This window comes from Salvia hispanica, chromosome 1 (assembly GCF_029641045.1).
Source record: "Salvia hispanica isolate PSC_SH4W2 chromosome 1, Shi_PSC_v1, whole genome shotgun sequence".
In the NCBI taxonomy this organism is placed as follows: Eukaryota; Viridiplantae; Streptophyta; class Magnoliopsida; order Lamiales; family Lamiaceae; genus Salvia; species Salvia hispanica.
In genome coordinates this window covers 55,008,164-55,080,252 of record NC_142692.1, presented here as the reverse complement: position 1 = coordinate 55,080,252, position 72,089 = coordinate 55,008,164, and the positions used below count along the sequence as shown (strand labels likewise).

At 35.4% G+C, this 72,089-nt stretch overlaps 5 protein-coding genes and 1 pseudogene across 12 annotated transcripts in view; 1 reads left to right on the top strand and 5 right to left on the bottom strand.

Moving 5' to 3' along the window:
- The window catches only part of LOC125199594 (glutathione transferase GST 23-like), a 5,509-nt gene extending 429 nt beyond the window's left edge, over positions 1–5,080 (bottom strand). The window contains exons 1-3 of one of the 3 annotated variants that reach the window (XM_089066401.1): positions 4,729–5,080; positions 3,718–4,111; positions 1–1,003 (exon numbers count right to left, since the gene is read on the bottom strand). The exon at positions 1–1,003 is cut by the window's left edge and continues 429 nt beyond it. In XM_089066401.1, coding sequence (XP_088922527.1) covers positions 3,755–4,111; positions 4,729–5,052 — 681 coding nt within the window. In that variant the 5' untranslated portion in view covers positions 5,053–5,080 and the 3' untranslated portion in view covers positions 1–1,003; positions 3,718–3,754. Of the gene's footprint in view, positions 1,004–2,752; positions 2,978–3,717; positions 4,112–4,728 lie in introns of those variants that run through there. The other 2 variants (XM_089066400.1, XM_048097567.2) reach the window with 2 other exon arrangements.
- A 10,244-nt stretch (positions 5,081–15,324) lies between these two features.
- LOC125223817 (agamous-like MADS-box protein FUL-L) lies at positions 15,325–24,273 on the bottom strand. Of its 2 annotated transcripts, none has more exons than XM_089066395.1 (8): positions 23,918–24,273; positions 21,684–21,756; positions 21,544–21,608; positions 20,731–20,830; positions 20,585–20,626; positions 16,850–16,891; positions 16,634–16,746; positions 15,325–15,597 (listed from the first exon to the last, which is right to left on the bottom strand). In XM_089066395.1, exons 1-8 carry the CDS (start codon positions 24,100–24,102, stop codon positions 15,498–15,500), a joined length of 720 nt encoding a protein of 239 aa, XP_088922521.1. In that variant the 5' UTR covers positions 24,103–24,273; the 3' UTR covers positions 15,325–15,497. The 2 variants fall into 2 exon arrangements, with proteins under 2 accessions (XP_088922521.1, XP_047983070.1); XM_048127113.2 differs by having other exon boundaries at positions 16,634–16,725.
- A 16,659-nt stretch (positions 24,274–40,932) lies between these two features.
- On the bottom strand, positions 40,933–41,067 carry LOC125185706 (U2 spliceosomal RNA; annotated as a pseudogene).
- Positions 41,068–42,908: 1,841 nt separating this feature from the next.
- Positions 42,909–43,894, top strand: LOC125220348 (transcription factor MYB1R1-like). Its single transcript, XM_048122512.2, has 3 exons — positions 42,909–43,113; positions 43,343–43,563; positions 43,661–43,894. Exons 1-3 carry the CDS (start codon positions 42,909–42,911, stop codon positions 43,886–43,888), a joined length of 654 nt encoding a protein of 217 aa, XP_047978469.2. The 3' UTR covers positions 43,889–43,894.
- Positions 43,895–46,779: 2,885 nt separating this feature from the next.
- Positions 46,780–52,125, bottom strand: LOC125223816 (agamous-like MADS-box protein MADS2). Of its 4 annotated transcripts, none has more exons than XM_048127109.2 (8): positions 51,659–52,125; positions 49,006–49,084; positions 48,858–48,922; positions 48,678–48,777; positions 48,220–48,255; positions 48,101–48,142; positions 47,846–48,009; positions 46,780–47,121 (listed from the first exon to the last, which is right to left on the bottom strand). In XM_048127109.2, the coding sequence occupies exons 1-8, from the start codon at positions 51,841–51,843 to the stop codon at positions 47,034–47,036; spliced, it is 759 nt and encodes a 252-aa protein (XP_047983066.1). In that variant the 5' UTR covers positions 51,844–52,125; the 3' UTR covers positions 46,780–47,033. The 4 variants fall into 4 exon arrangements, with proteins under 4 accessions (XP_047983066.1, XP_047983065.1, XP_047983069.1 ...); XM_048127108.2 differs by having other exon boundaries at positions 48,220–48,261; positions 51,659–52,123; XM_048127112.2 differs by having other exon boundaries at positions 47,846–47,988; positions 51,659–52,123.
- Positions 52,126–67,068: 14,943 nt separating this feature from the next.
- LOC125219505 (agamous-like MADS-box protein MADS2) lies at positions 67,069–70,843 on the bottom strand. Of its 2 annotated transcripts, none has more exons than XM_048121494.2 (8): positions 70,399–70,843; positions 69,155–69,233; positions 68,656–68,720; positions 68,465–68,564; positions 68,255–68,296; positions 68,138–68,179; positions 67,891–68,054; positions 67,069–67,344 (listed from the first exon to the last, which is right to left on the bottom strand). In XM_048121494.2, exons 1-8 carry the CDS (start codon positions 70,581–70,583, stop codon positions 67,257–67,259), a joined length of 765 nt encoding a protein of 254 aa, XP_047977451.1. In that variant the 5' UTR covers positions 70,584–70,843; the 3' UTR covers positions 67,069–67,256. The 2 variants fall into 2 exon arrangements, with proteins under 2 accessions (XP_047977451.1, XP_047977452.1); XM_048121495.2 differs by having other exon boundaries at positions 67,891–68,033.
- Positions 70,844–72,089: the final 1,246 nt, after the last annotated feature.

Sequence of the window (72,089 nt, the reverse complement as noted above, 5' to 3'; positions counted from 1 at the left end):
TATTTGGCTAAAAAGTGACTAAACCCAACATAGCAAAAGTGATCAATTTCTACTATATTAAACTCAACACCTAACCAACAATTCAAATCTCAGTAAATTCTAGACTTTGTCGAGATTTCTTCTCACTTCCCAAATTCCTTTGATTTTTTTCTTTTCTTTTCATTTTTTTCTTTATTTTCTTCCTCGATTTTTTTCCTTTTTTTTTATGCATCCTTTCTTTCCTTTTTTTATATGCACAACAAAATATCTAATCCAAACCATAGATGGCTATGCAATCCAACCCTAAACCCTAACCCAAATTGAGAAAACTTCAACAGTGCCTCCTTTTTCTTTTCTCCTTTTATTCTCACCTCCAATGGTAACCTGCCACTACTTGTTTGGCGGACGACGCTTCACCGCCCATTTGCGTCTCCCTTCTCCGGCTCTTCTCTAATTGATGATGGCCACGCCTTTTGATTTCCGGGCGCGGAATGATCCACGCCATCTCCCTTGTTCTGACATTAGTGGCCTCCAAAGCCGAGGTCGACTGCTCTTCACCAATCGTGTCGCCACTCCCTTCTTCTGCGCCGATCAGACCCTGTCGGATTACCACTGTTGCTTCGGTCGGTTGTCGCCTTCAGTATGTCGAGCGTGAGGGTCTTCAAGGCTACCCTCGATGGCAGCTTTTCTCATTTCTCCAATGACTGTTGCGGCTGTGGTTGTTTCACCTCCTTTCCTGGGTGCCCTGCTGCCTCTGGACATTCTGCCATTGGCCGGTGGTTTCGTCAGAATCAATGGTTGTCCGACAGTGGCTGATCTCTCCCACTCGGCCAAACGCTTCAAGACAAGTCATCCGGTTGATTAATATTTCGCCCTCTCAGCCGGATAACTCGTTGTCTTTTCCTTAGTTTTGGCAGTCGCTCGTCGGCTGTGGCCTTCTCGGCCTTTGTTAAGGGATAATCCCCAAGATTCCGCGTCGCGATTGCGATCGGCGGAGGATAAAAGGTAATCGCGGGAGCTTTGCCTGTCGATCAAACCAAGAACAAAGATGAACAGAAAAGTAGAAAATGGAAAATAAGTTTATAATATTTATTCATTGATTGAAAGGAATAATAAAGACTCCTATTTATAATAGGAATAACCTAACTTAATTATCAAGAAAGAGAAAAGATATGCTAAATCAATAATATATGGAATAATAGAGATATTCTGAAGATATATCGTATCAACTCCTCCACGGTTAAAATCCACCTTTTCCTCAAGGTGGAAGCCAAGAAGCAAGGAGGCATTCAATGGTCTTCCTCGAGGTGACTTTCTTGATCTCAAACATTCTCCACCCACCTTGTATTCCCAATTGGATCAGAGCTCTAAGTTGAAACAACATTTTACTTGAATTCAAGAACCGACACAACACCAAATGGACTTCACTAAATTGGATTAGATTTCTCTAAATACCACCCAAACATTGCATGTTGTTTTGCGGAGGGATAAACCGACCATCAGCTTCAAGCGCTGCTGATCGATGACCAATAACCATATGTTCCGCTCTGATCAAGTCATGACCCACCACACGAATCAAATTTTCTTGTTTTGGAGAAGATTCCATAAATACCATCTGCTTGAGGCTCCTCTTTCCCTTTCCCATAGCCTCAAATTCTTCTACTTTCTGCACTTCGTATTTATGCCACAGTCGATATACCATGAAGCTTGCACGTTCAAGCTTGTTCAAAGATGCTTGACCTTCCGGTGGTGGAGCCGATATTTCCTCTTTTACTGCCCTTTCTGCTTCATCGATATACTCGAAGTTGGCGACTTGAAAGGCTTGTAAAAATCCATCCTCTTCTTCAACATCTGATAAATCCTCTTCCTCCACATAGAGTTTTTCTTTCCACCTCGTAGTAGCAGATTTTGATTTCTCCTCTACTTATATATTGGGAGCATCTTCTCCATATTTCATGGACTGATAAGCAGCATCCATGGGTTGATCTCCACCATCATTGGCTTTATTATCCTCAATCATCACCACATCGAATTTCAGAGGACAATTGACAACAACTTCATCAAGAATGAACTCATTCATGGGTTTCAAACTGCCATACAATGCATCATTGTCGATGCGGCGGTCGATTGCATCAAGGCGAGACTCCATCCTTTTGCACGCCTCCAATAATTGATCAAGCATTGCTTCAATCGGGTTTGCCGCTGCTGTGGCTGGACGAGGCAGCTGCAGTGCAGGCTGATTCCAACTTGAGTTACTGGCAGCGGGCAGCGGCTGATCGTATGCTGAGACCTCGTGGAAGGGGCATTGTCCCGGTGTCTCCCAGTAGGTAGGTGGGTCCCAGCAGGTAGGACGGCGTCCGGGTGGTGGCAGCGAGTACATATCTGGCTCATAGAACGGCGGTTGCTGATATGTTGTGGCCTGGCATAGCCATGGTGGGTCCCAGCTAGTGGGCTGTCGGGCGTGGTAGAGGTGACGTTGATGGTGTCCGTCCGGCTGGTATGGTAGCGGCTGTAGGGCAGCGTGGAATTGATACGGTTGCTGCCAATCTGTGTAAACGGCATGTCCGGACTGATAATCGGAATAGTTGCGTGACATCATGACGGTAAATGGAGGATGAGAACCGAATGAAAGCACCAATTGTTAAGGGATAATTTCCCTTAACAAGATTCAGGCGTCGCGATTGCGATCGACGGAGGATAAAAGGTAGTCGCGGGAGCTTTGTCCGTCAATCAAACCAAGAACAAAGATGAACAGAAAAGTAAATCGCGAAAATGGAAAATAAGTTTATAATATTTCTTCATTGATTGAAAGGAATAACAAAGACTCCTATTTATAATAGGAATAACCAAACTTAATTATCAAGAAATTGGAAAGATATGCTAAATCAATAATATATGGAATAATAGAGATATGGGGATATTCTGACGATATATTCTTATCAGCCTTCGATTAGGTGAGGAGACCAGTGCACTTCCGGGAAAGGTAACTACCTCTAACCTGCAAAGATCCAAGATTTGAACTAGATTGTTTTGATTTTTTTTTTACTGAAATATATCCACCACAAATCGGGATCTAGGCTCCCTTCATGGTTTTGGTGGTTTTTTTTTTTTTGGTTTAATGCGAAATATAAAAGACTAATGCATGACCGGAACGTTAAAGACTATATTGTAATATGCTTGAATGATTCTACACTATTACATCAACTATATATATAAGACTAGTTCCTATTATATACTCACTCTATTCCACAATAAGAGTCATGTTTTGCAATTTCGGCTCATCCATAAGAGTCATATTTCACTTTTACCATAAATGGTAAGTAGGTCTCACATTCCACTCACATTTTTTTTATAAAAAAACTACTCCATATATATAAGTGAGGCTCATGTTCCACTAACTTATTCAACCAACTTTTCTTTACATTTCTTAAATCTGTGTCATAACTAAATAGAACTCCTATTACAGGACAAGAGAGAGTATATGAAATACAATCAAACACTATAAATTTTTGATCTTTTCCTTTCTTAATTCAACTCTAATTATGGATGATATCAATTTGATTATTCCATTGATTCTTGCCTTGATTACTTGATATTGTTGATTTATTTTGGTAGCACCACTTGTTCATTTGAAGTATGTTTAGTGTGTTTTTGAATCTAAGTGTGTTTATTGTCAAAATAAAAGGAATGTGGAAGGCATAGAGCAAGATTTAAGAATTATAGAAAACAATTACTTACAAAATAGTGACTCTCGAAGTGTTATCCAAGACTCCCATCACTTGTTGGTCGACACAAGATGCTTCCTTAAGGTTTCGAGCTCTGGCAACTTCGCCTCCAAGTCTGGAAGATTCTCCTTAACCAGAGGCTCTTCCTTGAAATCTTGCATCCACCGGTACAGCTTTGGAAGAGTCGTGGGCTCCAGCACCCGCACGCCCACGACTCGTTCCACGTACTTCAACGAGGTAAGCCAACCGTAACACAAGTCCACCAAACTAAGCGTGTTACCACCAAAGAACTTTTGATCTCCTAAAGCCTCATCTTGAACGATCTTCAACATTTCCAGCAGGTCTTTCGCCGCCTTCTCTTTACCCTCCTCTGAGCACGCAAGGAAGCTGTGAAATACGTGATGCTGCTGCGTGCATCACAAAAGAGATTACAACGTATCACAATTCTCTCCAAACCAAAACAAGAAAAGAGAGGAGCACTATAACAAAAAAATGGCTAATGACACTTTTTAATTGTAGTAAGGACATTAATTTGTGTGTCTAACTATACCATCAATGCTTCATAAAGTATCCTTATTGTTGATGTCCCAACTAAAATGTCCTTATTGTTGATAATTTGTCCTCAATTTAGGGATGTTTCCTTAATGATAGCTATTTTTAAAAAAGTTCAAAACACTAGTCATACTTTCTCAATTTATGTGTCCTTAAATGATACTCCGTCCGTTCCCAAAGAGTATGAACAATGGGTTCGACACGAGTTTTTATAAATAAGGGAAAAAGTAAGAGAGAGAAAGAGTAGTGAAAATAATGTTAGTGGAGAGTGAGCTTCATATTATTATAATGAAATAATAATGATATAAGTTGTAAATAAAATGATGTGTAGGGGGCAATATGTTGTTTGAATTTTCAAAATTAGAAAGTTTATACTTTTCAGGAACGGACGAAAAAGGAAATAGTTCATACCATTTGTGGACGGAGGGAATAAGTTTTTTTTAGTGGAGAAGATGTGTGGAACCCGATTTACCTTTTGATCTCCGTAGGCGATCCAGAAACGAGCCATGGCTCTCTCGTAAGGATGTTTGGGGAGCAATGGTGTGGGGTCAGGCCATGTTTCCTCGATGTATTCGAGTATCACAGCCGACTCTGTGATGGGCTTTCCGGCGTGGACGAGCACCGGAACCATCTTGTGGATGGGATTGTAGTGCAGAAGGGAAGGACTCTTGTTGGAAAGATCTTCTTGGACAAAGTCATACTCAACACCTTTAAGTTTAAGAGCCCATATTACTCTACGAACAAAAGGGCCTGCCTCAGTTCCATACAACCTTAGTTTGTTTGGTATTTCTTCCATTAAAGAGGTAAGTAACCAAAATTATGAATTTATACAAGTAGAGATGTTGATATTTAGTGAAAAATGACGAGGACTATTCCTTGATATTTAGTCCAACTTGTTGATTGGGCGACGCGTGATCTTTTCTTAGCCACGCATGTATAGTCAAACATGTCGAGCTAGCACTATCCAATTACTTATTGCCTAATCACGAAATCGATTCTCTCCTATTTTTGTCCACATTACAAGAAAATGAGCAACAGGAAAACACAATAGATATGAAAATTTTGATGTGCTAACTTAAGTATTCTGAAAATTATAGTACTTCTAATACTTTGAATTGTAATTCTAAATTTGAATATTCAGTTAAGAAAAGAAGTAGTAATGGATATTAATGGCGATAATTAAATAAAGTTGATTTATAATTTTAATGAAATTTATTTATTTATAATTAAAAGCATAGTAGTTCCATAGGTAAGTTCTTCATGTGCAATTGATTTTGGACACTTAAATTCAAATCAATGCAGGTTTTATTTCACACCATTCAACACCCATTTAATCCACAAATTAATTTCTCATAATGTGGCATTTATCCACAATCAACTCTCCCAAAGTTAATGCACTCACTCAACTTTCAATTTTAATCCCCACATAGAAACGGTTTATAATGTTAGATTCTCTACATAATCTCTCTCCTTCACCAATTCACGCTCTCACAATTCCGTAACTTAAATCACGTCTCAATCCAATTCCCTTTAAGAAAGCCGGCAGCGGTGAGGGGCTAGACTTAACGGCGACAAGCACTAATGCAGCCAGCAACGTCGACGGAGACAGCTGTTTGCGCGGCGAGCAGCAGGGACGGCGACGATCTCTGCAGCTGCTATGGCCCGCATAGCAGCAGAGGTGGACCACAGCTATTTGAGACCACGTCATCGTCGGAGGCAACCGGTGATAGCGCAGCAGGGGCGGCACCACGGTGGACCATCCCGAGGCAACCTTGTGAGCTGTAGAGAATCCGAAGGCGACGCTGGCGACAAGGCAAGTGCGAAATTTGACAATTGGGGCTTCTCCTATTTGGGGATTTTCTCTACTTAAATGAGTGGGCCGCCATTTTGTTTGATATGTTCTGGGCCAACAATATGAATAGTTTTAGACTACAGATTTAACTAATTAGTTGGGTTGAAAATAAGTGTTGAAGTTGTTATGTGCCGACGGAGGGTGTGAATGGCCGGCCGGCATCGCCTGCGGCACCTTGAGTGGCCGCGACAATATTGAAAGATAGGCTATCTCCGCGAGTTAAGGCTGGAGTGAGGAAAACTCAAGTTAAAGAAATTAAACAAAGGATGTGGGTTTTCTGTTTAAATATGTGTCACGACCGCATTTTATTAAGAATAGTAAAACTCGGTTAATCGTGATTAGGGGTGGAAATTAAGAAGAGGTATATGAACAATTCATATGATCACGAAGTATCTCAAATGGAATACTTGAATAGGATACACCCAATCATAAAGATTCGAGTTAAAGGTTCATACAATATTGTTTATTAACTTTTAGAGTCACAGTGGGAAAACAAGATTTAACTTGTTTAAATAGCACAACAAACAATTGAACGCGGTGTTAGAGTTTCTATACTAGAAATCACCTTTCGAGTGATTGAATATTGTAAAAACTCTTATTTTATTTTCCAATGAATAAAGCAGATTATTTTTGTCATAATGTTGTTATGTTTTACATTTAATGGATGTTTATTACATGTTTAAATATATAAGTAACTTAACAAAGTCTAAGTCTTTGTTTTAGTAGACCGGTTGTGGGCGTCGTCCACTTTAAGGTAACACGGTCAGTTCTGAACAAAGAAAAATAAGAATTTCACAACCTAGATAGACTTAGACTACCTATCGTGAACAGTTGCAATGTCAGTCCGCATATTTCTAAGCCTGAAATAAGATGACATTTGTGTGGTATAACACTGAATTGGATCTAACAGCTAGACAAGTCTTTATGCTATCTACTGAAAGACGAAGTCTTATAATTATTGTTTCTTAATCAATGTACGTTAGCATTGAGCATACGATATTGATTATGCACTACTTTGACTTAGCAAATGGTTGCGGGTTTTTCGCAACCCAATAAACCTGGTATATTGGGTAGTGGTGATTTATATCTAGCAGTGCTAGGATTACTATTATATGGAATCGTGCGCGAGGTGAGTCTCGTTTGATAACATCCTCAAGAGAAGCTTGAAATAAGGCTTAATTATTCGGAATCTGGCTAGTTGGAGTGTGATTACTCTATGAATAATAAATAAGTATTTCTTGGTGAGTCCACTCTTGGAGTTAATATGATATTAATTAATTAAGTCCATAGCAGACACTAATTAATTAATGGATGTAGAAATAAATCACAAACAATGGAAACCCGGAATACTTATAATTTCTATAGTGGCTGCTCGTAATATTTCAATTAAAAGCTTATATTAAATTGGGGTTCAATTTAATTAGTAAAAAATTAATTGTAGGAGCCCATATCCAAAACCTTCCAAAGATCCATGTCTGGGCCCAATATGTGAAACCGAAAATCAAAAAACTGAAAATCGAAAAAATGAAAAACCAAACTAAAAAATACGAATTAACTGAAAAACCAAAATTATATGGAAAAATAGTTAAAGCAAGAAAAATATTCAAAACAAGAAGTCTAACCTTTAGTGATGGGCGGCGACTGCAATTAATTTACTCTGAACAAAATAAAACCAAACTTATTATTGGCTCCATTAAAAAAATTTCAAAGCCCCACAAAATCATAAATCAAATTTAATGTGGATAGCTGAGGCCTGAGGGAGGAGGCGACTGCTGGATGGCCGGAGGGCGACGAGTCGTCGGGTGGAGGCTGCCGGTTTGGAGACTGGGGTGGATGGGCGTCGGGACTCTAGAGCACTGCTGGCGTAGAGGGGAGTTTGGTGGAGGGGCACTAGCGTTAGGCTGGACTCCGGAGCACAGCTGGAGAGTGGATGTGGAGGCGCAGGCGACGGGTGGAGAATATGGACTTTGAGGTGGAGAAGATGGATTTTGGAGAAAGAGGCGGAATGGTGAAGAAGGGAATTAGGATTAGGGTTTTAAGTAGTACTATGTATATATAATATAATACTATATTAATATCTAATTCGGTTTTTTGGTTTTTCGGCTTTTTTTCAACAAAACCGAAAACCGAAATTTTCAAAATTTCAAAATCGAACCGAATTTCAAATTTTTGGTTTGGTTCGGTTCGGATATTCGGTTTTCGGTTTTTTTGCTCACACCTACCCTCCTCTAGATAGTAAGGGGCGATTTTTTCCTCTCCTCCGTGAGATAGGTTTTCTGTCTTCTTTATTTAAGTCCTAGTATACTGGTGAGATTAGCCCTCCCTGATATCAGTTTACAGTCCGGGAACCAGACAGAAGATCCGTGGTTTAGTAATGAAGATCTTCACGTGGAGAAGGCGCTAGCTATCTTCGATTCTTTGGAGAATCATCAAGGTAAAATAGCTAAACCATAGAAAAGCATGTTTTAGGTTTCAATTATTCTAAAGCATGATTTATTTGAGTTATGGGCATGATACATGTGATAATTGCACTAATAGAATTTGTCTAAATAATCCGCTACATAGATCGCTTGATTATCTGATTTATTTGAAAACACCGCACGCTTTTGCTGTCAGTTCCTTCACGCGGTCCTATGTATGAAGACATGAATCTCTAAGAGGACTATATAGACACATGAGTAAGCCTCACTTGGATCAGCAACCTCCACTCCATCACAGCTCAACCTGCACATTAAGAAATACATGCAGGGCTGAATACAAAGATACTCGGTGAACACATTGCCAACAGATACAATTATACGTTCAAAATATTGTAAAGCCATCAATCACAGTAATACTCATGGGTTTTTTCGTTAAAGCCCGAGCTTACCCAAAATCTCATACGTAAAATTAAGTAATTCGCCGTATCTGAAACATCTTGTGACGGAAAAGTAGCCACTTTCCATGGTCACCGGACCGACAAACCCTTTCGATGATATATAGTCTATGTGCACACTAGTCCGAGTAGGGACTCTCCGCTTGCTGGACCCGAATTTAATTTATAAATTTTGGCATAGCACATTCTGTATAACCAAAACAGATAGACATCATCACATAACCTCGAATTTCTTCACGATCGAAGGTCCAAATAATGTCCGATAGTCCCAAAATTTTAACCAAAGGTAGATGAATCATAAAGCATCGTTTTGACCGAAGGAAAATACATTTGAACGATTATATTTACCATCATTAATTTTGGAAGCGGCTGCCCAAAATGAAACATGTTAGGATCTTTTCTACTTTCTTGAATATGAAACAAAAATATGGCGCATTTGATAATAAAAAGAGTGATGCAAAATAAAGCAGAAATTATGAGAATGATTAACTGATCGATACAAAAGAACTCAACTAAATGAGAACTTAAAGAGTATAAACACTCAATGTAAAAATAAAATTCAAAGTCTGTCTTTTAAGATCAACAATGAAGCATTTATATAGGCACACGAAAATCCTAAACTTATGGAAAGAAAATAATTAATATTTTTTCCATCTCCTAATTCTATTAACTAGAAAATAAATAAAATCAAAAATATACTTTTCTTAGCCTCTAAGACTTGTCTTCTATAACTGCATCATACTCCCCTTCTTGAAAAAGACTCGTCCTCGAGTCTACTTTGTCTCTGTCATTGCGTTTCACATACGCCAATAATTCTGACAATTTCAGAAATAGGTGCAACAAATGTTCCTTTTTACGGACCAAGTTCCCAATCTTTTTGTCGCACTGCATTTCATCATTACGAATCTGAGGAGCAGGAACACTTCTTGATAAAAGCTTAATGAGATCTTGAGCCTTAAATATTATATAGGGGTCCCTCATCTTCATAGTTGTCGAACCAAATTTAATTCAAAAACAATACCATGCTCTTTCAATGCACCTTTCTCTGTCGGCCAACACTCTTGCAAATATTTTTCTCTGTATTGAGGAATGAGAGTAAAAAATGAGCTAGCTTCGAACATGATGCCCTTGTTCCACGATGGGTCAGATTTATTGACTTTCCAATGATCGAGGTTGGGGTCATCCCATTGCTTATCCTTGTCGTGCTGGAAGTGGTTTCCCCCTTCAGCCTCGTCATACTTCTCATCGTCATCGACGACAACGCCCTTGTCTATGGAAGTGTCATCAAATTTCATGGAAGTTGGTGAAGATTGACTCATCAATCCAGGGAGCTCAAAGAATATATCCTCGTCGTATACTGGCTTATCATACACCGGCATCGAAAATATATCCTCATCATATACGGGTTTATCATACACCGGTATCGAAAATATATCTTCGTCGTATACTGGCTCATCATATACCGGCATAGACAATATATCATTGTCGTATACGGGCTTAGACTGGCCACCGTAGACATCGTTGAATAACGGATCTCCACCGAACGACGCCCCGACGCATTAGATCTCATAGGGTTGGATTTCCCCGACGCTTCTCCAATCGCGCCAATTGTCGCTGTAGGTCTCGAACCTGTTGTCGCAGATCATCGTTCTCGATGTCGCGCTGGAGGTCTCGAACCTCTCAGATCATCGTTCTCGATGTCGCGCAACCTTTTCGTTTGGGAGATCTCCAAGTCCCCCACCATGACCGCTACCACGAGCATCGTCACGTCTGCCGCCATATCTACGTTCAACCATTGATAATCAACCTGGATCGTGATACCAAATGATGCAAATGAACGAAGGATCGTATTAGATTAATTAACTGATAGATAAAGAATTCAAACTATTGAGAACTTCGGAGTATAAAAACTCAATGCAAAATTATATATTCAAAAGTTTGTCTCTTAAGATCAACAATGAAGCCTTTATATAGGCAAAGGAAAATCCTAAACTTATGGAAAGAAAATAACTAAAAAGATAATAAGCAAAAATAACTAATATTTTTTCCATCTCCTTTTTCCTTCGTGCTTGCTTGAAAAAAGTTTATATGTGTTGGAAGATTTTCACTGTAAAGGTGTTTGTTGTGTGTTGATGGATGAAAAATCACTTCCCTGGCATTAAGTATTGTTCCTATAGCACACATTAAGTATTGTTACAATAGCACACGCACTCCTTTGCATGATGTTTGTGATAACTCATATATGAAGTCCTTCAAAAAAAAATCTACATTGCGTGTCGCAGTGAACTTTAATATGATCATTTCAAATTTATATAATCATTTAATACTATATATACATTCGTGTAGCTGATAATGTCCAACCATTCCTATTACCCATTTACCCATGTTGAAACAAAAGGGAGAGTGGCGGATTTTGGAGGAGAAGTCATCTGCAACACTATTCCACTATTCATGCACTATTTCACACTATTCATGCACTATTTCACTGTATCTTTTTTTTTTTACCGTGTACAATTTACTGACTTGTCCCATCATTTATAGGAGTATGCTTCGGAAATTGGAGTTTCTCCAATAATAGAGCACCAACTGTGTGTAGCTCGTCTTTGTAAGAATATAGATATACTTGGAGCATTCTCCTCTTGTAGAGAAATGTCTCTATTTTGTAAATGGATATTTAATATCCATTTGAGTTGTAGTTGTACATGTAACAGCCCGCCCTCCTAGGGTACAATAAATGCGGCGGCTGCTACCCAAAACCAACTCTAAAGAAGTAAACATAGACTAGGGTTTCATTTAAAGAGTATTGACCAAAAGAATTGAAAGAGATATCAGAGTATTCAATGCAACAACTTAACCTAGATGATTAGAGGAAAGAAAAGTATCATAAATCACGATAAAAAATCTCGAGAGTACGACATCATATCCAAGTCAAAATCACAAGGAAAGACTAAGGCTTCAAACCGAAGGCAAGATGCAAATATTCCAAAAAGAAATTCTAGAGTGTATCAAAAATTCAGTGGAAAACGACCAAGAGAAAGTATAGCTATGTATGAAGACACAACTACGCTTGAAGTTCAACATATCCTTTTTAATTCATTAATCTGCTCAACACCCGCCACCACTCGTCGTCATTCAACCTGCACATAAGGAAAACACATGCAGGGCTGAGTATTTTGAAATACTCAGTGAGCTCGTTGCCAAAACATTTTATAAGTTATGCCACCCTTACCAAGTGAACTCGAGTTTTAAGTAGTTATAAAAGGAATATCACGAGTATCACAAAATATATTTTCATAGACTGGCCAGTCAAAATAACCTCCCATTTTCTCATCAATTAACAATCATTCATGGTGCGACGAAAGTGTGGCCACACTTTTCGCCCACGAGACCGACCGACTAGCAAGGACGGCTCTCGATCCCATCGTGTACACAGCCTGGTAGGGCTTGCGGCCCATACTCAGACCTGAATTCGTATAAGCATATCCAACAATCACATTTAAACAAACATAGGCATGGCATAACAGTTAAACCACCCTTATAACACCAAACAACATTTTGATAAAATAAAAGAGAGTTTTTAGAGTAAAGCCCACCTCGACTGCTTAGTTTTCAAGTAGATTCGCTTTTTCGTTATCCGGCTTCGCAACCAAAGTTTCACCTTTTAATCACATAGGCACATATCACAAATTAGGTTCAATACTACTCTTACTCATGCATGTCTCATTACTTTTCCCTCTTCCCAACGATTTATCTTATCATTACTAATTAATCAAGATCATGTTTATCGCACACGAAGACTTAACCATCAAACACACACTACACAACACATCAACACACACACACACGGCACACACACACACGCGCCACACACACACACGGCACACACACATACACATGTCCCCACATCCCTTTTTATCCCTCTTTCACTCAACCAAGATGCATGAGGGTTCAAGAAGACCGATTAATCGGTTAGAAGAAGAAAAAGAAGAGGTAGAAGAAGAACAAACATAACTCTTAAACAAAAATACCTTTTTAGCGAAAAACAATCGGTAGAAAACAAGTATTAGCCTTGATTCTTCAAAGTTCTTGGATTAAACTTCAATTTCTTCTCAAAGGATGAAGGATTAATGGAGTAATGTAGAAGAAAAATTGAGAGAGTGTGTGGGAGGGTGGGGGCCGAAAATTATGGGGGCTAGGGTTGATGTTTCTCTTATTTATAGTGCTCAACAAGATCTTTAGGTAATTAGAATAGAATATTTGGTAAGATCTCATTCTCCCAATTAAATAAAAATAAAATAATATTGTGAAGTAGGGAAGAAGAATTAACAAAAATAGACTAGGTATCAAGCATGGAAATTTTCGAAAACTAGGCTTCTAGGATAGCCAAGATTTTGTTTTGGTATATTTTACGGAGTAGAATAAAATATCATGGAGTAAAATAAAAATAAGAATTCTCCCAATTTGGAGTAGAAATAGGCGTCCCCTATGCCTATTTAAATAAGGCATGGATTCTTAATATTGCCTAGAATAAGATAAGACAAGATCTTTTGAAGTATGGAAAGATTTGGTAGAATATTTAAATTCTAGGTATGGAAGGAAATCAAGTAGGGAGTCAAATAAAATAAAATAATTCCTTCCTTCCCAAAAATAGTGGTTTTCGAAAATCACTAGAAAAATAAGGGGCTCGATTTTTTTCCATCTCTAAACAAGGAAATAATTGGCTCTTGGAATTAATTTGGATAAATATCCCAAGGATTAAATAAATTCTGGAAGAATAGAAATTCCTTCTCCAAGGGGCTAGGTTTCGAAAATTACAAGAATTAGGGTGACAAGTATTTATGGAAATTTTCCTCTAATATTCTCACTCACCCATAAACAATTAAATTGCCACATAGTCTCATAACTTAATATATCACATGCCACATCATTAAATCAAATAGTTTGACTTTTCAAACTTTCAACAAAAACCCTAGGCTCGACTTGGCCAAGGCATCCCATGAAATAAATGCATTCACGACTCCACGTCATCAAATAATTAATTCCAGGGCTTTAATCTAGAGTTCTAAATTCCGGGATGTTACAGTACACATACAACTATTTACTTACTTTTGAATTTTCCTTGCACGTCAAACTCATTGAGCATAATTACCTTTTCACATTGGCACTTGGTTAATAGAACCCCAAAGGATTTATAGTAATAAAAGATAGTAGCTTAGAGTACTACTCACTTTAATATAAGCATTTACATGATAAGCGGACATATTGACAAACGATAAACGCTATTAATAGAACGGGTATTACAATATGCTTTTATGTTTCAAGTACATTCTATGTGAAAACAAATGTTACTTATGTTATAACATGTCATGTTTTATTTTATGGAGTTCTTATCTAAAGTAACTTTTGTCATGTATAGTTAATCGAATTCGGGCTCAGTGGGGCCGCAAACCCTACTTGGACTAGTGTACACAATATGTAGATCGGACACCCTCCTTCGAGTTGGCCGGTCTAGTGGCTTTGAATGTGGCCACATTCTCTGGCATGTATAGTTCGGATACGGTGAATGAGGTAAAGGAAGTTTGACTGTGCAGTCACATTTTTACTAGAAAATGTTTTAGTGTACTCGGACTCTTTCAAGTTAAAACCTGGATGTCACTCAAAGAGGGTCTGACATGATACTTTTAATGTATTTTGGCATGTGACCACTGAGTATAATTATTCAGCCCTGCATATGTTTTAAAAATATTCAGGTTGAGTGGTGATGACAATAGACAGTGTTAAGCAGCGATGACAAATATTCTTCGATAGTATATGCTTGGATGCATCATGTCTCCATACATGATTACATTCACTCTTGAGCATTTCTGCTAAACAGTACTCCCTTCGTCCCATAAAAGATGTCATTTTTTTTTTTTAGAAAAAAGTATTATCTTGCATTAATATAAATATACTCCCTCCGTCCCATTGAAGATGACCCACTTTCTTTTTTGATTTGTCCCAACAAAGATGAATCATTACTTAAAATGAAAATACATGTTATCTCTACTTTACTCTCTCTCTTTCTACTTTAATCTCTCCACTTACTTACACAAATCATTCTTGCCCCAAAACTTTTCAACTTGCACTCGTCATTGGTTTTCAATTCCCGCATACGATGCCAATTTTTTAGAAACAAACGTTGAAATTGATCAAACCACGTAATTGCTTATGTTATTGAGTTGTTTTTCGATTAATTTCAAGATTGTTCTTAAATCTTAACAATGAATATCTACGCATGTATACAAATATTTTCCTAAACATGTTTAGACTACTTATTTGCTGAGAAAACCGCACGCATCAACTATATAATTTTCTAGTACTAATGTTTATGTCCAGCTAATTAGTTCAGTTACACCCTAATTAATAATAATGCGACTGCATTTGTAGCGATTCAAAGAGTTACAACACAGCAAAATTAGAACATAAATATAACTCGATACATATATATAAACCGAACATAAATAGGGCAATCTTGTTATATCATTTTATTGAAAGTGGATATTTTATTTTCCACATGGTCGAGTAGCCATGGCGGAATAAGGGTGTTCGAACCGCCATCTTCTTCCGCCCTACCGCTGCAAATTCAATTATAAGTCAATGGCGCAACTCAAAGCATCCGGTATACATAAATTGATATCTACATTTTCCATGGAAATTATAACAACTACTACTAAAGTTTATGTGCACAGTACATTTGAACGAAACAAAGTACATAGACATGACACTTTTCATTAAAATATGTGCCCTTTACATTTTCGTCTGTGACATATAAATATGTGGATTCCAGTTTTGGAAAGTGATATCAATTTAATAATTTAGTTCCACTATCCACTAACACCACTTTAACTACTATTCTCATTCTCTCTATTACTTTACCAATTTTGTCTTAATTACCATGTCATACCCATTGCCCATATTTTTATGGGACGGATGGAGTATATTTATATTAATGTGAAAGAGAATTTTTTAAAAAAGAAAAAGAAAATGTGACATCATTTATGAGACAAATTAAAAAGAAAAGTATAAAAATGAGACGGAACGAGTATATGAACGTAGGTCCATAAAATAAAAATTATGAGGAAAAGATGAGAATGTGAAGAATGAAGTGGGAAATTAATCAAATCTTTTGAATAAAAATATAAGGCACATAAAGTGGTACCATGTGATTGGCCCAAAAGAAAGCATGCTCAACCACGCCTATGTGTACTCATTTTGGTGCAGCGCCATTTAAGGATGACAGTACATGCTTAATACTTCGTTGAGCACGGAGTCGCCGATGTTCTAACGATTGCAAAATCTGAATAAAGGGGAAACTTCCTAGTGCTCTTAACCCATGTCCCATTGTTACACATTTTTTTTTAATTTGTCTTTTTTGGAAAAAATTCTCTCTCCCATTAATATAAAGTATATTACACAAAACATCTCTTAAAATCTAGTGCCATTACTCAGTGTGCTATTATAAATCTTACTCAGGGTTTTGCCAATTATGAAAGAAGTTTTAATTATAATATCCTATAACTGTTAAATATCAGTACTGCAAAAGAATCTAAAAGTAAATTAAATAAAAACCCAACAGATAGTTAATTGGAAAAGCAAGAAATAAATGCGTACGCCATAGTTAGGTTGTGAAGTTTGGAGGAGGATATATTTTGAGCTTCTCGTGGTTGCTCTCTGCTCTCTTCTATTTGCTGCTTCTCCCTCACCTGCTTAATTTCAGGTTTCAACTATATTTAAATTTATCAGATCAACTTTAATTTCACTTTCAATTATATATTCCATCATATTGTAACTCAATTATGTCGAAGCTACTTTTAAAAATAAGATCACCTCCTTTTTCAATGCGTGATTCTGATGCTGCAGTGATTTCTCCTGTCATAAATATCAAAAATTTAAAATGAAAACACGTCAAGTATACATTTGCCTCATGACCTGCAGAAGCATTTCTCCAGAAATAATCGATTTTTATTTGTTACATATGAAAAAATATAGGTTATGTTGAATACTTATTTTATGATCATGATCATCGGATGTTTCAAGTCTTAAATAATTAAATACAATGACCTAGATGTATGGTGTCCTTGTGATTTAATGAATTTGTATTTTCTGCCTATATGAACTACTATTAATTATTCTAATAATATTATTCTACTTCTAACAAACCCTAACTTTGAAAGCTGTGCATACACTATACAATAATAAAGCTTACTAAAACCTGGATCATGTCTTGGAAGCTGCAGTAGCCCTGTTTATCATTACCTCATATTTAAAGCTTTTAAATTAAGAAACAAATGATAATATCCATCTTATAGTTTTAAAGAGGGAATTCAATATCAATTCGAAATTGTGTCGACATACTTAAAAGTATTATATTGATATATTTAATACACTATGGTGGTGTTTGATTTCCTAGCTACAACAGTACTAAGATATAATTTAGGATTGAGTTGTGAGATTATTTTAGCTATGACTAAGTATCACATGATTATCCATCTATGAATGAGTTGTGAGATTAATGAATCTCATAAACCAAACGCACTACATATTTAATGTCAGATACAATCTTGAAAACCGAACACCCCTATATTGATAGTTTGATCCAAAATCTTAAATTTAATAGTTCTTTTTATCTTTTTAAATATAAATAATAATAATAATAAAATGAAATTATACATGACCTATTAGATTTCTAAAGATTTCTAAAGAGCTTATATCTCCAATTAATTTAGTTAGCAATTTAGAGTGAATTAACAATTGATCTTGTATTGATAATTCTAGTATAGTAGGATGTATAGTTATTATTTTAACTTTCAATCAGTTCTTCTCATTTCTCGCATAAAAAATATACACATAAACCCACGGACAAACACTCGTTACATTTAGAAAATTTGAGTAACTATCAATTTTTAGACATATTGTATCTTATAGTAAACATTAAATAAATCACTGTTCTTGGATCTTTGGATTATATGGTTGTGATAAGCTACATTATTAAACTAAGATGATACATTATTAGTCTAACTATATTATTAGACTAAAATGCTACTTCATCCGTCCCATAATAAGAGTCACACTTTGCCATTTTGGTCCATCCCACAATAAAAGTCATACTTCATTTTCACCATAAATGGTAAGTAGAGCTTACATTCCACTAACTCACTTCACTCACATTTTATTATAAAATCAATATAAAAAAGTGGATCTCATATTTCGCTAATTTTTTTCAACCTAGTATTCTTTACATTTCTTAAAATTCGTGCCCACAATAAGAGTGACTCCTATTGTGGGACGAATGGAGTACATTATTTTACCAAAATAGTACTACATTATTAGCTAAGTTACGTTATTAAACTAATAATTTATATTATTAGATGATATTTCGCATTAATCTAACTATTAGATTACAAGATTCAATGGACTACAAATATTTTATTTTTAAACAATATTTGCAAGTTGAAAATGAATACATCCCTGTATTTTTTTAAGACAGTAGTGTACTTATATTTTAACAAAAATAGTATGAACGGCATTAAAGTAATTAGTAAGAAAAAGAGGGAATAAAAGTAAATCCAAATATTGTGTTCATTCACTTTTATAAAAAAAATTAAACAATACTCACTTAATTCACTATCCACAATTGTTGTCCCACTTTCAATTTTTTTCTAGATTTTTATCTTTATTTTTCTTTAATACTAGTATTCATTTCCTATGTTTTATCATAGTTTTAAAATTAATTAATCTGGATTCACCGATTCATGTTAGGGTTTACAATTATGTATGCCACTCCTGTCACACTCGTATATCTAGTAAAAATCATACTTAACCTTTGTTTCGTAAATATTGAAGTTCAAAATTATAAGTCTTAGTTTTGGATAATGATAACAATTCATTATTAACTAATAAAAGAGAAAATTAATGATAAAAAAATAATTATATACTGTACCTAATAGGATGTAATCGGGGGCGGACACAGTAAGGCCGAGGGAGGGGCTCAAGCCCTTCCCAAAAATTTATTTACCCTTTCATCCTATTGCTAAAATCTTTTGAAATTTAAAAAAAAACAGTCTTTAGCCCTTCCTAAATCAAAGTTATTGAAGACTAAATTGCGTGAAATTAATGTTGAGAAGGGGCTGAAGTCGCTGAGTTGAATCTGTGAATTCAAATTTGCAGAAGTGAATTGGGAAATTAATTGTTGTTACAGGTATTTTGAGGAAGAAGATGTCCCACTAAATTACTCCTATAAAATAATTAATATATGTATATTTGATATAATAATGTTATTCCTTGAAAGTATCGTCCAGTGTGAGTGTAGTATAAATAATTAATTAAATACTAATGATATATTCTATAATTCATAAGTGGATTAAGGTTTATGCGGGTTTATATTGTAAATATCAATTTTTACTCTTTTTTATTTTCTGTACTTTTCTTCTCCTTTTATTTCTTTACAATTCTATTATACTACTTATATTTATTTTTTATAACTTTTAATATTTATTTTATTATAAAAATTAAGAACGAAAATATGAAAAACATTTCATGAATTGAACGTGTAGTTTAATTCATATAGGATTCTACAAATGATTAATTTTTTTTTTTTTTCAAAGATGTTGGTTTAGAATTTTTATCCTAGAATTAGACTTTAAGGTGCTCACATTGAATAATTTGAGGTTTTCTAAGGTAATATTCCTCCTTTTTACAACTACTTAGGACAACATTTTAAGTTATTAATATTTTGTTTCATACTCCCTCCGTCCCACGTTACTTGAGTCACTTCTTTTTCGCACTCGTTTTGTAAAAGTAATAATAAATAGTTAAAGTGGAGATAAAGTAAAGTAAGAAAGAATAATATAGTTAAGATTCTTTCTTACTTTACTTTATCTCCACTTTAACTATTTATTATTATTTTTACAAAACGAGTGTGAAAAAGAAGTGACACAAGTAACGTGGGACGGAGGGAGTATAGTTTTTCATATTTATTACTAAAAAAATACTACTATATGGTTGTCCGTTATTAATTGTCTTATTTTGACTTAATTCGAGTTTTAAGGATTATATTAAAAAATGAATAAAAAAATGTAGTGGAATATGAGTTATAATTTTTGTGTATTACTATAATAAATCGTGATCGAGACGAGTTAGTGGAATGTGGAATCCACTTATCAAAATAAAAGAGTAAATGAGACTATTACGCGCGAACATATGTGAAAAGGAAATAAGAGAATTATTCGCCGACGGAAGAGTATATAGTTCAGCCCCTACCACGATTTTTTTCTGCGTCCGCCACTGGATGTAATAACTCTAGTTGATAATTGTAAAAGTAAATTTAAAAGCATACTAACTTGAACTAGAAGAAAAAAATCAAAGAAAAAAAACTCTTGATATATGGGTCATCAAATTTGGTAGACCGGATCAATGATAATCTGGAGCTAAAATGCTTTAAATCCCTATTTTTTTTGTTATATTTTTGAAGAATAATTTATTAGGAGCTAGTCTTGATATATGATCATATGGATTAAAATGCAGAGAGCATAAAATTATAAAACAAATAATTTAAACAATAACCTTTTTCTGAAGCTGGGAAATCGACTCATGCATGAGTTGGTTCTGCTCATCACAAAAAAAAAAAAATATTAATGATTATTTAATTTTCTGATATATGCAAATTAAACATGAACCTGACAAATATTGGAATACGTGTTGTAATTAACCTTTTTAGTCCTAATACGCTTCAAAGCATTTTGGAGTTGATGCTCAAGAGTTTGGAGCTCTCTCAAGCTCAGTGGATCTAGATCCTCTCCCGCGTAATTCCTACAAATAAAATTATTTCAATTATTTCTTAGAAGGTTGTGATATATGCCAATGTCCAACCGTCAACCAACACAGAGTTCATTATAAATAGCACACAGTTCATTTTAAAATCGTTTTGATTCATACTTTCTAGAACGAACTAAAACAAGCCAATAATAAAGTCCTTATAAAATGAACTAAAACGAACTAAAAATGAACTTCAAAATATCTAACAATGTTCTAAAATAAACTAAAACAAAAGAGAAATAAAGGCTTTGACAGTTCAGCCCTAGAAATTAGTTTGACATTGATTATAATCCATTTATTAGACATACAAATTTGCACTCTATATTAGATGATGCTATGTATCAGCAATACATTTATTATATAATTGAGACGATTTTGCCACTGATCTAGATATTAGGTCTAACTAAGACAAACTCATGGTCTATAGATGAATATTGTATTTCCCCTTAAATTTATTGCAACAACTTAAAATTAGTCAAATTAAACTTAAATTTCTCGAACTTAATCAGCTTGATATTAAATGCACTTAGTTTGGTGTTCTGCACTTAGTTTGGTGTTTTGGAAGAATGTCATACAAAATATTAGAAACAAACTTCCCCTCTTGGAAAAAGAAAAGACTACTATTATTGAATTAGCAAAATGAATAGTATAAATTAGAAGAAAAAGGAATTTCAGATTCATGTTCATAAGGTGTAGAGAATCTGTACCTCATAGTTCTGTGCAGAAATTGCAGACGATGGCCAAGTTTTGGATAGTCGAGGAGCAAGTCTTCCTACGTATGATAAACACATCACTATTGAGATCATGATTCAAATGGTAGAGCAATTTACTAGCAAACTTGAAGCACCTTCGGTTCGTTAGGCGCACCAATTTTCTGAGAGTACGTGTGTTGCTCGTATCGTTCAACAAGTCTTCCCATGCTATCATATATATGAAATAGTATCAAACAAGTAAAAGAATGAACCCCCTTGGTGTTGCATATATAATATATCCAAAATTGCAAGGCATCCTGATTTTGAATTGAGGATCGAAAAATGAAATTTCAAGATACACTTCATCAAGTGAAAGCATTCAAGTAGGATCATCTATTGCATATACGAATTCCTGTCATCTGTCTTGGCTAAGAAGTATATATGACTAAAGGTCGATAATTATGAATGGATGCAACTATACGGAAATCTGTTAGTGTGAGATTTCAAGTTTAAAGTTTGAAATATTCGAGATGAAGAGTCTTAGACCATGAAAACAAAACTATTTACTAATAAATGTATATATGAATCTTACTTTAAAATGGGAAGAACTGTAATTTAGGGTAATTTGACCGTACTTTTGCCAAATTCTGATTTTACATACCAGCGTTAAAATATGCCTATAAATTACTGAATTATTCATATCAACCAAACTATTAATATCTTCTTATTCTGCAACTAGTCAATATTTCGATGCTAACATAGGTTGTAAATCAAAATGACATCACATTTTAGATAGCGAAACAACATTATATTAAGTCATATTAGAGCTAAAATTGTGATTGATTGCAAAATAAGAACAAATCAATAGTTTGACAATTATCGGCAGATTTTAAAGTTGGTATGCAAACAAATTTGACAAAAGTTTAATAAGCAATTTACAGGCAAATATAGTGAAACGCATTACCTAGTAGTATGTATAATATGCCAAACTTATGTAAGAGAACTTCTGTATAATTATACGAGAACTTTTGTATAAGAGAACTTTTTTTTTTTAAGTATCAGTATGTTTTAAGCTATGTGTCACATCTTAATTATACGGTTGAATTCAAAATGCATCGTATAAGATAATTAACTTTTGTATAAAAACTAGGGAGTATTGATTAGTGAAATCCAAATAAAACTAATAGAAATCATAGCTTTGTTACAGTTTTTCCTCATGTATATATGCATATATAAATAATTACTCCCTCCATCCCTTAAAATTTGACACTATTTGACCCGACACAAGTTTTAAGAAATGTAATAGAAAGTGGGTTGAAAAAGTTAGTGGCACACGGGGATCCTACTTTTATATATTAGTTTTAAAATAAAATGTGAGTGAGAATGAGTTAGTGGAATGTGAAGTCTACTACCAAAAATGGTAAAACTGAAAGGTGACAAATTTTTAGTGACGGACAAAAAAGAAAATAAGCGACAAATTTTCTAGGAGGGAGTAGTACTTTTGTTAATATCTTTAAATTAAAAACACTAGGCAGCATCTCTGCCAATATCTGTCAGAACTATAATTAACTGCTGGTACACATTGAGATATCAGAATATGAAGAACTATCATTTCAAAAGACAAATGGAAGACAAAAAGTTTTCGAAGGTCTGCTTAATTTGGCCTAACCCTTCGATCCGACAGGGTTCATCCTGGTCACCCAATTCCCCAACCCACATAGCTGCTAAAACAAATGAGTTTTTTTTTTTTTTTTGGAATGGCCCCATATTTTTTACCACATCAAGACTGACACAAACAAATTATACTATTGATAATGACAAATTAATAAGAAGCATTCATCAAGTTGCTCCTTTAAGGACCCAATTAAATACAAAATCAAAAGATGACAACCACCAAAAACAATAAAAGGGAAGTACCATATGTATTTAATAAATACATTATGTAAGTGTGTTTATATATTTATTTATATAAAACAGTAGATGGAGTCGCTTATTTTCAGCAAAAAAGATTGATGAACAAAAACAGCATAAACTGATGAGGTGGCTTCTGATGAAAGACGAATCACTAAAAAAAAAACTTATGTTTTAATAACACAAAAATTGAGAGGCAATTACTAGTGTTTGAAAAATTTCAAAAATAAACATAATTTAGGACACAAAAGAAAACTTCTCCAAGTTGAGAGCAAATTATCTTGTTCTTTTGTTTGTTTGTTTTCCCTAATTTAAATTGAGACACCAACAATAAAAACAGCTTATGAAGTGCTGGTGATATAATTAAACACACAAATTAGTAACTTAATAGCATAAAAAAATGTCCTTTTTATTGAATCTTTTTGTTATAGTGAATGCAAGACGATAAAGAGACAAAAATATAGTCGATTAAAAGTACCTAGAATGAGAGGAATAGTGGAAGAGTTTTCCCGAAGTGGAGAAGACAATCAAAGCAACGTCAGCATCGCAGAGAAGGGAGATCTCATTAGCCTTTTTCCAGAGGCCTGATCTTCTCTTGGAGAAGGTGACTTGCCTGCTAATCTTGTTTTCGATCCTCTTCGGCTCAACCCTACCTCGACCCATTTTGTTTTAGTTTCCCTCTTTCTGAGAAAACCCTAAATTTGCTTCAGATTTATGTGAAACGATAAAAAGGGGGGCAAGAGAGAGGGATGTGGGGTTTTGATCCTGACATATTTAATTTCAGCGATGCTTTCCTTCCTGTCTCATAAAGCATATGCTTTCTCCCTCGCGTTTGTGGTGGTAATGGTATTGTATTGAGATGCAGAAACATACTTATATATTCGTATATTAATTAATGCACCATGATGTGACTCGTATTGGTTGGGAAGTGATGGGTGTAGGGTGGGGCTAGTTGATGTTTGCGTTGTCGAGTGGAGATTGGGTTGATGAGTATGTGTGGACCACCAAACCCTCCTTCATCTATTTACGCCTACCCTATTTTACTGCGCGCCATTTATTTTTAAGGAAAATATTGAACTTTTTTTTTAATCTCAAATTCAAGTATTAGGCCATCCTCAGTAGTGGACAATTGTCGTGATCGATACAATTGATCGGGCGATCGTCCCTATTACACGGCCTCCGCCGATCTCACGCCCTTCCCGCCCGCCCTACGTGTTGGGCACACCAATCGGTCGGTCGCGCTGATCGGCGCTATTTTGCACATGACCACCGATCGCGCATTCAATGTGTTTTCCCATTTATTTATTTATTTATTTTCCTACTTTGTAATATATAAATATACCCTTTTTTTAAAACCCATTTCTGATCTTATACTCCAATCTCTTTCTCTACGTGTGTTATATTGCTAATTTACTCTTATATTGCTAACTACAATTAAAAGATAGACATTAAATCTTCAAATCAAGGACAAGATCATTCAGCTCCGAGTATCAATATCATGCACAAAAAATGTAAATTATAGTATTAATGTCAATTAACAACAAATTAGTTATAATTAACTTTTAAAAAATATCTTAAAACTTTAAATGTCATATTACTATCTTGATTTAAATTATTTTTTCGTGCAACGTATATCAAGTTAAAGATAATTTTATGAGGATTCCAATGAGATCCTACATGCATATGTTTCGATATCAAAATTTGATAAAATTTTCATAAATATTTATATATTTCGTAAAGCAACTTTACATTTTACATAATATGTCAATACAATGTTTGGACAATGTCAACATGATTGTGTTGACATTGTCATGTCTTCATGTTGATATATTTTATACACTATATTGATATTGTGTTCTTAAACCCTAAATTGATACTCCCTCCGTCCGCGAATAGGAGTCTCGTTTTTCCATTTTAGTCCGTTCGCGAATAAGAGTCCCGGTTCACTTTGACCATAAATGGTAATAGGGTCCCACCTTTCACTAACTCATTTCACTCACATTTCATTTAAAACTAATATATACAAGTGAGACCCTATTCCTACTAACTTTTTTCCACCCACATTTCATAACATTTCTTTAAACTCGTGCCGCCCATGAATGTGACTCCTAATGGCAGACGGAGGGAGTAGTTGTTAAACGAAAGACAATTTATAGACCATTAGATCTCTAAAATCATATGGTCTTAAATTAGTTGTAGTTAGCAGTTACGGGATGAGTTAGCAATTGATCACAATCCTCTCTTCCTTATCTCATTTCTCCTTAACTATAGTAATTTCAATATGAATCCCAATCCGACTTATCCCGAAAAAACTCCAATGTTCTCCGGTGGTCACTCGATGTACACCGGTGGCACCCCGATGCCAGGGGAAGGCCATAGCGGCATACATCTAAACCCACGCCCGAAAATGGTACCAAGAGGCAGAACTACACCACCGAGGAGTCGATTGTTCTAGCGAGCTGTTGGATCAATATATCGGAAGACCTGGTCTACTCCAACAACCAGAGGGTGGCCAAGTACTGGGGGGCGCATAATGGAAACAACGACCTGAAGCCGACTAGGGCAAAGAAGCACACTGCGGACCGAACAAAGAGGGAGATTGCCAAATTTTCCTCAGCCTACACCAACACCCTGAGGATGTGTGGTAGCGGAAAGAGTATGGAAGATATTAGCAACAAAGCCATGAAGATATACTCGCAAAATGGGTATTTCTTGAGTTCAAGCACTACTACATCTGGCTTACTGTCAATGATTTACCGAAGTTCCAAGCAAGGTTAGTGACGAGTGGACTGAAGAGGACGAAAATCAACGCCAGTGGCATCTACACCAGCATCAGCAAGGGCAATGCAGTGGACTTGAACGAGCCTACGGAGGAGAGTTTTGGCACACGAGTGCCTACAGATAGTCGTCATCCCATTGATATTAAAGCGGCCAAGAGGAAGGGGAATACAAAGGCGACGATGTACGAGCTAGAAGCCTTGTCTCCGATGCAATCAGGGTCACGGTGCAAATGGCGTTGTTGGACACTTAATACTCCCTTACCGCGTGCTAGAACCCGAATGAGCTAGAAGTCCTCGAGGAATTCATGAACCAGCTCAAGCTAGTTGGGAATGAAGAAGTGATCTGGTTTTATCCGTAGTGTACTAGTTTTTTTTTTTTATTATTTTCTTTTTTTTTTTAATTAAGTATTTTCGTTGTAACTTTTTTTAATTAAGTATTTTAGGCATTTTCTTTAATTTTTGTAGTTCCAATATTTTACTTTATTTAATAACATTCAAATTTAAAAAGATAAAGAATGGGGATGGTCAGATTTATTGGACGGACTATTGCAGGTGTATGGATTGGAAGATAAAATGCTGACGTGACAAAGAAAAATGGAGAAGGGCGAATATATAAGGCGGACTAATGTGAATGCCCTTATTTTTTTATGGTACCGCGACAGTTCATAAAACAATTAATAGCAAAACAAACATTTTTATTTCCACGAAGTATAAAAATATTATCTCCTCTGTCTACAAAAAATAGTCTCATTTGTCGACGGCACGAGTTTTAATGAACAATTGGTAACATAAGAGAGATGAGGAGAAAAAGTAGGTAAAGTAAGAGAGATATGGAGAAAAGGTGGGTAAAGTGTGAGAGAGAGAGGAGGAGAAAAAGTGAAAAAAATATTATGAGAATCTTTCCTTTTTTTTAGAAATGAGATTAATTTTTGTGGATATCCCAATATGACAAAATGAGACTATTTTTCTTGGACTGAGGGCGTAGATCGTTTTGCCCATACACAGTAGGATAGCAAAGGCTACAATAATAGTGTAGGTCAGAAAAGCCCACCTTATCAACTTATGGTTACAGTTCACAACTCCTTGCTTCTTTCCAATTCACGTACGCTCAACACCTTTCAAGATAGGTCACATAATCACATTATACAAATTAGTTCATACGAACCATTCAATCAACCATGAATTTCCTAATCGCTCCTTTCACGATTACTTACTCAACTTATCCTCACATACAATCTAAACGTACTTGATAAACCTAATTCACTTTATAATGCTATTTTATACACATATATTGTAACGCCCCGCTTTTTCGAACCCTAATTTTTGTGACGTGGAAATTTTGCATTAAATGCTTTTAATGCTATGATATGTGAAATTAAATGATGAGTGATAAATTGCAATATTCTTTGTGACCTAATTGCGATTTTGAGTTGAGATTGAGTTGAATGATCAACTTGTGGAATATGTGACGTGGCTATTGAATAGTCAATATTGTGGAAAATATGACGAGGCCGTGGAATGGTCAAAGTTGTTTGAAAATGTGAAGTGGAGATGATTTTCGAAAAAGGTGGATATTTTGATGTGGGAGGAAATAATATTTGTGGTGAATTATTTGCCTAAGGGATGAGTGAGAATTTAATAGGAGCATCATTTAATCATGTAGAATTTTAGACCCTCCTATTTATTGGAAAGAAATCCTATTTTTCTTGGATTTAATTATTGCTTGGGATAGTTATCCAAATTAAATCCAAAGTCCGATTATTCCTTTTATTTGATGAAAATTTCGAAATCTATGTTATTCCTAGAGGGATTTTCGAAATTCCCTTATTATGGAAGAAGGGATAATTTTTATTATATTATTTGATCCCTTATTGATTCTCTTCCATAATTAAATTCAAATATTCTAGCATATCTTGCCAAATCTAAGGAGATCTTACCATATCCTAATTTAAATAGGATTTAAATCTAATTCCTTCTAAGGAATGGAAAGTCACGCCACTTTTGGCTATACTTGGGGAGTATTTTATTTATTATATTCGTGCTCCGTGATATTTTATTCTACTCCGTAAAATATTCAAATTAAATCATATGCTATTAAATAAGCATGAGATTCGAATTTCCCTAATATTTCTCTCCAAATTGTCGGCCTCTACAACCAACAAATCTCTCCCAAATCTTTATTTATTTAATTATTGGAGTATATCTTGCACTCTATAAATAAGAGGAGAGAAATCAAAACCCTAGCACTACAGAAACCGTCCCCCACTCTCCCAATTTTCGGTCTCTCTCTTTCTCCCACTCTCTCAAATTTTTATTCAACTTTCTCCATTAATTCTTCATCTTTTGGAGAAGAATTGAAGCTGCAATTCAAGAATTCATTGAAGAATCAAGATTCTACTTGTTTCTACCGTTTGTTTTTGCAAGAAAAGGTACTTCTATTATTAATCTTTTCCTCTTCTACCGATCAATCGGTGTTCTTGAGTCCACATGCATTTAGAACGAGTGAAGGGGAAAATTAATCGGTGAAATTGGATGCATGTGTGTGTGTGTGTGTGGCCGAGAGTGTGTGTGTGTGTATGTGCATGCCTCGGTAGGCGTGTACATGCGTGGTGTGTGTGCGTGTGTTGTGTGTGGAAGAACACTCATGCGTGACACGATTTGATGAAAGATCTGGAGTTGTTGTGTGAATAAAAACGATATGATAATCGTACTTTGATTTTGATTGTTGATTTTGGAAAATAATCGAAGGGAAAAGGGAAACGTGAGATCATGCATAATTTTAATCCATGATTTGAGACTTATATGAAAAATATGAACTAAAGGTGATAGTTCGCGTTCCCGGTGGGATATCAAGAAGAAGTGCATTTTTGTTGAACTCGAAAGAAATCGAGGTGGGCTTTATTCTAAACTCTCTTCTATGTGCAAATTTATGATGTTGGAGAAATAAGGGTGGATTGAACTGTTATGCCATGCCTATAAATTATTTTTGGATATTGTGATTGCCTGATGCCTAGATTGTGAGTACGCTCCATTAGGCTACAGCGGCTATAAAAACGAATTCGGGTCTGAGTAGGGCCGCAAACCCTATCAGGCTAGTGTACACTGGAGATCGGGAGCCGTCCTTGCTAGTCGGCCGATCTTGTGGGCGAATAGTGTGGCCACACTTTCGTCGCACTATGAAATGATGATTGATGAGAAAATGGGAGGTATTATTTGACTGGCCAGTCCATGATATATTTTGTGACTCGATGCTTATCTTTAAATAAATGCAAAACTCGAGTTCACTATGGTAAGGGTGGCATAACTATAAAAATTTTGGCATGAGTCCACTGAGTATGTCTAAAATACTCAGCCCTGCATGTGTTTTCCCTATGTGCAGGTTGAGCGGCGATGGGCGGTCGGTGGTGTTGAGAAGATTGATTCGAATAAAATGGATGTTTGAAACTATAAGTGTAGTCGTGTCTTCATACATGGCTCCGCTTTCTCTTGATATGCTTCCGCTGAATATTTTTGGAAAACTTATTATCTTTGGTTGTGGTGAACCTAAATTCTTGTTTTGGAATGAGGGGAATTAGTGCGTTTTGTTGGAATTATGCTAAACCTTTGACTTTTGAGCCTAATCTATTAAGTCTTGATTCTCGTAAGTTAGCCGTTGACTTATTGCCTTGATCTTCATTAATTGCTAGGGTAAATCTCTTTAATTGAAACCCTAGTCTCTGTTCTTGTTGTTTTTAAGTTCGCCTAAGTAGCAGTCGCCGCATTTATTATACCCTAGAAATGCCGGGCTGTTACATATACACATTTCAAAACTTAGATTAACGAACATACTCTCACCATTATACACACGCACACGCACACGCACATGCACATGCACACACATGTATTAAAAACACAAGCACACACGTGTGCACATGCACACGTGCGTACACTCACGTGCACACACATACACACACGCGCACACACATACATACACGCATACATACATGCTATCAAAATGAACTTTCTTCACTCGATCGATATGAATCATTGGGGATATGCACCTTATACTTTGTCTAAACTCATTTCACTAGACTAACAACTCAGCCCGAGATCTCAGCACTCTGACTCGTCGTGATTAATAAGGAAATTTTCAAAGTCAGATTATTAAGGAAAGATGTTACTAGTTTTATTTTCAGGAAAATTTTAAAGTTTGAAAATGAATGATTTGTGATTTAAAATTAAAATTTTTAAAAGATAAATGTTTTAAGATAACATGGTTTCATAAGGTCAGTAATTAACAATTTCCCGGTGTTTGAAAGTGACCTAAACCTACGAGAATTATCAGCATTAAACTTAACATAACTATATGGATGCGGATTAATTTGATCCCTTAATGTTTATTGTTTAACTATTTGGAATAGTATATGTCAAATTTAATTTTTTGAAACAATAAATTTCAGATGTATAATGCGATACGAATAGACCAAAATGCACTTAAGCATTCATGGGTAACCGACAGCTTTTATCTGAGTGATTTAAGGTAGCTGTTCCCATCTGCAAAATGTCCATTGATCTTAACTTCCCAAGAAATATAAAACGATGCATGGTTCCCAACATTAAACCTTTGTGAAATTGAATAAATTGCATGTATAAGCCTTTCACTTTTCAGTACTATGTACCTTGATTTTAGCATTTCATTTCATGGTCCCCATCTTTGTTCGTAATTGTTTTATTCTATTAAATTCTTAAAAAATATTTGATTGTAGTATTGATTTCTTGGACCACTCGAATAACAATAAACGGCTTTTAAGTTTTAACTGCTCAAGTTGTACGAATTATTTACATGTTGCGTTAACCTAAGAAATTGGATTGATTTCGTCTTTTTTATATCTTTTATTTCATATAGGGTACAAGAAAAGGGATGGACCACTAATCCAACGGCACCAAAAATTATTTGATTACTTATCACCTTTAATTAGTGTGGTCTTAGGAAGCCCTTGGCTTTTTCAAAAAAGAAAAAGAGTAATCCATCTCATTGTACTCATACTTTATCTAATGGACCATTCGTTATTTTTAACAAAGTTAAAAAAAGTACATCTCCCAAAATTAGTTTCCTATTTCCAATATTGGAGTACAAGCAGTACTATCACCTAATATACAACATCAATAATACGTTTATTTGAAATTATAAGGAAAACTAACAAATTATGCTTTAACTTCTATAAAAATTTTAAATTTAAAATGTCAATAACAATATATTAAAATCATACTAAATATATAAAACGATACAAATAATGCTAAACATGCAGCAAGCGCTCACATAAAGGATGAAGTATATTATTTCCTTTTCTTTGTTTTTTCGTTTAGATTTTATTTGAAAATTATTAAATCAAATAATTTAAATTTCTAGTACTAGAATAAAATTATCTGTACGGTAATTTCAGCAGCGATTTATGTTTTTTCTTAACATAACTATTCTCAAACTACGCAAAAAAACAAAAGCTTAACAAACAAGATAATATTCAATGATTGCAAATAAACAATTGTTAAGAAAAAATATTAATAAGAGTTATGTAATTATCTAATTTTGTTCGAAAAAAAATATATTTAACAATTACTCCATATAGGAGCTAGATCATATATAGATTACTCACATTGGTGGGATATAGATCCCACATCTTTATAGATTTAACATTTTTCTTTATCTCAAACAAAAAATGAATAATCTTTCAACTACAGCAAGTACGTTTTAAACTTCTAAACTTTATATCTTTAGAACTTATTTCTGGTTATTCCAAGTGATTTATTCGAAAATTTAGTGTATAATCGCATATTTAGTAGGTTTTGAAAAACAAAATCAGTAGATCAGCGAAATAGTTATAGATGCGTTTAATTTATTGAATGTATAATGTCTCCATAAATTTATTTTTTTTGAAGTATTCACTTTAATGTTTACCTAAGTTACATTGCAGCACTAATTTTTACTGAATATAAGTTCACATGGATAAAAAATTGCTAATGGATGAATGTAATTTTATTAAGTAACATAAGACCATCTCTAGAGAAGTACAAAATGAACTTCAAATATTTATTTTGGACATATTTCTTTAAATCTCGGCCTAGTCTTTACTCTGAATGAATATGCTGATACAACTCATGGTTTTCTTTATTTCTCGTCCTAGCCCATAATTGTGAAGGGGTGTAGTTTGTGCTAACATATCCTTGTCCCCTTACTCTTGTAAAAGTGCATCCGAGTTGGCCATTAAAAATAAATTCATTTTGTGGTGTACACCTAATCTAATGGCAAGGTCTTTGATTCTACATTATGTGTAAAACAACAGCAAAGATATTGTATGAAATTATTTCTAGATGTTTTTATAGAGCAAAATCGACATGCAAGATCATTGCAAATTGCTAGTTAATAAACTATTTGATGGAAGGTGGATCATATGTACAAGAACATGTGAATTGAATGATTAGTTTCTTCCCAGAGATTGAGATATGGAGAGTGTCTACTGATCCAATTTTCCAAATTGATATCCTTCTCAGCTTCTTGAAGTTCTACCGAGTTCATGATATTTATGTTGTTGAAACACATGTACAACGTTATAGAACTTGTTAAGGATTAGTAGAAGCATGGGAAGTTGATTATGCAAGTTGATGAGGTGTTTATGGTTGTCATTCCATCTACCAGTAGATCTAGTTACATCCAGTAATAGAAAGCAAGAGATGGCAGCTGTGCCTGAAGACAAGAAATAAGAAAGAAGTCAAGTTCGAATAGTGGATTTTTTTTAATGGTTGGAAAAAAACGTGTGAAATTGAGAGGCTTTTGGCCTTTCACTTCTTGTAACCTCCATTGTGTTAATGTGATGGTTTTAAATCCTAGACCTTCCATGTCCTCTTTTATGCCTATTGTTGGGAAGAAAGCAAACAACCAAAACCTGCGGAAGCACAAACGGTGTTCTTTCTCTCCCAATAACACAAGTTGATAATTATTTCCAACACAATGTGGCACGATAATATCAAAGACAAACAATCAGCATAAATATAAACTGAGACAATAATTTTTACGTGGAAAACCCTTTCGAAGCAAAAGGGAAAAACCACGGGACTTGAGAGTCCACTCAAAAGCTCCACTATAATATGTTTTTGCTACAAGATCAAATATCCAACCTCTACAACAAATATAAACTCCAACTAGGTTGATAAAACAATCTTAAGCAAATTACCAAAACAAGATGAGAAAATCACCAAAACAGGGGCTGACTTCGACACCAGAAAATCTAACCTTACTGTTCACGAATCAACAATCCTACCGTACAATATCAAGATCTTCAAGTCGACTACCCATTGTCCGAATTTCAGCTCAATCAGACCACGGATGAATACCCTAAAACACTATTTCTTTCGAGTTTATGTAATTGATGAGACGATACTCTGATTTTATTCAACTAAATTCTATGATTTCGGGGCAAGTCCAATTATCCCTTTGTATTCCCCTTTCTTCCCTGCTTCTTATATCCCACCCCAGTCGCGATAACCCGTCCTTTCTATCCTTAGTAAGGGCGGGCGTGACAGAGAACCAGCAAGGAGAAATACAATTTTCAATAAGTCTTATCCATTTGTCTGAGATCCCATCTTCCATAAAACTTTGAGCAAAAATGGCCATTGAACTCTATCATAAGCTTTTTCCATGTCCAGTTTGAGCACCATGTTTGGGGACATCATACCTTTCCAAATTTCACGAAACATTTCTTTAGCCAAAAGAACGTTGTCACTTAACAACCGCCCTTTAATGAAACCGCTTTGATTTGGGGCAGTAATCATTAACATAAGAGTGGCCAACCTTGTAGAAAGAAGTTTGGAGATGATATTGTTCATAACATTACACAAACTAATCGGCCTAAATTCAGCCCATCTTATATGGTTCTTCTTATTTGGGATAAGAACAATTAAGGTTGCTGCAATACCTCTTGGAATTTGAGTACTAGCAAAGAAGTCTAGTACAGCGGCAACCACATCTTCCTATCAATGATTTCCCAACAAGTTTGGAAGAAAAGTGTTGAATATCCATCCGGCCCGGCAGCACTCTCTGCATTGATGCTAAAAACGATCTTTCTTATCTCTTCTGCCGAAGGTGGCCTTTCCAACAGCTCCATGTTCACATGGGATCGGAGAGATGAGATAATATCTAGGTCTGGTTCTCCCAACTACCCACCATCATCAGATAGGAGTCTCTTAAAAAAATTCTCAGCCGAGTTTCTAATATCCATATCTTCAGTAAGAATCTTCTCCATCCTCAATCATAAGGATTCTTGATTTAACTCTTTTCTGCCTCACCAGCCTTAGAAGAATTTTGTGTTCCTCTCCCCCTCAGCCACCCATTTTAAGGACGCCTTCTACTGCCAGAAATCCTCCTCCATTTTAAGTATCGAAAAGAATTCTGTCGTTGTTCTATTTGTTTCTAATTGTAGAATCATGGAGGGATTTTGTTCATGTCTCTCCAGAGCTTCCTTGGCCTCTAGTTCTGCCATTTTTTAACTTCTAAAAGATATTACCAAAAACCAACCGATTCCAAATTCTCAAACTCTTCTTTAGATGGCTCAACTTAATTTGCACATTAACCATACCATTCGTTCCTATTTCTTCCCTCCAACACCTCTCAACTTCCTTAAGAAACAAGTGATGCCTCACCCACATGTTTTGAAACTAAAACGACGGCTTAACACGAGGTCCCGGGACTCGGCACACTACCAAGAGAGGGCAGTGATCAGATAAAATTCTTGGGAGATTTGTCACTCTAGTAGACTCAAACATCTTCGCCCACCCTTTACCAAGTAGCACTCTATCCAGCCTCTCAAAGATGTCCCCTCTTGCCCATGTAAATTTAGGCCCATCCACACCCACGTCTAAGAGCTGGCAGTCACTGATAGCCAAGTGACTGCCACTGAAAAATCCATCATTAGATTGCCCCTTCTTCAGTTCTGGCAGTCAACCATTTTTCAGGTCTGGCAGTCTTACAATCTAATTAAGCCGAGGCCACTGAAAAATCCATCATTAGATACTCACTGGTGACGATTATGAATCATCTTCCGAATTGATTATGAATATTCTAATGATTCAGTGCAGTAATGAATGTAACCAATTCATACATATCAATCTGGGATTCATGTCGAATTTCTTCACGGTTCTTCCGTTTTAGAGATTACAAATTAATCGAGTTTCTTTAATCTAGCTTGACGGTTTCTTTTGTGATATTCATCATCTGAAGTTTCTAAGTTTCTTATGCAGGTATATAAACTATAGTCGGACTGAATACCGTCCTCGCCTCTCAGAGTCTGCAACATCCAGATTGCAGGACAGCTACGTAAAAACCAGACAGGTAGGTGGCATACTGGACTTCAATCTTAATGCTGTAGATATATTCCTATTATTAGCCATTGTAATAATATTATTTAGGAAATAGGAAGAGTACGAATAATATATGTACATTAATAGGTACACAACTTTAATAAACTATACGGAGTAGTATATTGGATATTAAGTTTGATACCATGCTGATCCCAACCTACTCATACAAGTTTGAGATGTGGCCTTAGTTGAATTAAGTTTATGATGGTCGGAAACCATTAACTTCTTGGTGTTTGTTCCAATCTACCTATTCACTGAACCACAATATTCATAATCTTCTCCGGCTGAAAAACTCTGGCCTCGACTTAATTAAAGGCTCAATGATTGCCAAAACTGAGATTATGTTGTCTTTTACCAATCTTTTGATGATGCTTTGGGTATTTACATTAGCAACACCTAGAGCATTCCAAATCAGAATGTTAAGCGACATGTTAAACCATTTGCTGATGAGACCCCATCCATAAGCCTCCCCTTCTTCAAAACATTTTCCTCCACGATCTTCGCCACAACCAATGCAGCCCCTCTCCGGTTCTCTGGTTCTCCGGCTGAGTCTTCCTAATCATTAGAATATTCATAATCAACGGAAGACTCTGGCCTCGGCTTAATTGGAATCCCAGATTGAGTAAGAACCGATTAATTGTTGCATGATCCACCTGTAATAGTTCCCCAAGAAGGCCTCCAATTGCAAACAAAACAGATTTTCAAATAAGTGAATAGGTAAACCTATCAAGTTACACCAAACAACCGCAATAGGTGACTCAAAGAACGGATCAAAATCTAGTGTCTACTTAAACACTCTCATGGGGTAACGATCAACAAACCAAACCGGCATACCATTAGGCCCACTCAGCAGTTTTGCATAATCTTCAATCAATAGAAACTGAACTAACACATGCTTAGCATTTATATAGCTCCACGAAAACTCTCCCCTGAATTTCATACCCATGAACACCCTCTGAATATGGAGCGAAGAGGGTATGGAATAAGAGAACTTACCCACAATATCATATCCTAATTTCTCAGCAAGGAATTAGGTTTCTGCAGCCAAAAATTGGATTGAAGGAAACCCAAAACATTCGCCTGTCACACCCATCTTCCTAATCTTCTCCGGCTCAAAACTAACAGGCAAATTGCCCCTTGTGTGCACCACATCTGCCAACGAGGCTTTGTTGTTCCTTCCTGTATACGTTACCATCAGCTTTAGAATTTAGGTTCTCTTTGTTCTTATCCAGGTTCCCTTGGTCGATTATTCCATTCCCCTCAACCCCTCATTTCCCCCATTCCTCTGTATTTTTCTTTTCCCTTTGCAACCCTCAGACTGTCCCTACTCAACGAAGGAAACTCTTCCTCTGTATCCTTTCCCTAGCCAAGTACATCTACTTGTAACTTATTTCCATTCACCTCCACCTGACTTGTCTCCAGCATCAAACAGTCCTTCCCAGAGGCACCCATATCAGCATCCTCAGTCACTTGCTTCCCAATAAAGGCCATCTCCTGCAGCGGCTATGATGACATTAAATTCAGAGCAAGATCAGTTTGGATCCCAGCAGGAATAAAATTCAACTGTTTAGGGTCTCTCTCATCAGGCCGCCAGAAAGCACTACCCAGAGCAGTAGATGCTACAATCTCCCCAGCACTCCGATCCTTCTCTATCACTTCAATAGCTCCATCAGGAAACCCATCACCACCACCATCGTTGCCCTCCCCTCCCAAACCCTCCATCAAACCATCATCAGCTTCAAGACATTCTGAAATAGTCTCCAGCACCTATAAACCCCTACCTACAAACCCCTTCTTCCCCTCCCCCTTAATCGCTTCCAAATCAGACCCCTCCAACCCCTTCATCCCCGATTGACGTAGAGCTCTGCCTTGCAACCCACCCTTTCTCATCTCCGTTATTCTCATCAACGGCGATTTCGGCCTTGATTTAGCTAGCCGACAATGAGTAGCGCAGTGATTTCTTCCTTTCCAATCGCCTAACTATGGGTGAATAGAGTTCACCGCCCTCGCCCAGAATCGGATCACACTGTTCTTCAATTTCACCCACCGGAATCACCTCCAATCACCCGCTTCAACCATCTCACCAAAACAACCCCAAACAACAACAAACAACAGCAATAACACCAAACAACCCTCTCGCTTCCTTCCCTCGCCGATGAAAGCGGCGAAGAAACAAAAATCAGCCGACCCGGACCTAATCAGATTGTGGAAATTAGTGAAGCAATGGAACAATAGCGAGAAATTGCAGCGAAAATTAGAGGAAAATCGTTGTGTGAAAATCGCACATATTAAGTGTGTAAATCGCCCGACCCATCTTTTTTTAGGGTTTGATTGAAGTGGTTTGTGAATTAGTTCCAAAGTCACTTTACACAATTTCATCTCAAAAATAAAATCCCCAAATTCAAGAACCCTAAACTCAAAAACCATAATTAAAATTAGCTTTCATGCTTAACTCATACTAAGAATCCTTATAAGAGTCACATTCCATCGTTAATTTCAATCAAAGTTCGAAATTTTAAATATAGAACAAAAGACAAAAATGGATATTCATCCTATTCAACTTGGGACAATAAATTCAATCCAACTAATATCAATATTGTGCTTAGAATCAAGGTAGAAGAGCTTATGGAAGAATATAACCTTCAATGGCGCCATGGCTGAATGGAGAAAGAGCAGGAGGGGATGGAGTACAGAGAGGGACGTAGAGATGAAAGAGGGAAAGAGAGGGTTTCTGTTTTGATACATATTCCCACTTTTTCTTTTTCCATTCTTATTTCCTCTTTCTTTATTTTTCTCTTTTTTTTTGGTAATTACCAAGGGCAGTGACTATTCCCGTGCTGATTTGTAGGCACCTCAATGGGTGGGACAGCTGGCCCGAGGATTTAAAGCTGCTCCATACCCAAAGGCAGAGATCGATTCACGGGCCATTTGGTTAAGGATGGATGAGTCCCATGCCACTCGACCACACCCCTTGGGTTATCTTTATTTTTCTTTAATTCCCCGAAAGTACACGTGTCACTCCCCCCACCATATCATTATCCTTTTCTTCTTTTTGTTTCTCTTTTGTTTTTTAATCTCGTTTTCTTCTTTTTAATTTCTATTTCTCTATTTTTATGTTTCTAATAATAACAAAAAGGGTACAACACTCCATTATATTATAAACTCTAAATTTTAAATTTCTAAAAGTTAGGGATATTACATGATTGCACAAAGTATTGTTATCATTACTTATTAAGAAGTAAAGATGAGATAATTGAAGCAAAAGACTTCAGAAATGAAGCCGAAAATCAAATTAATTGTCGAATTAAGTGTTTTCGAAGTGATAGAGATGGTGAGTATGTAGCCTCGTTTAGAGAATTAAGCCATGCCAGTGGTATAATTCACCAAACCACAACTCCATATTCTCCTCAGTCGAATGGCGTAGCTGATCGTAAAAATTGAACACTTAAAAAGATGATGAATGCTTTGTTGATTAATTTAGGTTTACCCTTGAACATGTAGAGGAATTTTGTGCTAACGACAAATTATATCCTGAATAAGATTCCACTTAAAATAAGGATGTGACTCCTTATGAACCGTGGAAAGAGAAGAAACTTTCAATTCATACCTCAGAGTGTGGGGTTGCTTAGCGAAGGTAGAAGTGAAACCTCCAAAACAAGTTGTTATTGGCCCTAAAACAGTAGATTGAATCTTTATTGGCCATGCACTTAATAGAAGTGCATATCATTTCCTAGTCCATAGGTCAGTTGTGCTTTGCGTGGCTGAAGGAACAACAGTTGAGTCAAGGAATGCCATATTCTTTGAGAATGTGTACCCTTGCAAGATGCAGGAGGATCATTCTAGTGAAAGAGTGATGAATGAATTTATTAGCTCTAATCCTCCAAAAAGGACAAGGTTAAGTCACGAGGATGTAGAACCAAGACGTTGTAAAAGAGTTAAGTTGCAAAGACATTTGGTCCCGACTTCATAACTTTTATGTTGGATGATGAACCAAAGTAGTTGACAGAAGCGCCACTATGGCTCGAAACAATCAATAGTGAAATTGTATCAATTATGAAAAATAACACATGGGTGTTAGTAGACTTGCCAAAAGGCTGTAAGAATTTAGGGTGCAAGTGGATCCTGCGAAGGATATATAAAACTGATGGTACTATTGAAAAGTACAAAGCTCACCTAGTTGTAAAAGACTTTAAGCATCAAGAAGGATATGACTTCTTTGACACATATTCATATGTTACGAGAATCACTTCCATTCGGATGGTACTTGCGATTGCTGCTTTCACAATCATGAGATTCATCAAATGGATGTGAAGACTACAATGGTGAATTGTAGGAAGAAATATATATGGAGCAACCTGAAGGGTTTGTAGTACCTGGCCAAGAAAGGAAGTTATGCAAACTAGTGAGGTCTTTATATTGATTAAAACAAGCGCATTTGCAATGCCACTTAAAGTTTGACAATGTGATGTTAATAAATGGGTTCACTATCAATGAGTGTGATAAGTTGAAGGGGTCGGCAGCAGAAGCGTGCATCAAATAAATTTGCGTTCTATTTAGTAGATTATTTAGACAAAATCTATTCACGTAATTTTCACATGTAACATGCTCATAACTTGAATTAAACATGTTTTAAGTATAATTAAAACCTAAAACATATTTTTCTACGGAGCAGGAATAATACCTTGATGATTTTCCAAAGAATCGAAGATTGCTCGCTACTGCTCATTGTGAAGATGTCGAGTACTAAACCACGGATCTTCTGGCTGATTCCCAAACTCTATTCCGATATCAGTATGGGTTGATCTCACCGGGATACTAGGACTTGAAGAAATAGGACAGAAAAATTCAAGCTCACGGAGGAGAGCTGAAGGAGAAAAATCGTCCCTCACTGTGTAAGAGAGGAGGACAAAAATTTTGGAGTAGACAATAAAGTGTATTTTCTGTCTCATTTATTTTCCTATTTATATTAAGTTCCTTTTGGCCTAGACAGGGGTCTATGAAAGAATTTGGATAGGACATCCCCCAATTAGCTTTTTACTAATTAAATTGAACCCAATTTGGTATAAGTTTATATTGGAATAATACGAGCAGCCACTACAGAAGTAATATTGGACTGCCTATCCAAATCCGAAATTACAAGTAATCCGGATTTCCGTGTTGCTATTCATTTCCCGTTCTTAAGATATAAATGTCCATTAATTAATTATTGTCTGCTATGGACTTAATTAGATAACATCTTATTAATTCCAAGAGTGGACTTAACATGAAACACTTATTTATTTTTCATAGAGTAATAAAACTCCAACTAGCTAGGTTTTTTTTTGTGGGGTGCACCAGGCCCATGCAATAGTGCAACACAAAGGCGACGCGTGAAAGCCCAGATATCAAGCTACCTTAATGGGCTTTCCCCCTCAAAAAATAAATTTAATATCGTCTGGGCCAAAGGCGAATAATAAAACTTTGTTTCGCGATCCTCTTAAGGACATTATCAAACGAGACTCACCTCGCGCACGATTCGACATAAGAGCAATCCTAGCACCGCTAGATATTAATCACCACTACCCTATATATCAGGATTATTGGGTTGCGAAAAACACGCACCATTTCATAAGTCAAAGTAGAGCATAATCACCGTATGCTCAATGCTAACGTACATTAATTAAGAAATAAATATTTATCAAGACCTCGTCTTTCAGTAGATAGCATAAACACTCATCTCGCTGTTAGATCCGTTCAGTGCTCTACCACACCAGTGTCATCTTATTTCAGTAAGACTTAGAAATAATCGGACTGACATTTCAACCTTTCTCGATAGGTAGTCTAGGCCTATCTGGGTTCTGAAATTCTTCTTTTTCTTTGTTCAGAACTGACCGTGTTACCTAAAGTGGACGTCTCCCACATTCTGTCTACTAAAAGAAAGACTTATACTTTGTTACGTTGTTTATATATTTAAATATGCAATAAACATCCATTAAATGTAAAACATAACAACATTACGACAAAAATAATATGTTTTATTCCTTGGAAAATAAAATAAGCGTTTTTACTGTATTCAATTACTCGAAAGGTGATTTCTAGTATACAAACTCTAACAATAAGTGTTTTTACATTAAGATCTCAATGTGCATTTGAGTAAGCACACAGACGATTTTGATGTTTATCACAAACTGCACCCCACCAGATCTTGTGTGTATGGTGAATAGACTTGTGGGATGCTACTGGGTGTTCACGATAAAAAAAGAGTCAAGACGGGATTATTGAGCTTTACAAAGAAAGCATGACTAGTGGCGAAAGGATACACCCAAACCTGTAGGGTGGACTATGTAAAAACTTTCTCACTAGTGGCTAAGATGAGTACTATTCATGTCCTATTATTACTGTAACCAAAGACTGGCCGCTACATCAGTTTGATGTAACTAATGCCTTTTATGATAACGAACATTGAGAAATTTTCTCACTATGAAGGTTGAGATAAAGGTAAAAATCCAAAAAGAGAGAAATGTCAAGCCCATCATACCTTAGGAAATACCAATAAATTTTCATATTTATCTATGAATTCATCCGATACACTAAGATGCTATGATTATTGGATGATAGAAAACCGATACATATTAACAAATCAAAATACCAACATCATATTCTCAATATTACTTATATAAATTTAAAAATAAACAATCAATGAGAGATCACGTGCTTGGTTATTCAACAAGAAGTAGTGTTTATTTTAATACGATTCTAGTAAGTAGTATTATACCATATTGTCACTAGCAATCCAGTATAAGAATAATTTAGGATTCACAATGAGTACATATCTTTAGAAAAAAGATTTTTTTTATTCAATTAACAAAATCCGTACAACTTAATTAACATTGCAAGGAAAACCATATCGATAAATCACACGATCTTTACTAACATACACATCATAAATTTACTTCTTTACCTTGCATATATTAGTACAAGATTCTGCTTTTTTTAAGCCAGATTTTATTTTAAAAAAATTCAAAGATTCGGAATAAATTTCAACTATATATCCATTCATAATTCCACCGAAAAGCTAATTTCCTAATCCTCCCCGCGGCTAAATATATAAGGATTTTTAGATCATTGAAAATATTACCATCTTCCAATTTACCATGTTTATAAAATTCGATAATTGAATAATTTACCTAATCGAACACATTATGTTTCCAAAGAGCCAATTCCTCTAGGTATATATATATGCGACTCGATTCTCTCCACCTTCGTTCATCGAGTTTCTTATCCTTCCTATTGCTTTGCGTAGTTTGGCGGAAAATCACTATGCCGCCCTCCGCAGACTCCTCCGGTGGAAGCAACAACGGCGAGATCATGCTTTTTGGCGCAAGAATAAAAATCGGGAAGAGCTTGAGCATGAGTAACCTCTCCGATCATCTTAACAATCCGGAGGCAGCCAAGGAGGGCTGCGGATATGCCTCTGCGGATGACGCAGCGCCTAAGCCGTTCGCCCGCGCTAAACTTAAGCGAGGTTAGATCTGATTAATCATATACTACTACTAATATTTCATGCATGATATATTATAATAAAAAAAATTATACGACACGGTCTAACCCTTTCTTGGAAGTAAAATTAAGTCAAATTTGTTTCCTACCTTCGTCTACTTCGAGAAAAACTAGAGAGACCACGCTCGGAAAATTATAGTAGGTTTTATTGTAGTTGGGGATTGATTGACCTTGCTTTTGTTTTGAATTGTCAGGAAGTCCATCTCCATGGACAGAGGAAGAGCACAAGCAATTCCTTATTGGATTGGAAAAGCTTCAGAGAGGAAATTGGAAAGGAATCTCTCGCAATTATGTCAAGACTCGCACGTCCAGTCAAGTTGCAAGTCATGCTCAAAAGTACTTCCTTTACCAGGAAAAACTCAATCACCGTCCCAATCTCCGACGTTCTAGCATCTTTGCCATCCCCGTTGAATCGGTAAACCACCTAATCAATACTCCATATTATACATAGTTGTTGCCTCTTGCTTGTTCATAAATCAATGGCAATATTATGAAATATTTTGATGAATTAGGTTGTTGCAACGACGATGGAAGATGCTAGAAACGAGCAACAGATCCCGGCCTCTGTGCCTCAGCCTGTGACATCCAATGCCGATGTTCTGCCATCGATGCAAGGTGGGAATCCGTTGGAAAACTCTCAAAATTTCCTAGTGAACAATTCATCACCAATGTTTGTTCATCGTCTTGAGCCAGCAACTTCCTTTCGATCTATGTCACATCATAACTGTAAACATTCTTGACAAAAATAGACTAGGAGTATTTATAATTTTGTGTAAATTCATTCCCACCCCTAATTTTGTCTATTTAGGCTATATTTTTTACAACTAATGCAACAATTTTTCAAACATGTTGATATAAGAAAAAAAAAAGGTATTGTTCTAGCAACACGGAAAGTAACTTTGAGATTATAGAGCAAGGCTTTCATCCATGCATCTTTAAAACAATGTGAGGTTACAAGTCTGGATGGATATTTAAAGCCTTCTATTTGCAGAAGTATTCGTGGAATAACTTGCTCACTTATAGATTTGAGTAGTAAGATTAATGGGAAACCTACTTGGATTAAAGAATGACGGGTAAATAATTTATTAAATTAACTTAAACAGAAAATGTTATGTGCTACTATTATTATTGTTATGTGGAATAAAACTATAATAATAGTACTATAAACTTTGGTATTTTTTAAAACAAATTAAACTTAGTAATTGATTCGATTCAAGCACCAAAGATTGGTATGCATTTATGAATTTAACCATATTTGTCGACTATATATAATATTTAACCAAAATCGTCACTATATGTGAAAATTGTGATCGTAATTATGTATTGTTAGGTTATAGGGAAGTTATTGAAATTTAAAAAGTAGCCTAAAAATTAATTCGTTTTAGAAAATAAATTTGATATAAACGAATTAAAAAATAAATGATGGTGAATGGTTTAATCATGGAAATTTACGCTAAAAATGGACGAACTAAGAAGCGGTTTACGTGGTTTGGTATGAGATGCAAGGAGGACTTAGCTAGACAAAAACTCTCAATTCTCACGTCACTTAACTCTCAAGAACAAAATGACTCACCAAATCCCATTAATTGTAACACATTTGCTCTTCTCATATTTTTCGGGATTAAAACTCACAAAATTCTTCAAATAAGAATCTTGAACTTGTTAGCAAATTCCATTTTATGGTACCCCATTCATGTTCATAAAGGCCAACATATTCATATTGGGTCATACAAGGCCCAATCTGCTGAGTCCATCCGTCTTTAACAAATGATCTCTAAAAATATTGGCACACTAATTTAGTTGGCTAAACTTATTTACTTACGATCTAATTTATGCAAAAACTGCTGACATCCCAAAAGATATGAAAATTAAATATTTGGAAGCACTATCTATGTATGGAGATTATTCATCTGGTGTTTAATAATGGTAATGATGATGTAATATTAAATTCCTACTTTACTTAAGCCACCATTATTGGGAAAGTAATTCTAATTTTGTACTCCCTCCGTTCCAAGGTAATTGAGTTGTATTCCTTTTTATTTGTCCTAAAGTAGTTAAATCATTTTTCTTTTTTAATAAAAGTTTAATTCTTTTTTTACTTTACTCTCTCTTCTTCTCTCTTATCTTATTTCATTTCTTACTTTCATCTTTTCACTTTAATTTTTTAACAAAAATCATTTTTTTTAAAATTTATTTTGTGGATAAAACAAAATATCACAACTACCTTAGAACGAGAGAATTACGATGGATTGGAAAAAGAAGATCATTAAGAATCATATACACCCATTATATTTATATAGTACTCCCTCCGTCCCGCTTAAGATGACACGTTTACCTTTTTAGTTTGTCCCAACTAAGATGACACATTTCTTTTTTTGGTAACTTTCTCTCTCCAATTAATACACTCAACCACTTTTTCTCACTCATATTAAAATATCCATCTTTCTTTATCTCTCTACTTTAATACTTACACCCACCTTCTCTCTCTCCAATTAAACACTTTAACCAATAACTCCTAAAACCCCGTGTCGGCTAAGCAATGTGTCATCTTAGCCGGGACGGAGGGAGTACATGCTATGAGCCTATGAGTGTGGCCGGCCATACACGCACATGGAGTATAAATTACTGCTACTGCTCTTCGTCACTTTGTCTCGTCGTTAAAAGAAATAAAGTTTAAAAGGTCAAAAGGTGCGAGAATAGTTGAAAAATAAAGAAGAAATAATAATAATAATAATAATAATAATAACAATAATAATAATAATAATAATAATTATTATTATTATTATTATTATTATTATTATTATTGTTATTATTATTATTATTATTATTACGGTGCTATTTTTTTGTTAAAAAAATAAAATGCCTTAATTTAGATGGGATGTCCCAAATTAGAATATGAATAGCTTATGTTCGGACGGGGGAGTAATAGTTAGTAAATTTGAAAGATTTGGTTAAATTTTGGTAAGTTCCATAAAATTTGAAAATAGAATAATGAATCACGAATTTTCAATTTTTTATCAATTGTCTGCATACAAAATGATGTTTTTTCTTATGCTGAAAAATTTAGGGATGTCAATTGGGCGGATGTCGGGTTATTCGTGTACGAACCATTAGGTTATAATTTTTTGGTTATAAATTTCCACTACAAAATACTTAATTTTTATGGAAATAAAAATTTTCACGCACTACACACACTTTACACAGTTGACATACTACACACACTTCACACATTACACACATTTTAAGCATCCGATTTTTTTTCAGTTTTTAGATTATTTTTTCGAATCATAAGATTTGCAAAAAGTTTAAACTGAACCAAACCGAAAAACTGAACCAAATTTGAAATTTCAGTTTATGAATAGTGTGTCCAACGTGTCATTTTATTTTTGTCATTAACACTATCAACAAAATTATGCTTATTTGTCAACCTCCCATCAATAAATATCCAGTACTACATTTTTATATTTACTTAAATGATATTCAAATATAGAAATTTGAATCAAGCAATAACCCGGATCGACCAACACTAACAACACAAACATAATGGATAATAATATAACCATTACATGTGTCATTCCTAGATGAATTGTATCCTTGATTCATTAGCATACAGAAGAGGAAGAAAACACAATGGTGAAAATATAGATATTACAATTAACAACATACATAGAAATTTGATTGGGAGTCTAAATAGTTTAGGCTAACCAGAGTCCCTTTTGTTTGTCCGTACATCAGTTTCTGATAGGTTGATCGAAGGTCCAAATATTGAACCAAATATTAGAGTGTCACTCCATTATTTAAGAATGTACTTGAAAATAGATAAAATATGAATCATATTTATATGCTTCTTAGAGTAGACTTGAAAAGATATGTTGCAAGTCAGAGTCAGAGCATCCAGCCAGGGACTATTCCGTTGACGTTTTGAACTTCCGTTGCTGCCGTCATCTGGCTCGAACTCACTGGATCACTATACCTATTTTCCCAAACCAAAAAATAAACATTAAAGAATAGTTTAATCATTTTCTATAGATGCATTCTACAAAACGGTTATGGATTTATTAAGACAGATACTCCCTCCATTTCCTAAAAATATAAATATTTGAAACAATATAGATTTTAATGCAAAATTGGTGAAGATAGAGATAGAAAGAAAAGTGTTAACTAGTGAAAAATGGATCTCAACTCATTAGAAAGAAAGAAATTTTCTAAAAAAATAAAAATAAAAATTTAGAGACTAACAAAGAGGAAAGAATTTCTATTTTAGGGTACAAATCGAGTATTTTGGATTTTTGGTAATAATTTCTATTGTGGTGCATGGTGTTTTGGTAACAATTAAGCATATTAAACCTGTTGAATGCTAATCAATAAACAACCATGTATATTCTCTCTATGTATAAGTATTTGAAGGAAGACTAGTGATATAGCCATATATAGCAATATAATAAGAGAGCACGAACTTAGTTCACTATAAGAGCGATTTAGTGCACTATAAAGACGTTTTAGTTCACAACACGAATTTAAAATCACAGAGTAAACTAAAATGCCATTATAGTGAATTAAATATTTCACGTAGTAAATACTTCACTATAAATTATAGTGAACTAAATTCATATTCTCTAGTTATGCATTTATGAAAACTGCCAACCCTTTCAAATTATAAAATAAAACAAATTAATATTTTTCAAAAAAAATCTAACCCGATTTGGAGAGTAGAGTTGCAATCAAGAGGCTGAAAGAAGCCCTGGGATTGAGCGTGGTGATGAGCATAGTTGTTACTGTGCTCCCCACCTCCTCCCACCCACGATTGCTGAAGGTGATTTGCAGCATATATCTCTTCCAACTGACCATCAAAATTCATAAACTAGATAATTGTAATTATAATTGATGATTGCCTATAAATATATAAAATGTTTCTGCATTCTGTACATTTAATTGTGCAAACTTTAACTAACCTTGCTCTCCAGAGCTTTGTTAGCATCAAGCATCAACTTCTCCTGGACTCACAATCATTAATTATTAAAATCAAATATATTATCCTAGTATAGAGAGAAAAAAAGAATATCAAATATACCTTTGATTGAAGATCAGAGAGCTGATCAAGCATAACCTGTGTCTGCACACAAGTTAGTAACGAAACTGAGAATTTAATTTCACACATTTACAACACTACGTTTGTATGTTTGATTACAAAACTGAATGTAACAGAAAGCGACTCCATAATCAATCAATTTCACATATAGTAAAAAAATTGTAGAACAATATAATCTTATATATAATGATTATTATGATATAAATCCATGAGTTTCATCTCAAAACCAATTGGTGATAGGAAGAGTGGCACATGGGATTTATATAGAGTACTAGTTTAAGTTTTCTCTTAACACTGATGTGGGATAGTTATTATTTTTTTAGTTTCAATTGCCAACAGATTATTTGAATATTCATAACAAGAAAACACTCATCACAATGATCATCCTCCTATATGTGTACAAATCAAAATTAACAAAGAAATATTTTGTTTCAGCTTACTCTTGTAGATCTAATGTGCTTCAATGATGTGTCCAATTGATGTTCAATGTGCTCGAGATCATTGATGTTCAGAGGCCCAAGATCATCTCCAAGTAGTTGCCTGAAACATTAATTAGTTTCACAAGTTATTAATAGTATATACATATACTTGGTATCAAAAGTGGACGCAAATTCGTTTACCTTTGATATCGTTGTAGGGACTCGTATTTAGCCTTAAGCTTTAGGTACTCCCTATAGCTGCTTTGCTACAAAACATCAGTCCCATGTAAAAATTAGATAGATCATACAAGATTCTTCATACTCGGTGTTTTGCAAGAAGGCATAGTACCTCAATATCCTTGTCTAGATGGTTGACTTCTAAAGAGCCATAACTGCATTTTTGGTACCTATCAAGTGTCTTGAGCATGCTGGCACAATGCATATAAGTGCAATTAGCTATATGTATATTGTAGGATAAGGGTGTATATATGGAGATTAAGTAACTTCTCACATTAACGCTCTCAAAATAAAAAAAAAAGAAAATTCAATCTACGATAGTTTCGACGCATGCTAGCATGTCCAATAATCAAGAAATATTATATGAATATGTTGCAAAACAGTTTAATATGATATTCCCTCCGTTCCTTCATAGTTGAGGCAAAACTTTTCGGCTTGAAGTTTAAGAAATGGATGTTTAATGTGTTAAGTAAATAGATAAAAAAAAATAGAGAACTTCTCGAAATGGAAAAATGAAATTATGAGGGAACTGAGGGAGTCCTATATATAATATGAAGCGTTACGCACATTTTGTTAATTAGAACAAGAAAGGTTATTAATTAAAAAATTCAAAGAATTTCTGTTATACATAATGTTGATAGTCTTTAACTCCAAACTAGTGTTTGATATCACAAAAATATTTGGAATTGGTATAAACTCACAATTTTCCAATCCTCTCAATTACCACAATTTGAATATCAAATACGAATTAGATAATTGGAATTTCAGATAGTTATAAAATTAGATATCTTCACACACTACGGCACACACTATTCACACACACATATTCAAACAAAACACTCACAACACAAAACACACAATACAAACACTACACAAATTATGGAGTATATTATTTTATATTGGAATGTAAGTGTATTAATTAATTAATTAATTAATTGAACTGTGTGATGTAGTTACTAAAAATAGAAAAAAAAATTAATCAAACCTTAAATCACAGTCATAATGAAATAGCAAAATACGACATCACGAAACAAAGGGGGCATAACTTTAGTAAAACACAAAAAATTAAAACACAAAAAAAATATAATAATAATAATAATAATAATAATAATAATAATAATAATAATAATAATAATAATAATAATAATAATAATAAAAAGAGAAATCATATAACATAAGGTGAATAGGAAGGGCATGAAGAAAAAAAAAAAAAAACTAGACATTAGGAAAACATAAAGAAAAGTGAGAAACAAAGACGATTTCAAAGTGTATATTATGTATTTGTGTGTCCAATGTATGATGTGCCTGTGTAATGTGTGTATCCAGTGAGCGTATAAAATGTGTGTGTGTATCGCGTGTGTATTGTGTTTGTTATGTGTGTGTGTTGTGTGTGCTATGTATATGTGTGAAGTATGTGTGTATTTAGTGGGTGTGTGTGTCTCGTGTGTATTGTGTGTGTATATTTTTGTGCAAAGTTTGTGTATGTTTATGTGCGTAGTGTGTGTATCATGGGTTATGCAGTATGTGTAGTATGTCCGTGTGTTGTGTATGTTTGTAGTGTGTATGTTTGTGTTTATTTAGTGGGTGATGTAGTACGTGTATTTTGTCTGTGCCAAAGTTCTTCAAATCAAATTTCTTACCAAATACTTATTTACCGAATAAAGTATATGGAATTGAATTCTAATTTAAGTCCCCCGAAATTAAATTCTAATTTCGTGTACCAAACGAACCTGAAGAGAAATTTGAATTCACAAAATTTAAATTAACTAGCATATCTCCAAAACAGCTGAAGTTGTTGATCATAAAGTTGTCTAAGCCAGAGACTGAAAAAATTACATAACAAATTAAACCAGTTTAAATTAATAATTTAGTAAGATTTTACAAATGCAAGATTACTTAAAACACAAATAGAGAAACTGATTTTTTTTCACCCAGCAAAGAGTAGTTTAGCTAAACAAAATAAGTTTAGTTTTATGTTGTTTAATACTCTCTCCGTTCTATAGTAATGGAGGCAAAACTTTTCGGCACGGAGATTAAGAAAAATTGTGTTAGGTGAGTTAAGTAAAAAGAGAATAAAGTGGAAAATGAAAAAGATAGAGAGATGAAGAGAGATAAAAGTAAGAGAGAGTAAAGTAGGTGTGGAAAAATGTGTTGACTTTTACTAAAAAGGGAAATGACTCTATTACTATGGAACGGACGGAAATGGAAAAAATGTCCCTATTACTATGGAACGGAGGGAGTACAAAGTAAATTAGCTATGCGACCCTGTGAAAAGATGATCTATCACACCAGACGAAAACCAAACAACTCAAACTCAATGTATTGTCTTTATTAAATTGAATGGAAAGATCACCTCAAATACCGTATAGATACACTTGATTAAACACACAGCCCCCGTTATATTTCTGAATAATTCTTTTACAAATTCAATAAAGCAAAGATCACCTCAAATACCCTATGAATAAACTTGATTAAAGACATATCCACCGTACATATATCTGAAAATTTCTTGTACAAATTCAATGAAGAGAATCTAGAATTAATCCAGTTAAATGAAAGAAAAGTTGTCAGACTAGAAAATAATTCCTTAATTTCACGGATAAAAGCCAGAATCGATTGCAATAAAAGCTGACACGCAATTGAAACTTTGACAGAATTCCAAATCACAAAAGCTTTAACCAAGAAGTAATTAATTGAAACATAAATTTGTCTTAATTTTAAGAATCATAACGAATTCATAGAAATTGGGAGGAGATATAATTTACTTGGAGGTGCTGCAGAATTCATAAAGCTTGCCACGGTTAGAGAAGATGATGAGAGCAACCTCAGCATCACAGAGAACAGAGAGTTCATAAGCTTTCTTGAGCAAACCATTTCTCCTCTTTGCAAATGTAACCTGTCTATTTATCTTGTTTTCTATCCTCTTAAGCTCCATTCTTCCCCTCCCCATGATCCCTATTTATAATATATATACATCTAATTTAATAATTATGTAACTATTAAACCTTCACTTTCCTCTTTCTTCACCCAAGAAATTTCTTTAACCAAAAGGGTAACAATCTTCAAACCCTAAAAAGAAAAACTTAAAAAAGGACCGTTCTATTTATAGAAACGCTAGAACATGAGTTAAAATAACTGCGTGTGTGTGTGCGCTTTAGAGAGAGAGAGAGATCTAGAGAGAGAGGAAGGAGGATTTATTCATGGATTCTTAGTGTAAAATGATCTTAGCATGTGCTGAAGAAGATGGGGGGAGAGATGAATTTTAGGGTTGGTATTATTTTGCCCATTGTCTTAAAAGCGTGAACCGTCAAGCGCGTGGGATTCACCGTAAAGACTTTTGTTGCTGTGGAATGGACGTGTCCTTAAACGCGTGGAATCGGATTGTCACTGTCCTCACAGCTGAACCGAGACCCATAAAGTAGTCGCCACGTGTCGGGTGACCAGTGGTTACTCCACTCTTGAATACAATAAGATAACATAATCTAAATAATTAAGTTGAAGTGTTAAAGCTAATCAAAGAATTTATCGGTTCTTCGAATTTTAGCTGATATTGAATAAAGTAATTATATCGTAAGAATATATTACTTCCTCGTCAATTTCTACATAATTGAGGCACTTCTTTTTTTACACGAAGTTTAAAAAAATGAATGTTTAGGGTTTTAAGCTGGTGTATAATAAAGTACTCCCTCTGTAACAGCCCGGCATTTCTAGGATATAATAAATGCAGCGACTGCTACTTAGGCGAACTTAAAAACAACAAGAACAGAGACTAGGGTTTCAATTAAAGAGATTTACCCTAACAATTAATGAAGATCAAGGCAATAAGTCAACGACTAACTTACGAGAATCAAGACTTATAGATAAGGCTCAAAAGTCAAAGGTTTAGCATAATTCCAATAAAACGCAATAACTCTCCTCATTCCAAAACAAAGAATTAAGTTCACCATAACCAAAAATAATAAGTTTCAAAATATTCAGCGGAAGCATTTCAAGAGAAGCGAAGCCATGTATGAAGACACGACAACACTCAAAATCCCAACCATCCATTATTCAATTCCATCTTCTCAACACCACCGACCGCCCATCGCCGCTCAACCTGCACATAGGGAAAACACATGCAGGGCTGAGTATTTTAAACATACTCAGTGGACTCATACCAAATCATTTTATAGTTATGCCACCCTTACCATAGTGAACTCGAGGTTTGCTTTTATCTAAAGATAAGCATCGAGTATCACAAAAATATATCATGGATTGGCCAGTCAAATAATACCTCCCATTTTCTCATCAATCATCATTTCATAGTGCGACGAAAGTGTGGCCACACTATTCGCCCACGAGATCGGCCGACTAGCAAGGACGGCTCCCGATCCCACCGTGTACACAGCCTGGTAGGGTTTGCGGCCCATACTCAGACCCGAATTCGTTTAATCATAGCCACTGTAGCCTAATGGAGCGTACTCACAATCTAGGCATCAGGCACACACAATATCCAAAATAATTCATAGGCATGGCATAACAGTTTAATCCACCCTTATTTCTCCAACATCATAATTTGCACATAGAAGAGAGTTTAGAATAAAGCCCACCTCGATTTCTTTCGAGTTCAACAAAAATGCACTTCTTCTTGATATCCCACCGGGAACGCAAACTATCACCTTTAGTTCATATTTTTCAAATAAGTCTCAAATCATAGATTAAAATTATGCATGATCTCACGTTTCCCTTTTCCCTTCGATTATTTCCAAAATCAACAATCAGAATCAAAGTACGATTATCATATCGTTTTTATCACACAACACTCCAGATTTATCATCAAATCGTGTCACGCATGAGTGCTTTTCTCCACACAACACACGCACACACACACCACACATGTGCACGCCTATCGAGGCATGCACATACACACACACACACATACATGCATCCAATTTCACCAATTAAATTCCCCCTTCACTCGTTCTAGATGCATGTGGACTCAAGAACACCGATTAATCGGTAGAGGAAGAAAAGATTAATAATAGAAGTACCTTTTCTTGCAAAAACAAACGGTAGAAACAAGTAGAATCTTGATTCTTCAATGAATTCTTGAATTGCAGCTTCAATTCTTTTCCAAAAGATGAAGAATTAATGGAGAAAGTAGATGAAAATTTTGAGAGAGTGGGGAGAAAGAGATGTCGAGATTTTTGGGAGTGGGGGGCGGTTTTCTGTAGTGCTAGGGTTAGGTTTCTCACATGTATTTATAGAGTGCCAAAAATAATATCCAATAATTAAATAAATCAAGATTTGGAAGATTTGGAGAGATTTGATAGTTGAATCTGGCGTGATTTACTAGGAGAAGAATAGGGAATTTCGAATTCTAGGCTATTAAATTAGCCTCTGATTTAATTTGAATATTTCACGGAGTAGAATAAAATATCACGGAGCAAGAATAAAATAAAAATACTCCCCAATTAAATAGGAAAAGTGGCGTGTAGTTTGCCTTTCTCAAAAGGGGTTTAATTAAAATCCTAATTAAATTAGGATATGGTAAAATCTTCTTAGATTTGGCAAGATATGCTAGGATATTTGAATTTATTTATGGAAGAGAATAAACAATGGATCAAATAATATAATAAAAATTCCCTTCTCCCATAATATAAGGGATTTTCGGAAATCCTCCTAGACACAATATAGGGGCCGAAAATTTCACCAATTAATAAGGAATAATCGGACTTTGGATTTAATTCGGATAATTATCCCAAGCAATAATTAAATCCAAGAAAAATAGGATTTCTTTCCAATAAATAGGAGGGTCGAAAATTCCACATACTTAAATAATGCTCCTATTAAATTCTCACTCATCCCTTAGAATAATATTTCACCACAAATATTATTTCTTCCCACATCAAAATATCCAGATTTTCGAAATTCACCTCCACTTCACATTTTCAAACGACTTTGACCATTCCACGGCCACGTCATATTTTCCACAATATTGACTATTCAATAGCCACGTCACATATTCAACAAATTGACCATTCAACTCAATCTCAACTCAAAAATCGCAATTTAGGTCACATAGCATATTGCAATTTATCACTCATCATTTAATTTCACATATCATAGCATTAAAAGCATTTAATGCAAAAATTTCCACGTCACAAAAATTAGGGTTCGAAAAAGCGGGGCGTTACATCCTACCACCCTTAAAAGAAATTTCGTCCCGAAATTTGGTACCTTCATGGAAAAAGTTCCGGGTACATTTCCATCATTTTATCCTCGAGCTCCCACGTGGCTTCCTTATATTCGTGGTTTCTCCAAAGTACTTTCATGCTAGCAATAGATTTGTTCCGCAAGATTTGAACTTTACGGTCCAAGATCATCTGAGGTCGCTCCTCGTAACTCAAATCCGGATTCAAAGCAACTTCCTCATAGTGAATCACGTGTTTCGGGTCGTACACGTACTTTCGCAACTGCGACACATGGAAAACGTTGTGTACGTTCCCAAAGTTTGGCGGTAGCGCTAATCGATAGACTACGGGTCCTACTCCTTCGAGAATTTCATAAGGACCGATAAAACGTGGTTTCAACTTTCCTTTAACACCAAAACGCGTTATCCCTTTCGACGGGGATACCTTGAGAAACACTTTATCACCGACTTGAAATTGTAAGTCGGTCCGTCGGACGTCAGCGTAAGACTTTTGTCTATCCTGGGCTTCCTTCATTCTCACACGAATTTGTCGAACAATCTCGATCATTTCCTCGACTGCGTCGGGTCCAAGTACCCTTCGCTCGCCAACTTCATCCCAATAAAGCGGTGATCTACATTTTCTCCCGTAGAGTGCCTCATACGGCGCCATGTTAATCGTTGCTTGGAAACTGTTGTTGTAAGTGAATTCGATTAGTGGTAATGCGGTCTCCCAACTTCCGCCTCGGTCGAGCACCACGGCTCTTAGCATATCCTCGAGAGTTTGTATCGTCCTCTCGGATTGTCCATCTGACTGCGGGTGAAACGCCGTGCTAAAGTTCAATCGCGTTCCAAGCTCGCGCTGTAGACTAATCCAAAATTTTGACGTGAACTTCGGGTCACGATCAGACGTAATCGTCACTGGGACTCCATGCAATCGCACGATTTCTCTTATGTAGATACGCGCTAATCTATTCGATCCATGAGTTATCGGAATCGGTATGAAATGCGCACATTTGGTGAGTCGATCTACAATCACCCAAATGGCGGTGTTTCCTTTGTGAGTCTTTGGCAAGGCCGTCACGAAATCCATGGTGATGTGCTCCCACTTCCACTCGGGTATCTCCAACGGTTGTAATTTTCCATATGGCCGTTGGTGTAAAGCCTTCACCTGTTGGCAGGCTAAGCAACGTCCTACAAACGTCGCGACATCCTTCTTCATGCCATTCCACCAAAATGACTTCTTCAAGTGTTGGTACATCTTCGTGCTTCCAGGGTGAGCAGTGTATGGAGTCTCATGAGCGAATGAGCTTCGCTCATGATCTCGTTCTTGAGTTCCTCGTTGTCGGGCACGCATAGTCTTCCTTCAAATATGAGGGCATTATCGGACTCCTCACTAAAATTTCCCGATTTGCCCGTTCTCACTTCCACTCGAATGTCTTCGAGTTTCGCATCTATTCGTTGCGCTGCAACGATTCTTGTTTTCAAATCTGGTTCCACCACTAAGGTGGCAATTCGTCCTTCCACCGTTTCAGGTGCCCTTATCACTTCCAATCGCAATTTACTAAACTCTCGTATCAAACTTTCCTCTTCCGTTAGGAAAGCTAGTTGCGAATGATCCTTTCGGCTCAAAGCATCTGCCACCACATTTGCTTTGCCGGGGTGGTAATTGATACCACAATCGTAGTCCTTTCACTAGTTCGAGCCACCTTCGTTGTCGCATGTTCAAGTCCTTCTGCTCGAAAAAGTATTTCAAGCTCTTGTGGTCCGTAAAGATTTCACATCGAACTCCGTAGAGATGATGCCTCCAAATCTTTAGGGCATGTACCACTGCTGCTAATTCCAAATCGTGTGTTGGGTAATTCAACTCGTGCGGTCTCAACTGTCGTGACGCGTAGGCGATCACCTTGTTGTTTTGCATCAATACGCAACCTAGTCCAACCTTCGAAGCATCAGTGTAGACTACATAGTTCACTCCAGATTCTGGCACAGCTAAAACTGGCGCGGTTGTCAACTTCTCCTTCAAGAGTTGAAAGCTTGCTTCACATTCTGGGGTCCAATTCACCTTGACTCCCTTCTTAAGTTGTTGCGTCATTGGTCTCGCTATCTTAGAGAATCCTTCTATAAACCTTCGGTAGTATCCTGCCAAGCCTAGGAAACTCCGAATTTCGTTTGGTGTTGATGGTGACTTCCATTGTTGCACGGCTTCAACTTTGGCGGGGTCCACTCTGATTCCTTCTGCCGACACAATGTGTCCAAGAAAGTTTACTTCTTTCAGCCAAAATTCACACTTGCTGAATTTGGCGTATAGCTTCTCGTTTCTCAAAGTCTCCAAAGCTATTCGTAGATGCTCCTCGTGCTCCTTATCGTTCTTTGAGTAGACTAAAACTTCATCGATAAATACTAGGAAGAATTTATCCAAGTACGGGTGGAATATTCGATCATCAAATCCATGAATACCGCTGGGGCATTCGTTAGGCCGAACGGCATTACAACGAACTCGTAGTGTCCATATCTTGTACGAAACGCAGTCTTCGATATGTCCTCCCTTCGAACTCTTAGTTGATGATATCCGGACCTCAAGTCCATCTTCGAAAACACTCCGGCTCCTGGAAGTTGATCGAACAGGTCATCGATCCTCGGCAGTGGATACTTGTTCTTAAGGGTCAATTTGTTTAATTCTCCATAGTCGATGCACATCCTCATCGATCCATCCTTCTTCTTTACGAAAAGTACTGGTGCGCCCCACGGCGAAACACTAGGCCTAATAAAACCTAGGTCCATGAGCTCTTGAAGTTGTATCTTGAGTTCCTCCAATTCCTTAGGTGTCATTCGATACGGTGCCTTAGACACAGGTGCGACTCCTGGTTCGAGGTCAATTGTGAACTCCAATTGTCGATCTGGCGGCGGTCCAGGTAACACCTCAAAAAAAACGTCTGGAAATTCTCGCACGACAGTGACGTCTTTCACTCTCCTTTCCTCCTTCTCCTCTTCGTGGAGATAGACAAGATGTGCGGGACGTCCTTTCTTCATCATCGCGGTAGCTTACAGCGCAAAGATTATAGAGGTTCGTCGGTTCATCGAGATTCACTGGTATATGGTGGGTTCCTCTCCTGGAGCTTATAGAGATATTTCTCTCTCCTTACAACGAATCATCGCAAAATTTGTAGTCAACCATTCCATCCCTAAGATTATATCGATATCCTCCATCGTCATAACTTGCATATCGTGAGCGACTAACTTAAGTTCTCCCATAACAATTTCTACGTTCGAGCATGTTCGAGAGATTTCTATCGTCCCACTCACTGGTAATGACACCATCATCTTATCGATAAACAATTATCACATAAATAGTCATGCATTGATCATCAGCTATTCGTACATATATTTTCTTTCTCAAGAGATTATAGTTTAAGTTTGATCTTCTAGCAGCTTGTGACAGGCAGTTCGTGGTTGCAGAATATCTAACGTCTCGTTTATTGGTTATGTCGACGCTTTTAGTTGGTGTAAAGAAAATTCCGCGCGTGATTGGCCATAGGAACTTATTCCTCGTGTGTATCCGAAAGCACAACTCTAATATTTCCTTGAGTCTAGTATCAATAATTTAAAAAAAATTGATCAAACAGTCTTACTTGGATAGAAACTGATTTCAACTCGAAAAAAAGCACCACAAAATGTCTTTCATCGGAAGGCTCCAAACTTAATCAAGGAAGCAAGAATAATATTTCTAGCTCGACACTTTCAAATCTCATCATTGACAATTGGTTTGAAACAAAGCAAGGACTAAGTTCCATTGAACTTAACTCGTCCATTCTGAGAATTTTAAATGGTTTTAGAGGGATCAAGTAAAACCCATAGAGCTTGAGAATTTACTTCTGACGAGAGTTCGAAAGAACATGAGGTAGGTCATGGAAACAGGATGAAACTGCAATAAATCTCAAATTCCATAGCAGACTGCCCGATCAAAAATTTGCAAAAATTTCTGGACAGCAATGAATGATATCGTTCAAACATGTCAAAGCCTAAAACAATCAGTCGTGGCAGAATTTAGAAACATAAACAAATGTCATGAAGTAGCACTATCAATGGTTCAATGACATCATGTTATTGAAAAATGAAATCACATCAATGGATTCACGGGTTTGTTTAGGGCAACTCAAAGTGATTGGAACTTTTCAGAAAATTAACACGATCAAACCCGTTAACGAAGGAGAGAACATCATAGCCTCAACTTGGTGTTGGCGAAAGAAAAATCATTGAGCTACAAAGAATTTTACTTCTGCAAGAACGAACTGGCGAAATGAAGAGGTGAACAAAATTCCAAGTAGAATATTCCATCATTTGAATAAATCAGGTCTGGAGATGTGATCATACTAAAGGTCATAACTGCAAACAACTTTAGGATCAAAGTTCAATGACGGAGGCTCGTAAAATTAAATATCGTCCTTATGAATGACGAATTAAAGAAGACCACTCAATCCAGATGTCCAAAGTTATAAGGGCAAACACCAAATTCAAGCCAAGTGAGTCATGACTCGTTATAGGAAAAGAAATAATGGATATCACTTGCAAATTGTGAATCAAACAAGGCGTTTAAATAGACAATGGCTCACGGTTATTCAAAATGTCCCGAAAAGAACTTAGGATCCAAGTAAGTACTGTTGATTTAAAATTCAGTCATTCAAGCTACGAAGGTCGCACTCTCTCGCACATTTTTCGCGAGCATGAACATGGTAACATCGTTCTATGAAACCGTGGATTCCAAATTGAGATTCATCGTATCATCGAAATTAATAACTATTTTTGATGGTCGCATCTTCAAAGTCTTCTTCTTGCCATGCCACATGGTCATTTTCGATTGCCATTATACACGCGATCTTAATGTGTCATAAACGTCGTCGTATTTTGTGTCGCGTTGCCACTTTGGCAGGGTATGCAAGACTGCATAGTTTTATTAGCTCTTAGGTATGATCTCACCATTGTAAGGATACACCAAGTTCAACATATATATTTTCGCTGGTTTTGTCACTCAGGAAAGTGATATTGCAGTTGTCATCTTGCAACTGAGTTCTAGCACGTTCAGTCTGGCCTACTTCTTAGGCACTCTATAATTTCAAGCGTAGCTTGAAGTCTCACACTTCAACGTATATTTGATCATTACTTAAATGCTATTCAAGCTTCATAGGGCTTCTACGTTCGCAACAAAGTTCACAAATTTCACATTTCACTCTCGAAGTGATTCTATACGATACCTTGTACTTCATTGGTCATAGATTATCACCACATGAAACTTCATTCATATATTGCACAATCAAACATGTTTGTCATATAACCCATTTGGTGTTTCATAACAAGCATCGTAAATCGATATATGTGAATAGCAACACTCAATCAATCAATCGTTCATGGAATCGCATTTCATAAATCATGCAGTTCATGCGCATCTACATCACAATCACAATTCGCAACCACATGCGTATCATGCTTTGCCTTTCACAGTTTCATAGTCATGAAATTTCAACCACATAGGCACAAAGTTTTGTCGTTCATGGAAGCAACATGTATTTCCTTCAAGTTAATTCTTTAGTTTCGCAGAAGTGATAACAAATCTCAACATCAACCAATACAAGTTCACAATCATACTTCAATATCCATCACATTCAACGCCTTCATGCCTCATTGTTAAAAACAATTTGTATATTCTCATAATGTCTCCCATTTCATATCTTCACAACATTTTCCAAAAGCCATAGTATTTACTTCCTATTTCCCATAGGAGTTGTTTCGTAGCAGCCAAGTAATCACAATCATATAGGATTTCATTCATCCAAGCACATAAAGTCTAACACATATTTGCCGATTTTCTTTATCGAGAAAAAATACAAGTTCACTTGCACAACATCATTCATCATTCTTGGCATAGTCGCAATTAGCAAATTCATATCCACGCATATACATCATTTCACACTTCCAAGCAATATTTTCAAAGACGCCATATTAACTTCGATTCCCATTGAAATATTTTCATTTACACCAGAGTAATATTCCCATCGCAATTTCCAACATTTCACAAACTCAAATCAATACTCATCGAGATACTTGTTACCTCATTCTTCGTGGTTGAGCGGAGACGCGTTGTGGTGTTGAGTCTTCGACGATTATTATTTAATCATTTTCCCCAAATTTCAAATTTTAAGACAACAAGACTCTTGGGTCCAGAGCGGAAAGAACTGAGGCTCTGATACCAACTGTAACAGCCCGGCATTTCTAGGGTATAATAAATGCAGCGACTGCTACTTAGGCGAACTTAAAAACAACAAGAACAGAGACTAGGGTTTCAATTAAAGAGATTTACCCTAGCAATTAATGAAGATCAAGGCAATAAGTCAACGGCTAACTTACGAGAATCAAGACTTAATAGATAAGGCTCAAAAGTCAAAGGTTTAGCATAATTCCAACAAAACGCAATAACTCTCCTCATTCCAAAACAAAGAATTAAGTTCACCATAACCAAAAATAATAAGTTTCAAAATATTCAGCGGAAGCATTTCAAGAGAAGCGAAGCCATGTATGAAGACACGACAACACTCAAAACCCCAACCATCCATTATTCAATTCCATCTTCTCAACACCACCGACCGCCCATCGCCGCTCAACCTGCACATAGGGAAAACACATGCAGGGCTGAGTATTTTAAACATACTCAGTGGACTCATACCAAATCATTTTATAGTTATGCCACCTTTACCATAGTGAACTCGAGGTTTGCATTTATTTAAAGATAAGCATCGAGTATCACAAAAATATATCATGGACTGGCCAGTCAAATAATACCTCCCATTTTCTCATCAATCATCATTTCATAGTGCGACGAAAGTGTGGCCACACTATTCGCCCACGAGATCGGCCGACTAGCAAGGACGGCTCCCGATCCCACCGTGTACACAGCCTGGTAGGGTTTGCGGCCCATACTCAGACCCGAATTCGTTTAATCATAGCCACTATAGCCTAATGGAGCGTACTCACAATCTAGGCATCAGGCACACACAATATCCAAAATAATTCATAGGCATGGCATAACAGTTTAATCCACCCTTATTTCTCCAACATCATAATTTGCACATAGAAGAGAGTTTAGAATAAAGCCCACCTCGATTTCTTTCGAGTTCAACAAAAATGCACTTCTTCTTGATATCCCACCGGGAACGCGAACTATAACCTTTAGTTCATATTTTTCAAATAAGTCTCAAATCATAGATTAAAATTATGCATGATCTCACGTTTCCTTTTTCCCTTCGATTATTTCCAAAATCAACAATCAGAATCAAAGTACGATTATCATATCGTTTTTATCACACAACACTCCAGATTTATCATCAAATCGTGTCACGCATGGGTGCTTTTCTCCACACAACACACGCACACACACACCACACATGTGCATGCCTATCGAGGCATGCACATACACACACACACACATACATGCATCCAATTTCACCGATTAAATTCCCCCTTCACTCGTTCTAGATGCATGTGGACTCAAGAACACCGATTAATCGGTAGAGGAAGAAAAGATTAATAATAGAAGTACCTTTTCTTGCAAAAACAAACGGTAGAAACAAGTAGAATCTTGATTCTTCAATGAATTCTTGAATTGCAGCTTCAATTCTTTTCCAAAAGATGAAGAATTAATGGAGAAAGTAGATGAAAATTTTGAGAGAGTGGGGAGAAAGAGATGTCGAGATTTTTGGGAGTGGGGGGCGGTTTTCTGTAGTGCTAGGGTTAGGTTTCTCACATGTATTTATAGAGTGCCAAAAATAATATCCAATAATTAAATAAATCAAGATTTGGAAGATTTGGAGAGATTTGATAGTTGAATCTGGCGTGATTTACTAGGAGAAGAATAGGGAATTTCGAATTCTAGGCTATTAAATTAGCCTCTGATTTAATTTGAATATTTCACGGAGTAGAATAAAATATCACGGAGCAAGAATAAAATAAAAATACTCCCCAATTAAATAGGAAAAGTGGTGTGTAGTTTGCCTTTCTCAAAAGGGGTTTAATTAAAATCCTAATTAAATTAGGATATGGTAAGATCTTCTTAGATTTGGCAAGATATGCTAGGATATTTGAATTTATTTATGGAAGAGAATAAACAAGGGATCAAATAATATAATAACAATTCCCTTCTCCCATAATATAAGGGATTTTCGAAAATCCTCCTAGACACAATATAGGGGCCGAAAATTTCACCAATTAATAAGGAATAATCGGAGTTTGGATTTAATTCGGATAATTACCCCAAGCAATAATTAAATCCAAGAAAAATAGGATTTCTTTCCAATAAATAGGAGGGTCGAAAATTCCACATACTTAAATAATGCTCCTATTAAATTCTCACTCATCCCTTAGAATAATATTTCACCACAAATATTATTTCTTCCCACATCAAAATATCCAGATTTTCGAAATTCACCTCCACTTCACATTTTCAAACGACTTTGACCATTCCACGGCCACGTCATATTTTCCACAATATTGACTATTCAATAGCCACGTCACATATTCAACAAATTGACCATTCAACTCAATCTCAACTCAAAAATCGCAATTTAGGTCACATAGCATATTGCAATTTATCACTCATCATTTAATTTCACATATCATAGCATTAAAAGCATTTAATGCAAAAATTTCCACGTCACAAAAATTAGGGTTCGAAAAAGTGGGGCGTTACACCCTCCGTCTCAGGGAAGATGACTTCTTCCTCAGGTGTCACATGATTTTATGCAACTATATTTTGTGTGTTAAGTGAAGAGAGTAAAGTATGAGAGAGGGAATAAAGTAGAGATAAAAGTGTTTCCAATTTTAGTAATAAGTCATCTTTATTGGAATATAGTACCAAAAAGGAAAGTAAGTTATCTTTAGTGGTACGGAGGGAGTAGATCAAATAAAAGGGAAAAAAAGTAGATATAATAAAATAAAAAAATGAATAAAGTGGAAGAATAAAATAAAAGAAAGAATGAAGTAGAAAGCAAAATGAATTAATTATTATACTCATTTTTTAAAAGAGTCATCTGTAAGGAAACTTCTTAGAATAGAACAACCACTCAACTATAAAGGAACAAACCATTCAACTATAAAGGAACAAAATAAGTGTTTAATTACTTCCCTCGTCCCTCACATAATAGTTTAACTTTTTTATTTTGCTTTGTACCAAAAATTAGTGTACTTCCATTTTTTTTATATGTTTTTCTTTATAAAAAGTCAATTACATTCTCTACTAACAATACTGAAATCATTTTTTTTCTTCTGTTATAATTTACTGATTTCAAATTATAAGTCATTGTGTCTCCAAAATCTTTATATTTATTAAACAGGGAGAAGCATATAAGAATATTTAAAGTTAATATTATTTCATGACAATGAATAGAGCTATTTATATCTCATTAATTACCTAATATTGACCACACTCCTTCTACCACGAAAATAGTACTATCTCCATGTCAAAAAAAATAGAGCTATTTATATCTCATTAATTACCTAATATTGATCAGTTGCCCAACTGAGCCAAAGAGGACTTTTTTTTCGCAACGTTAAGAGGCTGGGCGGAAGGATGTGGAGTGGGCTTTTGGTGTGCTCCAAACTTTTCGAACGACCAAGTTTTAATACAAAATTGGTAAAGTAAGAGAAAAATAGAAAGAAAGTAATTAGTGGAGAAATGAGTTACCATAAATACAAGTTTGATATTTTTATACCTGAGGTGACCCATTTCTGTGAAGACGATCAGTTGCCCAACTGAGCCAAAGAGGACTTTTTTTTCGCAACGTTAAGAGGCTGGGTGGAAGGATGTGGAGTGAGCTTTTGGTGTGCTCCAAGTGCGTTAGGCATTGGTGAAAGGCCTGGCATGTTTCTTTTATGAAGGTGATGTTAGAGTTTGTATACTAGAAATCACCTTTCGAGTGATTGAATACTGTTAAAACTCTTATTTTATTTTCCAAAGGAATAAATAGATTATTTTTGTCATAATGTTGTTATGTTTTACATTTAATGGATGTTTATTACATGTTTAAATGTATAAGTAACTTAACAAAGTATAAGTCTTGTTTTAGTAGACCGGTTGTGGGCGTCGTTCACTTTAAGGTAACACGGTCAGTTCTAAACAAAGAAAAAGAAGAATTTCACAACCTAGATAAGCTTAGACTACCTATCGTGAAAGGTTGCAATGTCAGTCCAATTATTTCTAAGCCTTACTGAAATAAGATGACATTGGTGTGGTATAGCACTGAATGGATCTAACAGCGAGACAGTCTTTATGCTATATACTGAAAGACGAGGTCTTGTAAATTATCATTTCTTAATCAATGTACGTTAGCATTGAGCATACGGTATTGATTATGCACTACTTTGACTTACCAAATGGTGCGGGTTTTTCGCAACCCAATAAGCCTGGTATATTGGGTAGTGGTGATTAATATCTATCGGTGCTAGGATTGCTATTATGTTGAATCGTGCGCGAGGTGAGTCTCGTTTGATAACATCCTCAAGAGAAGCTTGAAATAAGGTTTTATTATTCGGAACCTAGCTAGTTGGAGTTTGATTACTCTATGAATAATAAATAAGATTTTCTTGTTGAGTCCTCTCTTGGAATAAATAAGATATTAATTAATTAAGTCCACAGCAGACAATAATTAATTAATGGATATTTCTATCTTAAGTGTGGGAAATAAATATCAAGAAATGGAAACCCGAAGTACTTATAATTTCGGATTTGGATGGGGAGTGCAATATTACTTCTGTAGTGGCTGCTTGTAATATTCCAATTATAAGCTTATATTAAATTGGGTTTAATTTAATTAGTAAAAAGCTAATTAGAGGAGCCCATATCCAAAGCCTTCCGTAGATCCCTGTCTGGGCCCAATATGTGACCTATTATAAATAGGAGAATAAAGGAGACAGAAAACACACTTATTTTTCTTCTAAAATTTTCGCCCCCCTCTCTACATAGACAAGGGGCGATTTTCTCTCCTCCGAGGAAAAGGATTTCCGTCTTCTTTATTTAAGTCCTAGTACACTGGTGAGATCAGCCCACCCTGATATCAGTTTACAGTCCGGGAACCAGACAGAAGATCCGTGGTTTTGTACTAAAAACCTTCACGTGGAGAAGGCGCTAGCTATCTTCGATTCTTTGGAGAATCATCAAGGTATAATGGCTAAACCGTAGAAAAGCATGTTTTAGGTTTCAATTAATTTAAAGCATGTTTTATTTGAGTTATGAGCATGATACATGTGATAATTATGCGAATAGAATTTGTCTAAATAATCTGCTAAATAGATCAGAATTATTATGTAATTGATTTATGTGAGCGCTTCCACTGCCAGTTCCATCAGGTGATATCACGATATCATTTATGCGGCCATCATCTTGTATAATATGATAGTGGACAATGAAGGTGAAGGCGTCGCCGATGAAGACACTGCTGGACCAAGTCAAGGTATTTCCCGCAGGTCCCACCGCCAGGGTGTCCCATACGACTACGCTGAATATCTTCGGACATATGTTGACATACGCTAGCAAGACGCCCATCTTTAACTCCAGAGCGATATGATAGAAGAAGTCTGGGCATGTAACCACAGATGCGTATTTTAATTTTATTTATGTTTGCTCTCGTTGTATTCTTTTTCAAATATTGTAATACAACGAAGATTTGCACATTGTATTATGTTGGTATTTTTACTTAATTTATTTGATGATAACATATTAAACATCAAAGTGCAAAAAATTAAAGCAAAATAGTGCTGATGTGGAAATAAGATAGACTGTAAGATAGGCTTTCCGTTGCAGGAAGATAAAATGTGGGATAAAATACTAACATGGGAGGAGAAAATGAGATAGGATGTGAGATAGAGCGAACCATTATAGAAGCTCTAACATGGGGAAAAGGCAACAGAATAGAGAACATCTAAATATTATAGCATACATACAAATTTGATTGAGAGTCTGAATAGTTAAGGCAAAACAGAGTCCCTGGTTTGGCCATGCATCAGTTTTTAATAAGTTTTGTGCATACATTTTAATAAGTTTTGATCGCATACATTATTTATGAATGTATCTAGAAAATACAAGAAATATATATCATATTATATGCTTCTTGTAGTAGGCTTGCAAAGTTATACTGTATTGCAAATAAGAGTCAGAGCATCCACCCAGGGACTATTCCGTTGGCGTTTTGAACATCCGTTGCTGCTGTCATCTGGCTCGAACTCACTGGATCACTATACCTATTTTCCCAAACCAAAAAACAAACATTAAAAAATAGTACTCTCTCTGTCCCATAAAAATTAGTGCATTTGAAGTGGCACGAGAATTAATGCACTATTGGTAAAGTAAGAGAAATGAGAAGAAGGGTAGTTAAAGTAGTGTTAGTGGATAGTGAAACCTACATTATTATTAGTTTTTAATGAGTTATAATAATGGGTTATAGAGGTATAAGTTGTAAATAAATTGATGTATACGAGTAATGAGTTGGAGACAACTTTATATAAATAGAAATGTTTATATTTTTATGGACGGACAGAAATGGAAAGTGCACATATTTTTATGTGACGAATGGAGTAGTTTTTAACCATTTTCCATAGATGAACTCTACAAAATGGTTATGGATTTTGGTAATAATTGACAGTCATGTATATTCACTCTATAAATACGTCTTTAAAGGAAATTGCCAGATTTATTCCATTGTCCATATCCATGCGTGCACATATAATAAAAGCCAACCATTTCAAATAAAAAAATAAACAAATCAATATTTTAAAAAACAATCTAACCCGATTTGGAGAGTAGAGTTGCAATCAAGAGGCTGAAAGAAGCCCTGGGATTGAGCGTGGTGATGAGCATAGTTGTTACTGTGCTCCCCACCTCCTCCTACCCACGATTGTTGAAGCTGATTTGCAGCATATATCTCTTCCAACTTACCATCAAAATTCATAAACTAGACAATTGTAATTATAATTGATGATTGCCTATAAATAAATAAAATGTTTATGCATTCTATACATTTTTGTGCAAACTAACCTTTCTCTCCAAAGCTTTGTTAGCGTCAAGCATCAACTTCTCCTGGACTCATAATTATTTATTACTAAAATTAAATACTATATGATCATAGTATAGAGAAAAAAAAATCAAATATACCTTTGATTGAAGATCAGAAAGCTGATCAAGCATAACCTGTGTCTGCACGTAAGTTAATGACGAAACTGAGAATTTAATTTTATCTCGCGTTTTCTCAACTAATATTTGTGATATAAAACTATCAATATGTAATGGCTATTGTAGTATCTTGTTTTGCAATAATATGTGCAAATAAAAACTAATTAAAAAACTATTTTGTTTCCAGCTTACTCTTGTAGATCTAATGTGTTTCAGTGATGTCTCCAATTGATGTTCAATGTGCTCAAGATCATTGATGTTCAGAGGCCCAAGATCATCACCAAGAAGTTGCCTGCATTATATAATTAATTACTAGAGTTTCAAATGTTATTGCATTATACACATATACTTGAGATAAAAAAAAGTGGACGAAAGTTTATCACCTTTGATATCGTTGGAGGGATTCATATTTGGCTTTAAGCTTAAGATACTCCCTATAGCTGCTTTGCTACAAAACAACAGTTCCAAACTTCAATTTGATATATCATTGAATATTCCATACAAGCACACAAGATGATTCAGTCTAAAGATAAACGCTTAAGTTTTTATTTATATATCAATCTACAATATTCTCTTTCTATATGTGTAATTGCGTATATTATTTTCATTTCCATATCAATATATTATATATATTCCATGGAATTGACATAAGACCAAATTTGCTACATCTATTTGTTCCACTCAATCTGAAATAATTCTTATTTAGGATTCTAATTCTAATTCCTTTCTTTTTCGAAATAAGGAAGGGTAAACCTCGTCTATTTTTAACACCATATAAACCATTTTTTCCAAAATTAGAATAGAAACATGTAACCCGCCCGAGGCAAGATCTTATTATCGTCTTATGTTGCATTCTCGATGTTTTAAAAGAACGCATAGTACCTCAATATCCTTGCCTGGATGGTTGACTTCTAAAGAACCATAACTGCATTTTTGGTACCTTTCAAGTGTCTTGAGCATGCTGCCAAAAAGGCATAATAGTGCAATTAGCTATATGTATATTGCAGGATAAGAGTGCGTAATGGAAATTAATTAATTCTCGCATTACCGGTCTCGAAATGAATTTCTGAATTTGCATAATAAATGCAATCTATAATAGGACTAACCGAATGTATAATGCTACTAGCTTCTAGCGATGAAAATGTAAATGGTAGGTCAAACAATTAATTAGTTTCACTATAAACATTAAATTTGTGGTAGATCTCCTAATTAACTTAAGTTGTTCATCATAAAACTTATCAGCCGTAGACTATGAAAGATTTACTCATCAAATAAAACCAGTTAGCTAGAATTTAGAAATTAGAAAGATTTTACTGAAAAAAAAAACAAATATCACCTCAACAGCCATGAAAATAAAACTCCATCTATGCATAATTGGTAAAGTAAGAGAAATGATGAGAATGGTAGTTAAAAACTAAAATAGTGTTAGCAGATAGTGGGACTCACATTATTGTTAGTGTTTAATGGTGGGTCCTAGTGGTATAAGTGTAAATAAATTGATGTATACATGTAATGAGTATGAGAGAACTTTCCATAAATGGAAATGGATAATTTTATGGGATGGACGAAAAAGAAAAATGCCCTTATTTTTATGGGACGAAGGGAGTACTTTAGCTAAACAAAATAGAAGTTTATTTTAATTGCAAAGTATAGATTAACCTTGTCAAAAGATGATCTTTCAAACCTGATGAAAACCAACAACTCCAACTGACTGCATTGTCTTTATTAATTGAATGGAAAGATCACCTTAAAAATCTATAAATAAATTGTTTGGTACTCCTGAACAAATCTTGTACAAATTCAATAAAAGGAATCAAGCTTGAAACCAGCTAAAAGTTGTCAGACTGGAAAATAATTCCTTAATTTCACGGATAACAGAAAATCACTATATTATCTGTCACGTTTCTCCCAATTACATCAAGGTTAGAAGCCAGAATCGAATCGATAAAAGTTGAGACGCAATTAAAACACTTTGACAGAATTCCAAATCACAAAAACTAAGTAATTAAAACATAAATTTGTCTTAATTGTAAGAATCAAGTAAAGAAAAACAAAAAAATCAACATGCTAAGAATTGAATTTCATACAAATTGGGGGGAGAGAGAGAGATAGGAGATATAATTTACTTTGATGTGCTGCAGAATTCATAAAGCTTGCCACGGTTGGAGAAAATGATAAGAGCAACCTCAGCATCGCAGAGAACAGAGAGTTCATAAGCTTTCTTGAGCAAACCATTTCTCCTCTTTGCAAATGTAACCTGTCTATTTATCTTGTTTTCTATCCTCTTAAGCTCCACTCTTCCCCTACCCATGATCCCTATTTATAATATATATACATCTAATTTAATAATTATGTAACTATTAAACCTTCACTTTCCTCTTTCTTCACCCAAGAAATTTCTTTAACTAAAAGGGTAACAATCTTCAAACCCTAAAAAGAAAAACTTAAAAAAGGACTGTTCTATTTATAGAAACGCTAGAACATGAGTTAAAATAACTGCGTGTGTGTGTGTGCTTTAGTGAGAGAGAGATCTAGAGAGAGAGAGAGGAAGGTGGATTTATTCTAGTGGAAGGAAGACTCTTTGTAACAAAGTTTTTATGATCATATAGCATGTGCAGTAGCAGATGGTTGGAGAGATGAAATTTAGGGTTCATGGATTTAACCAATGTCATTAAAGCGTGAACAATCAGGCGCGTGGGGCTCACGGTCAAGATACTTTGTTGGAGTGGATTAGACGCGCCCGTCAATGCGTGGTGGTGGATTATTACTGCCCACTGCTGAATCAAATCAGACAGCGTCACCAATAAAGTAGGCGCCACGTGTCGGGTGACCAATGGTTATTCGAAATCAGTGTTGATCAAAAGATCCATTGTTCCAGCAAGCTAACGAAATCGACCCAAATTTAGTTTGAACTTTCAGATGAAATTATTTTCTTTTTCAAAATTTAGATTTGCAATTCGATTATTGATTCGTAAAAACTGAAAAAGTTAAATTTTGAATTACATATTCCCTCCGTCCACAAATAAGAACATATTTTACAATTTCAGGCATCCATAGGAAAAAAAAAACATTTACTTTAGTCTATTTTTTAAAAATAGATCTCTTGTCTACTAAGCGCAGCGCATCCACAATGATTATCCCTTCATTATCTCACCTTTAAGTTATATCACCATTTGCCTTATCTCTTACTCCCTCCGTTCCATAGTAATAGTGACATTTCATTTTCTGCACTCATTTTGAAAAAATGATATTAAATAGTTAAAGTGGAGAGAGAGTAAAGTAAGAGAAAAAATAATGTAGAGAAGAGTCTTATCTACAATATTATCTCTATTACTTTACTTTTTCTCCACTTTAACTATTTATAATTATTTTTTTAAAATGAGTGCGCAAAATAAAATGTCTCTATTACTATGGAACAGAGAAAGTATTTAAGAAACAACACGTGCAATCATTTTTTCCCTTAACCAACTCTTCTCTTCACTATTCATTGGTCACACCATTTCATATCTAAAAATAATACCAAAACATTTCAATAATATAACTTCGTTAAAAAACCAAATATTACAAAAATTACATAATAAAATCCTTAAAATTTAAAAATTATACAATTAAAAATCTAATTGTTTTAAACTACTTGAGCGGCGGCGACACAGTTGGTAGGCCCAATTTTTGTTGGAGGCTCATAATATGCTATCCATGCGCAAATAGTTGGAGCACATTCATACTGTACTGTCAACATTAATGATGTTCAAGAAATATTCGTATAAAATATCTGGATTGGAATATGAGGATGGGGGAGCTTGGGGCTCCGCTAGGC

What these genes read in the sequence shown, in the direction of transcription:
- LOC125223817 (XM_089066395.1), bottom strand. Translation starts at nt 24,102, where the DNA reads ATGGGTCGAGGTAGGGTTGAGCCGAAGAGGATCGAAAACAAGATTAGC. An exon ending in GTGCGCCTAACGAACCGAAG is followed by an intron (nt 21,609 to 21,683) that starts GTGCTTCAAGTT and finishes TATCATACGTAG; the next exon opens with GAAGACTTGCTCCTCGACTA. An exon ending in TTTCTGCACAGAACTATGAG is followed by an intron (nt 20,831 to 21,543) that starts GTACAGATTCTC and finishes TTTTATTTGTAG; the next exon opens with GAATTACGCGGGAGAGGATC.
- LOC125220348 (XM_048122512.2), top strand. Translation starts at nt 42,909, where the DNA reads ATGCCGCCCTCCGCAGACTCCTCCGGTGGAAGCAACAACGGCGAGATC. An exon ending in CCGCGCTAAACTTAAGCGAG is followed by an intron (nt 43,114 to 43,342) that starts GTTAGATCTGAT and finishes TTGAATTGTCAG; the next exon opens with GAAGTCCATCTCCATGGACA. An exon ending in TTGCCATCCCCGTTGAATCG is followed by an intron (nt 43,564 to 43,660) that starts GTAAACCACCTA and finishes TTGATGAATTAG; the next exon opens with GTTGTTGCAACGACGATGGA.
- LOC125223816 (XM_048127108.2), bottom strand. Translation starts at nt 51,843, where the DNA reads ATGGGGAGGGGAAGAATGGAGCTTAAGAGGATAGAAAACAAGATAAAT. An exon ending in ACAAAGCTCTGGAGAGCAAG is followed by an intron (nt 48,010 to 48,100) that starts GTTAGTTAAAGT and finishes ACAATTATCTAG; the next exon opens with TTTATGAATTTTGATGGTCA. An exon ending in AACTCTACTCTCCAAATCGG is followed by an intron (nt 47,122 to 47,845) that starts GTTAGATTTTTT and finishes TTGGGAAAATAG; the next exon opens with GTATAGTGATCCAGTGAGTT.
- LOC125219505 (XM_048121494.2), bottom strand. Translation starts at nt 70,583, where the DNA reads ATGGGTAGGGGAAGAGTGGAGCTTAAGAGGATAGAAAACAAGATAAAT. An exon ending in GAATTCTGCAGCACATCAAA is followed by an intron (nt 69,234 to 70,398) that starts GTAAATTATATC and finishes CCTTTTTGGCAG; the next exon opens with CATGCTCAAGACACTTGAAA. An exon ending in TCCCTCCAACGATATCAAAG is followed by an intron (nt 68,565 to 68,655) that starts GTGATAAACTTT and finishes TATATAATGCAG; the next exon opens with GCAACTTCTTGGTGATGATC.